Below are 72,089 nucleotides of genomic sequence, written 5' to 3'. Positions count from 1 at the left end.
CTATCAGTGAGAAAATTCAGGCTCATAGAGGTTTTAGTTGGTTCGGGTTGTGGATTAGGGTTGTTGTGGATGTAGTTTGAATGGTTACATATGTCTGACAGTCTTGCATGGTATAGTGTTTTTAGATTTCCGGCATAGTAGTTGGACTTTCTCTTCGTTAAAGGCGGCGTGTTAAGGTTCGTTCCTTTGTTAGGGCATGTGACCTCTTCTAAGATTGGGTTTTGGAAGCTATAGCAGAAGGTGGTCGTCTGTGTGAGATAATTTCTTAGTTCTATTTTAAAGTCAGGAATGTTCAGATGGGATCGACTGATGTAGTAGAGTAAGATGTAAGGAACGATTTTGAGGACGAAATCGAATTTAAGTGGTGGGGGGAGTTGTAACATCCAAAATTCATGTTATAATTAATTCAAATTTGATTTATGAGTTTAATGGCCAGGACGTGGGATAGGTGTCCCTACAACATGGCATGGCCAAAGTGATTATGGATCAATTTTTGTGCCCTATGATGTGGCAAGTATGATGCCAAAACGTGGAGGTCATTTGAGGGCAAAACCCTAAATTTTTTGGGCTTTGGGCCCTATTTAAAGAAAGTGGGGGCAAGGGTTTGCACACACTCGGCCTCCAACACCTTCCTTTCCAACCGTAATCAGATCTAGCCTCCACTGTTGAGTCCGTGAGGTTCTTTTTGGTGTTTTTGGTATCTAAAAGGAGAAAGAAGCTTCCTTGGCTCATATAATCAACTTACAAACCTCATCTCTAGCACATTTTTGGACCATTGTAAGTCTCTAAGATTCAAGCTTTTTGGTTGCAAGTTTCTAGATTTAAGTTTTTTGTCCTTTTTCTTCATGTTGTGGAACTTTAGAGGAATGGATTCCATAAAGTTGCCAACTTTATGGATCCTTGATGTCCTTTCTGGGTTATATGTTCCAAGGTCATTAACTATTGGTGATATTTCTAATAATAGTAAGGTCTTCTTAGGTTGCCCTCAAGACTCAAATTAAGTAGAATAAATAAAGGGGGAATTAGTGTATTAATTATTATGGTTTAATAATTAATTAAAAACTAATTCAAAAACAAGTTAGGAATTAATTAACAATTTAATTAATAGAAGGGTTGAATATCAGTTAATCAATAGTTGGTTAGTCAGGAATGTTCCAGAACCTTTGAAAGATTGGTGGTGGACAAAAATTCCCTTTGGATAAGGGGAATTTGTTCTAGGGCTATCCCATCCCACATGATCTTGAGGATATAACCCTAGGAGGTATCCAATGATATAAATAGGGTCTTAGGGATTCATTCCTTCTTGCTCATTCTTGGCTTGAATTTTTGCCACTATTTTATTCCTCCTTGTGAAAGAACTCACGTTATAGTTCATCCCCTCCTTGTTATTTTTGATTATACTCTTTTGAGTTCATTGGGTGTGAACCAAGAGAAGGATTCTGGTTTGGTTCTTTATCATCCAAACAAGGTGGCACGCACGAGGAGTCAAGCGTGAAGATCCTTAGCTGCAAAAGAGGTATGTATTCTTCCTTTGTATTTTCGGTTTTCTTAGGGTAGATGTAATAGTATGAAACCGTAGATCCATAGGTTGCATGTAAACTTAGGTATATCGTTGTTGTTTCGATTTTTCTGCTACCTAATTTGGATTGTATTTGATGCTTAGAAAACCTAACAATATTTGTCTCATGCACATGTTTCAGTTCATTTCTTCATGTTTTGACCTACTTTGGGAAGAGACATGCATCCTTGATTTTTTTGGAACTTTAGAGGAATGGATTCCATAAAGTTGGCAATTTTATGGATCCTTGATGTCTTTTTTGGGTTATATGTTCCAGATCTAGAGTCATATGGTGCATTTGGTCTCTTGCACAAGTTTCAGCTCATTTCTTCATGTTTTGACCTAGTTTGGGAAGAGACATGCATGTCCATAACACATCGGTTTTTATGATGTTTTAGGGTTGGGAATCATTCTGGAAGTTATGAACTTGTGGCCTTGGTGCTTAAGTGCTTAATAGACTAGTTCATTCCTCAAATTTGTTATTTAGGACCTAGGTTTAGAGATCTTGACTTATTGGGATGTTTTAATGGATTAAGTTGGAAACTTTATCCCTCAAGACCTTGGGATGAACCAGATTTGAGCTTTGGAGCTCTTGGGGTGGGTGGAAAACAACTTAAATTCATTAAGCAGTCAAGACCCAATTTCCATGACATAAGCTTTGGCCAATAGGAAGCCATGATGTAGAGACTCAATGAAGTTGACTTTGACCGTGACTTTTTACTTGGTTGAGTTTTGGCTATTTGGTTAGTTTTAGAAGATGAAATAAGGATTTACCTTGTGTGGTTTTAGTTAGAGGTGTTTGGCACACTATCGTTAGCTGTGAGAGCTATTAGCTGTTGATTTCATCGGAAAGCGGAGTCTTCTCACTATACCATGTAGGATGTTCGTTTTCTTTGTGATACTCTCATAGGAGACCAGGTGATGGCACCTGACGTATGTATGAAAGACCAAGTGGTGGCTCCTGGTAAAGTGGTGGCTCCTAGCAATTGTATGCAAGACCAGGGTTTAGCCCCAACAGTTATATGTAGGATGCTAGTTGTCTTTATGATGTTTTCATGGAAGTCCAAGACGTGGCTCGTAGCACTTGTATGTAAGACCAGGATTTGGCTCCTAGTTTCGCAAGAAAAGACCATGATTGGCTTATGTCCGATAGTGACACTAAGACTACGGTTGGCCTATAGAATTCCCTATCATATGTATTGTATGTGGTATTTTGGGGAACTCATTAATTTTATACTTAGGGTTTTGTTGTTTAAATATTTTCAGGTACTTCCAGTTCCAAAGGGAAGGGACCGACTTGACTGCACAACATCCCTTGATGGTTTTTCGTATTGATTGTTATTGTTTTACTATGACGTTTGAAAGATACATTTTACTCTTATTGGTTTTGGAACAAATGGTTGTATGGATTTGATGCTTTAAAAACAAAAAATTTTATTAGTGCAAGTGTGGTGTTATACCGTGTTTTTACCGATACAGACATTTGTTCAATGTACTCTCGCATATAGTATTTAGCGTGTTAGTAGATGTGCCAAGGTTGAACCCTCTTAGAATTTGAGGTTAGGTTGAATTGTTGTTAACAACTCAACGAACATATTGAAGTATCGTTTCTTAGCTTTCGAACGGTTTTTGTTTTGAACCCTAAATTTTCCTTTTTGGACAAATCTCCTTACTGACAAATGTCGGATATCTGTTTCCTCGCTGCAAAGCACAATGTAATAATAAATGTCTTAAGCATTAAACGTAGTTAAATACACCTACCAATTTAGTCGATTCCACTAACGTTATATGATCATGGAATAAGTATGTTTATGACGATTAATATATCCAAGTTATATCAACATGAGGATTGATGATAACTGCAACCGCAACCGGATGACCTACTATGTACATGTCACTAGACATAGACGAGAAGTCTTTACATACTAACCATAGTCATCATGTCATTTAAGAGTACTTAAAGTTGTAATATAAATATCTACATATATACACTCAAGTGTATTTGATTGAAAAAGTTATATCATCACTATACTATGACTAGAATATAAAATAAAAAGAAACTTAAAAATTATAAAAAGTGAACTGATGGAAAACACGTATGTTGCTTTACACCTAAACAATCAAGTTAAATAAATTAAAAAATTAATAATATGACATAAATAACGACACAAAGCTCATAATTAGCCAATTAGGCAATTATATAATGGCGTGGGTGGAATTTAAGTATTGTATATGGAATTCCTTTTACAAAAGAGATGTGAGCAACCAATTTTGACCGTTCAAGTGAGAGAGAAAAAGAGGCATGATCTTAATCTTAACTATAAATATATTTTTCAAATGCAAGAACATGGACAAAAGTTGCACGTCACATAAGACATAAAAATAAAACGTGGTATAAATGTTAAAGCTATTGGGAAACAATAACTCTTCACAATCACGGGAATGTAGATTTACTAAAAAACAGAAAAAAGTACAGTGGTTAGCCAAGGTGCTTAACACGGGTAGGTGTCCTATCATATTTTACCACAATATTGTTTTGTCAAGTCATTTACTTTTCACCCTATAAAATTGATAGGTTATATATATATATATATATATATATATATATATATATATATATATATATATATATATATATATATATATATATATATATATATATATATATATATATATATATAGGATTAGGTTATTTTGTTTTTACTAACTATTATGTGCCAGAATGCACAGATCTAGACCATCAGACGGAATATAATCAAAGGTCATGATCTGAGGGTCTATAATAATATAATAGGATATCATTTACCATATAATCACACAAATTTCAGCATAAGGACATTTTAGTCAATTAACCTATATTAAAAAAAAAATCGGATTTTTAGGGATGATTAATTCATTTATTTTTTAAAAATCTGAATATTTTAAATTAATTCAAATTTAAAAATCCGATTTTATTCTGTCAGAATGATAGAATCTCAACCATAAACTACTAAATATATTTTTCGATTTTATTCTGTCAGAATGGTAGAATGTCAAACATAAACTAGTAAATACATTCTGAAAGAATACACAAATCAATTCTTGAACTAAATAATATAACAAATAATTACATTGTATGATTGTGACTCATTGAATAATAACAACATTCTTAAAGAAAAAAAAACATCAAAATCTAACAAAAACACTAATCTATTCTGAAAGAATATTATTTTTAAGCAACACTTTATACATTGTAGCATAACAGATTCTGGTATAATACACTATCGTTCTATATGTTTTCTTCCTTCTCCACATCAATGTTAGCCTCTTCAAAACCTGAATCCACAAAGAAAAGATAATCAAGTTTCAAAAATTATACAATTCAATGCATTCTAATAGAATTCAACAATAAATATTCTTACAGAATAAACTATTATTGCAGAAGGGTTTTGAATATTCTTAAAGAATTTGTAACATTACAAAAATCATTTGTGGGGGATTAAATGATTCACCTCCACTAATACAAAACACAAACCTTGAACTCAATAAGATTTTCTCTTGGGTCTTTTGGTAAGTCCTAATTTGATTGGATTTTCGTGTTCCTTTTCCTGTCAAATGAATTAAACCCAAACACTCATTTGGATTCTACCGATCATTGTCAAACATCTAAAAAAATTGAGATACCTTCTGCGTTTGACCTTTAATCACCGAACAATCTATCCTCCGTCGATCCTTGCTGCCAAATCGTTCCCACCTGATGCCGCTGAAGTCCTTATTTGATTGAAACGATTCATCAAAAATGGAAGCTAGCAAGTAAAGATTAGCAAAAACTGAGAAAAATCATATAATGTACCTTTTCCTAGTTCGGATTCAAGATTACATCCATGGTGATTGTACCTTCCAAGATTAAAATCAAGAAGATGAACATAAGGTGGAGGCGTGAGGGCCTTTGATAGAGAAGCGATGGTGGGGATCGTATTCATAAACTGAGACTCTAATCACCGAATAATCTATCCTCCAACCTTTCTTTTCCTCCCGTCGATCCTTGCTGCCAAATCGTTCCCACCTGATGTCGTTGAAGTCCTGATTTGATTGAAACGATTCATCAAAAATGGAAGCTAGCAAGTAAAGATTATGGAGGGGGAGGAGCAATTTCAATTGGAGAAAGGATGCAAAGAAGAACACAAGCCCTAGGTTGAAATAGATTGGTCGTTCGATGCAGACAAAAAAGAGGGTGATATCTAGGGTTTTACACTGATTTTCATTATTTAAAGGAGGCATTAAATGAATTATTATTTTTACCATAATTAGATATTCTAAGTTTACTATTATACCCTTTTTAATTTCTTTAATGATTTATTATTTCCTGAAATCTCATTGGTGCATACATGCACACAATAGTTGGTAAAAACATTTGAACCTAACTATATATATATATATATATATATATATATATATATATATATATATATATATATATATGTGTGTGTGTGTGTGTGTATGGTGAAATTCGATAGAGAACCATAATTAACCAATGAATCAAGAAACCAATCGTGAGCGTTGGAAAAATCATAACGATCAACGGCCAAGAAAATAAATATACACTTTTACATTGGACGTACACACACACCGTATTATACCAAAAAATCCACCCTTTACAAAAAAAACTCACCATTCTTTTTCATTTAAAAATTTTAATAGGCCATGTTTTTTATTGAAAAAAAAAACGAATATACCGTTGTTCACGATTTTTCGTCCTCTTTCCATAGAGATCCATGATGATATAAAAAAAAAAGAACTTTTTTTTTCGAAAAAAAACTCACTTCATTTTCTTTGATGAAAAAAAATTAAGGTCTATTTTTTTATAGAAAAAAATTAATAAATATATCAATATTCATATTTTTGTACTTTTTAAATATAGATTCATATTAATGTTAAAAAAAACGATATTTCAATTCAGATTCACATTGTGAACATGTTCAGATTCATGTTGTAAACCTATTCAGATTCACTTTGTGAATCTCCTCAGATTCACAGTGTGCATAATAATAAGTCAGCATCACAGCGTGAATCTGAATTGATCGGAGTTTTTTCACATTGTGAATGTTAAAATTTAAAATATTTATAATCTAGATTCACATTGTGAATCTACACTGATCGATGTTTTTTTTTCTTTTTTTTCTGGTGAACCTTCTCAGATTCACAGTGTACATAATAGTAATTCAGATTCTCAATGTGAATTTTAAGTGTTTGAGATTTTTCATATTGTGAATGTTAAAAATTGAAATATTCACATTTTAGATTCACAGTGTAAATCTACACTATTCGAAAGATTTTTTTTAATCTGTGTTGATGTTTATTAATAGAGTACAAAAAATTAATATTTTTGATATAATTAGTTTTTTTTTTTTGATAAAAATAAACTTAAATATTGAAAAAATTAAAAAAATCAAGTGGGTTTTTTTCGAAAAAAAAAGTTCTTTTTTTATATATTATCATGAATCTCTATGGAAAGAGGACGAAAAATCGTGAACAACGGTATATTCGATTTTTTTTCGATAAAAAACTTGGCCTAAAAGAAATTTAAATGAAAAAAGAAAATGAGTTTTGTTATAATCCGGTAAATATGTGTCTATTTTTTGCCGTTGATCGCTTTAAATTCCCACGCTTTGGTTTGGTTCTTTGGTTCCTTGATTAATAATTGTTCTCTATTGAACTTTTTCATATATATATATATATATATATATATATATATATATATATATATATATATATATATATATATATATATATATAATTAATTAATTAATAAAAAGAAAAACAATTTATTAATTTAAAATATACATACTAAATTAAAAACATAAATAAATAAAAATCATAATCGAAATATAGTAGAATAGTATGTGACACCTAATCATCGTAATCCTCGTCGCTCGACACGAAATTATCATCCTCCCCCGAATCATCTATAAACATGTCCGATTTGTCATCTGTCTCATTGAAATCGTCTTTAAAATCGTTGAAGACAGGACTCACTCGAACATTGAAGACCTGTTCCACCAAATCAGCATGAAGGTTGTGGTGTCCAACTTGTTCGTATACTTCCTCTTTGTTCGCCATATAAGCCGACATATCAATACCTACTCCTTCGTCATTTGATAATTTCTCATTTTCATTGTAGCAACAAATCGCCTTCCATCGTCTTCTATAATCATATTATGCAATATGATGCATGCACACATCAGACTACATTTTCGTTTGTGCTCGAACGATCATTTTGGTACTGAGAGTATTTGTCAACGTCTCTTTAGAAAACCAAAGGCTTGCTTGATGTCCTTCTTAGTAGATTCTTCGACCGACTTAAACTTTACTCATTTTTTTATCATTTGGACATGGAAATGATTTCACAAATGCAGCAAACTCAAGATATATCCCATCAATAAGGTAATACTCACACTTGTATGATTTCCCAATTGCTTGAAACGCACATCATACGATTTTCCAAGGTAGATGTCGTTGAATATCATCATTTTGGACTAAAACATTGATGTCGTTGTTGGCATCGGATGCACCAAAAATCTGTGTCATATCCAAAGATCATACGACACCACATCTTCTAAAATTATTTTTAGCTAATTTTGATCACCTCGCATAAATTTACTATGCCACACATTAGGACACATTGACTACCCCAATGCATACAATGAATACTACTAAGCATTCTAGGGAAATTATGTCTGTTTTCATGTGTCGTATATAATTGTTGAATGTTGCTAATCGTATGCATGTGTAAATAACAACCACGATAGAGAATAATCACAGTTTTACAAACTTGTATACACGCTCTTATGTCGTTCTCTCTGATATCCTCAAATACTCATCCCATGAGTTTGGTTTCATGATGAATGCTAGTTCACGAATTACAGTTGTGCATTTTTGAATTTTGGATAAGCCTTGTCAGCCTCTTCCATTAAGCATCTATTGAAAATATGGAGATCGATTTTTTATATCACCAACAATGTGTAAAAATAATACCATCCTCTTCCGGAACAGATGTCTGAATTTTTTCACGTACACTACATTATCAACAAAGTAGTCATTCACAAGTTGGTTGTGCCTGACTTCACGATTTCTCTATAAAGGAGGATTTCTAATTTTAGTCTGCAAATTTTCGTCCTCATTTTCTTGTAAATAAGCAAGTGTTGTTTGCATGATGTCCCCAATAAACTCCATCTCCCTCAACACAAAAGTGTCCGATGGAGTGGGCAACAAAGAAGACATTTTAGAATTTTAGTCAAAGTATATATTTAATCACCTTGATTTTTTGTGGTTTAAAATGCAGAGTGTATTTGTTTATTTACAATAGGGAAATTACAAAATAAAAAACTCAAAAAAACATTTTTTTAAGTAACTGTTAAAAAGGCAAAGTTTCGTGTGGTAGGTGTAACGACCCGAAAATCCTTCCGTTAATGACGTCAACCTCTCCTTGCTCAAGAAGTAATTGTTGTAAAGCTATTTTGATTCTAATAGCATTAAAATGGAATAAATTAAATAAAAGTTGTATTATTTAATATCCAAAATAATTAATTAGTAATTAATTAAAAGGAATATAAGGCATATAAATTGATTTATGGAATTATTGAGGTAAATGTAATTCATTTAATAGGTGTAAATTAATGTTGAGGGGATAAAATGTCTTAAATAGGAACTCAATATGTTAATTTATCTAGGGTTAGGGTAGCGGTTTTTCAAGGCTAGAACTAGAGGGACTTATGTGTAAAAGTCGTTAATAACCCCTCCCATAATAAGCAATCGATGGGCCTTGAAGGCTTTAACCATTTATATTTGTACATAGACCATTATGTGCATATCAGGCCATCTCCGATCCATACTTAGGCTGTGTGTGATTGACCTGAGAGAAAAAAAAAAAAAAGAAACGAACGAGGGATCGGACGGGAGACATATGGGAAAGAAGCACGTAAGGATTTTTGTTGTTTCTTAATTCATTTGACAAATAAGCAATAAAAATGATCCTTTATGTTTGGGTCTTGCTGTGGACGGTCAATCAAGAAGTAAAAAAAAAGGTTCATGAGGAGGAGGGAAGACGATTGTGAAGCAATGTAGTCAGGGAGGTCGACAAGATTGCTTGGAGGGTTCAATTGAAGTTTTAAATCCATCACTTCCACTTGGTAAACACTCAATTCTTCGTGCTCTTGTGTTTATGTTCATTTGGTAATGAATTAGTAGAAGTGATGAGTTGAGTTGGTTTCTCGTTTCCTTCCATTCTAGTTCTTGTGACTCCTTTTATGACCGAATTCCATCCACATTGGGTATGTTCTTGGCTAGTTATTTCTATCAAAATTCTATCAAAAACACTCCCTTATATGTTGTTAATGGTGTTTGATAAATTGGTTGAAATCTTGGATCAAATTGCTCTCTTTTGGTGTCAATTTTCTTTCTCTTGTATCTCTAAATCCCATGAATTCCTCTGAGTGATTTCCTTCATAAAAGTATATGTTTTTAACCATTCATAAGGTTCTTAAAACAATCTCTAAATATCTTGCAAAGTACCTTGCTATTCTAGCAGAAAGATGTAAACCAACTAGCTCGAAAAATCTTGAAATTTTTTCTTTTGGTACCTTAATTTTAATGAGTTTATGAGTTATTTTTCTGGATAAATACATTTTTTAAATCATCAAAAATGCTTTTAAAACAATCCCTAAAATTCTTTATTTGTGGCTTAATGGTGGAGGAAACTCAATCCCTTAATGGTGTTTTCTTATTTAACAATGTACTTTGTTTTTCCCTTAAAAGCAATGTACTTTGACTCATGGTTGCTGATTTAAATTGTCCTTTTGACTTCTTGACATTTTTATACCATTAAGAACTGAATTTCCTTTTTCTTATTTTTGTTATGTATATCGAAACTTTCTAGTCTTTATGTATAATTTCAGATTTTTAAAGGAATAACGGGGAACGAAGACGAGTGTTGGAAATATGGAAATCAAATGGACTTGAAGATTAAGGAGCATCGGGCTTGGTAAATTTTGAAGATAATAGAAAATGGGCTAGTTGGTGAATGGACATTTGAAGAAAATATAGGCTACTTGATTTATGAAGAATTTGATTATGGGCCTTGGACTTAAAAAATATGGAATAAAAGTTCAGGATTATGGATTTGATTGATCAAGCGGGTATTTAAGCTATAGATGATTAAAAGAAGTGAATTGGGCTGATTTTCGAGCAATTTAGAAGAATCATGGGCCTACAATCAGATGGAGAAGAGTTGGGGAAGTTACCTAATGTAGTGTAGGCCCAAGAAGAAAAGGTTTCCCAAATCTAATATTGCAAGAAGATGAACTGCATGTTACCAGACAACCACGTGGCTCCTGCTACAGGTATTTTCGGGATTTTCTTTTGGTTGTTATTTAAGGAAGGTTGGTTTGGAAGTTCCTAGATCATATTTTGGAGCTTTTTTCTCTGAGATTTTTGAAGAATTAAAGAATAATTAAAGGACTGAAGAACAATAGAATGCAGTGAGCACAAATCGAACTATTCTTTCGCCTTTTAATAAAAAAAACAATAGAAGGCTTGAAGTACATCATCTTTTACCTCTTGAATCTAATGTTTTGTATCTCAAACCACTTTTTTTTTTTTTTTTGAGTTTAGCCATGATAAGCTAAACTAATCTTGGTTGGTTTTGGTATAATCCATGGATATTTAGTTGTTTGAAGATTAATATAAACTTGTGGTTGTGTTTATGAAAGTATTTTCGATTTCAACATCTTTTCTATTTATGTATCTTTATTCATGAGTTTAGATGTATGTTTAGTGATTAGTTGGATAATTTCTTGATTAAGTAATGTATCCTAAAAATTAGCAAGAATGAAATGGTTTTTACGCTTGTTTTCATTTCACTGAAGTCATGAAAGTAATTTCTCCAACATGGTAGTGAAAGCATTTTGGCTCCTTTTGGATTTGGTAACTTTTAAATCTTAATGCTAGTTAAATTTCATTAATTACATGCTTCATGAGAATTATGACTTTAACTAAGAGAATATGCTATAAGCTCCTCAAGCTATTTTACTAACTAAGAAAAGTCTATATGATTTAAGCTTTCAGATCATTATAACCAAATCAGACTAATTCACGAGTCTTGCACCATAATATGTAATGATAATTAGCTAACTACCAATGTGATGAAAGCCATAGTCAACCATATTTTTCTCATTGATTTAAATCAAACTCTTTTCTTCTTAAATTTTAATTTCCATGTTTTAATATAACTTAGTTTCTTTAAAACAACCAAAAGACTAAAATTCCCATTTTTTATTGTTGTTTTACAAGCGTTTTTTTACAAAAAGATTTTATAGAGTTATAACTTGAACCAATATCTGTGGATTTGAACCCCTTGCCCTTATATACTATCTAGTGTGCAACTTTTAGAGTTATTTATTTGCTGGTCTCTAGAACCACCATGTGGTTTCTATGGTTGCTTCTCTTTACCAAGACTAAATGACACCAAGACTTTTGATGCTTCTTTTGTTTGCATAAAATGTATTCATCCGCAACAACTTTAGCAAAAAAAAAAAGAGCAATTATGAGGCTGAGGTCATTTTATGGCCAAAAAGCATTAATATTAATAAATATTAACAGGTGGTTTAGACCCTTATTGGTACGAGATTTGCAAACAAATTGTGTTTACTTATAATTCCTACGTATAGTTAATTGTTGAAAGTGGAGTATAACATATAGATTTATCCTATACAATCCCTAAATAGCAAACAAAAGCCAAAAACATAGTATCAAAACTTGCTCTTCTCACCTTGCAATGAATGGTGATAAACAAATCCCTTTTAGAGATGATTGATCCCATAAATTAGACATACATACATACATACATAAAATTCTTGTATTCTCATATTGTTTTCTTATAGAGAGTGAATATCCGTCTCTGAATCAAATTGTCTGGAAAAATTCGATCAAGTGTAAAATTTGTCCAAATAATCCCAAACAGGTGTGGTAGTATTATATTTAGCAAAATGAACACCAATAGCTCAAATAACAGAGTTGTTATCCATGTTATCATTTATTTATTAGTCTCTTAAGCAACGAATGATATCATGCTTTAAGTTGTGATGTATTAAGGTTACTAAGCTAGTAACGAAATTGGTATATTCTTGTAATTAGAAGCAAATACCTTTTTAGGTTTCCCTCATAACTAGAACTTGGTTAGAATGACATTTGTAGAGAGAGAATAATTTATTAGATTATTATATGATTGATAAACTAATTGGAAAATATGAGGAAATAATTTGTTAATATATTATGTGAATAATATATTAATTGGAAATAGAAAATTGATTTGTTAATTTATATGATTAATAAGTTAATATAAAATGAATTAGAACTAATTATTATTAATCAGATTTAATCTAGATTTAATTTAGGATCAATTGGAATTAATTAAAGGTCCAAGGGTTGCATTGTAATTATTCATAATTCATCAAGGAATGAAGATTCTAGAACCCCTATAGATGGTGAATGAAATTAACAGGGATTTTAGGGTTTCTAGAAGCCTCCTCGTTGTACAATAGGAAAAGATTTCAATTGAGATTAAATTTATCCCCTATCTAATAAAAGACTCCATTATTGACACGTTCCATTCCATCCAACTAAGAAATTTTGAAAGTGAAATACCAAATATGTATGATCTTTTAAGCTCAATGTCATTACACCATAAAATTATGATTACTTTCTATTTTATATCATGAACCCTAAATTTCTGTAAATCACTGTCACCCTGTCTCATTTGAACCTCCATTCGATCATTGCCAATGGTCGCTAGTAATATTCTTCTCTAACCTAGACATCCGCTAGGGTGCTCTCAGAAGGTGAGCCGTAAATTAATCTATGTATTAATGAATCTATCTTCTTCTCCACCATACATAAATTTATTTCGATTTATTTCAATTTTTTTTACTTCAAGCGATTTGTGGGGTTGTAATTCAAAATGTATCATCAATGGACGTTCTGATGGGTTTGAGCCATAAGAACTTTCCTATGTGCACATGCAAACCCAAATTGCTTGGATCTAGGTTTCTCTAATTGAACATGCATTGTATCCAAGACTTTCAATACTATATCTAATGTAAACAATTGATTCTAATCATATGACTTAGGATCTAGAACAATACCTTAGATTACTTGCTTGATACTTCTTCTTCTTAGAGCTTAGAGTCACAATTGTCACTCCTATAATGGCTTACAAACACCAACTAGCAAGAAGATGATTTGAGAGAGGGAGAGAGGTGAGAAATCGGCTCTAGGTTTTCCTCAAAGATAGAGTGGCCGATTTCTGCAACCCTAAGGGTCTATTTATACTATGAGCTCCTAGGGTTTCACCTTAAACCCTAATTGGATAACTTAGCCTCAAAGCAATCCAAATATCCTTCTAGATAAGGCCTTGGATGATTTTTAAGATATCCATATCCTTAAAATCGTCCCTTCCCATATCCATAAGGATTCATAGCCCTAAACACAACTATCACACATTTGACAGTTTATGCCCCTTTATTCAATTAATCTCTTTAAGTCACCAAATTAATTCCTAATTAATTTATGACTTACATCAATGAAATAATATTATTATTCCTTTAACATATTATTCTTATAATACATTAATAATAATAATATCTCTTCTCTCTATATAAATCACCTTGTCAAGTTGCTATGGTGAAGGCAGCCAAAAGGACCATGCACAACCGGGTCAAGTACTTACCAAATATAGTTACAGCCTTAGACACTAATCCAACAGTCTCCCACTTGGATAAGTCTAGTAACTATATATGTAAACACAATCCGATTAGCAATCGTAGCTCTCAAAGATGCTGTCAAACTCTGATCTTATTAGTATTCTGCCCTTTAGATAAGGGATCGTACAGCCCTCTGTTTAGATATTATGCGGACAATCTTATGGAACTTATTATCCATCAATTGGTTTCTCGATCTCAGATTCATTTGACATAGAACTTAATTGAACACATCAATTCAGTCCTGACCGAGCCCGACACATAAGTCAAATCAAATCATCGAGGGGCCCTGATATCGCTTTTACCCTCTTAGGATAAAAGTAACAGATAGACTTTGAATTATATGCATTTACTATTTACTAATCAATTATACACAACAATACATTTTATGACATCAATTTACTGATGCGGTTTCGCATTATCAATGCACAACCAATTAATAAACAATAAACCGTATATCTTGGTTTCAAGACCATGTGATATTATCGTCTTGCGATCACTTGTATCTCATTCCAAAAAGTGATTCCAGCAAGCACGGGTTTATTCCAATGCTCAAAACTTGTTCATAAGCACTCATGAACGTTGCAACAACCCTTTGCTATGTCTAATACTTTTTAGACAATCTACATACCAATTCATGACAATCTTCATTCATACATACTTCCAACATATAAACGATTGTGGACCATTCGAATAATTCGATTATTCTTAATAACTCAATTATTCAGGAAGTCAAAACATGCAAAATGAAACAATAGTTAAACGATTAACATAAGACAGTAGCTTTACTTATAAATAATACTCATTTATTTAATCATCAAATGTCAATTACATTTGTCTATACCATGTTTCCAAAACTATCTAATCTAAACTAATATCGTCTTTCAGCCCAATGCTCCTAGCGTGCTGCAAATGATTAACCCTGCTCAGTCACTTCGTAAGCGGATCTGCTGGGTTATCCTCTGACGATACCCTCTTCACTACGAGGTGTCCTTCTTCTACTCGATGTCTAATAAAGTGATATTTTATGTCGATATGTCGAGATCTACCATGATCCCTCGGTTCCTTGGTCAAGGCAACCGCTCCTTGATTATCATAGAAAATTTTCATAGGCTCCTTTATGGCAGGCATAACTCCAGGATCACTAATGAAGTTCTTCAACCACATCGCCTCCTTTGACACTTCGCTCGCCGCAATGTACTCTGATTCGCAAGTTGAATCAGCTACTGTTTCTTGTTTGGAACTTTTCCAGGTCACTGCTCCTCCATTAAGGGTAAAGACCCAGCCCGACTGTGAATGGTAGTTGTCCCTGTCGGTCTAAAAGCTGGCGTCACTATACCCTCTCACCTTTAAGTCATCACTCCCTCCGAGGATTAAGAACCATTCCTTGGTCCTCCAAAGGTACTTAAGTATATTCTTGACCGCAATCCAATGAGCCCTGCCAGGGTTCCCTTGATATCTACTAACCATGCTCAAAGAAAAGGCCACATCAGGGCGAGTACAAGTCATAACATACATGATTGAGCAAACTGGGGAAGCGTAGGGTACTCGGCTCATCTCAGCTATCTCGGCTTCTGTACTCGGACTTTGACTCTTACTCAATTTGTCATTACTCTGTATCGGTAGTTCTCCCTTCTTCAAGTTTTGCATACAAAAACGTTCTAGTACATTGTCTAAGTAAGTATTCTGACTAAGTCCTATTAGTCTCTTACTTCGCTCTCTCACTATCCTTATTCCCAAAATATAGGAAGCCTCTCTGAGGTCCTTCATAACGAAGCACTTCCCGAGCCAGGACTTAACCTCCTGCAAAGTTGGGACGCCGTTTCCTATGAGCAGTATGTCATCGACATACAAAACAAGGAAGCTAACTATACTCCCACTGGCCTTGACATATACACATGATTCATCTTCACTTCGTACAAATCCAAACTCTTTGACTTTCTCATCGAAGCAAAGATTCCATTTGCGAGACGCTTGCTTAAGTCCATACATGGGCTTTTCAAGCTTGCACACTCTATTAGGATGCTTCGGATCTACGAAACCCTCTGGCTGAGCCATGTAAACATCCTCAGCCAACTTCCCATTAAGGAAAGCGGTCTTGACATCCATCTGCCATATCTCATAATCATGAAATGCAGCAATGGCTAGCTTCACCCTAATAGATTCTATCTTAGCAACTGGTGAGAAGGTCTCATCATAGTCAACTCCAGGAGTTTGAGTAAAGCCCTTCGCCACCAATCGTGCCTTATACGTGTGCACATTCCCATCCATTTTGGTCTTCTTCTTGAAGATCCATTTGCACCCAACCGTCTTACGTCCGGGCACATTGTCAACCAAATTCCAAACTTGGTTGGCATACATGGACTGAATCTCGCTGTCCATCGCCTCTTTCCATTTTACAGACTCTGGGCCTGCCATGGCTTCCTTATAGCTATTAGGTTCATCTAGATTTATTAGTGTACCATCACTAATATACGTGTCCCCTTCGGTAGTAATATGAAAACCATAAAACTGGGGTTGAACTCTAACTCTTTCGGAACGTCTAAGAGGTAAGGACTCGTCAATCAGTTCAACCGGAGTTTCCTCCTCGGGTTGAGTGCCAGCGTTACAGGTTCCTTCGTCACTCAACTCTTGAATCTCTTCAAGATTGATTTGCCTCCCACTGTCCCCTTGGCTTATGAGTTCTCGCTCTCGGAAAACCCCTCTCCTCGCAATGAAGACAACATTGTCACTCGGTCTATAGAAGAGATATCCAAAGGATTTCTGCAGGTAGCCGATGAAAATACATCGCTCACTACGAGGTTCAAGCTTGTCGTGAGTCTCTCATCTTATGAAAACCTCACAACCCCAAACCTTGATATGTGCCAACGAGGGAGCTTTCCCTGTCCACATCTCGTTAGGTGTTTTGGCAACCTTCTTTGTAGGGACTCGGTTAAGGATATGGGCGACAGTCTCTAAGGCATACCCCCAGAATGAGATAGGTAGTGAAGCACGACTCATCATAGAACAAACCATGTATAACAGGGTTCGATTACGCCTTTCTGCCAAACCATTCAACTACGGTGTCCTAGGTAGCGTCAATTGCGAAACTATTCTGCATTCCTTGAGATAATCGTGGAATTCAAGACTTAGGTACTCTCCTCCTCGATCGGATCGAATCATCTTGATTTTCCTACCCAATTGATTCTCCACTTCATGTTTTGAATTCTGTGAACTTTTCAAACGTTTCTGATTTGTGCTTGATTAAGTAAATATACCCATACTTACTATAATCATCGGTGAAAGTCACGTAGAAGCGGTTCCCATCCTTTGTGGTGGATCTAAAGGGACCACACACATCGGTATGTATGAGATCCAAAAAACCCTCACCCCCTCACAAGTGCCAGTGAAGGGTGACTTGGTCTTCTTTCCAAGTAAACAAGATTCGCACGTGTCATCTTCCCTAAGGTCGAATGACTCCAACACTCCATCCTTTTGGAGTTGGGCTATGCGCTTCTTGTTTACATGTCCAAGACGACAATTCCACAGAGATGCTCTATCCATACTATTGGAAGAATCCATACACAACACATCATTTCCTAGGTTATCTACAACCATAACAGTTTCATAAATTCCATTACAAGGCCTTGCTTCAAAATATAAAAGACCATTAGATAAGCATAAATCGAACCATTCTCATTATTAAACGAATATCTAAATCCTTGTCTAAACAAACCATGAAAAGAAATGATGTTTCTTGCCATATCTGGCGAGTAGCAATAGTTATTTAAATCTAAATTCAATCCATTACGAAGCACTAAAGAATACACTCCAATCTTGGTAACAGGTGACGATCCTCTGTTCCCTATGATTAGATTTACTCTTCTAAGCTCCACATCCCTATTTTTCCTAGTCCCTGCAAATCAAAACAAATGTGGTAACCACATCCTATATCAAGAACCCAAGAAATAGCATGAGATGAAGCATTAGATTTAATTGTGTATATACCTGCAAAAGATGGCTTGATCTTTCCATCCTTGATGGCTTGCAGATATTCCGGGCAGCTTCTCTTCCAATGCCCTATTTTGTGGCAATGATGGCACTCTGCCTCCTTTGGGTTAGGGTTGGGCTTAGCAGGATCAACCTTGGTCCCACTAGAAAAGGAACCATCTTGGGACTTTCCCTTGCGGTGGTTCTTCGAAGAAGCCTTCCTCTTCTTGCCCCTTCCATGCCCAATAGCCAAAACAGGAGCAGCGGATGGATTGGGAGTTGGTGCAATAGACTTGTCCTTTAGGTTGCTCTCAGCAGTCCTTAGGAGCCCTTGGAGTTTGCTTAGGGTGACCTCTTCCTTGTTCATGTGGTAGGTCATCCTAAATTGGTTGTAGCATGAGGGCAAGGAGTGAAGAACAATGTCGATAGCAAAATCTTCCCCAAAGTTGACATTCAACTTGCGAAGACGATCGACATACTTTTGCATCTTTTGCAAGTGCACGGTTAGAGACTCTCCACTTCCCATTTTAGCAGTGATCATATTAGTTATGATCTCATAGCGCTCTTGCCTCGCGCTTTGGGGATATCTCTCCATCAAGTCTAGATGCATCTCATAAGGATACATGTCCTCATAGGACTTTTGGAATTCAGAGTTCATTGTGGCTATCATGATGCAATGGACTTTCATTGCATCATCCTCACGTGTCTCAAACACAGCCATTTCTTCGGGAGTAGCACAATTTCTGGATTGATCTTTTCGAGCTTCTCATCAATAACACACTCCTTGTCCTCATAACGCGCGATCGTGCGAATGTATCTTATCCATTTGCTAAAGTTCGATCCATCGAAAGTCACATTTTTACAAAGGCTCATTAGCGTGAATGAGTTAGCAGCAGCGTTGTTTGCGTTAGACATCTATAAATAGAAAGGAACAAAGTTGATTAGAGTTAAGTCCCTAATTAACACCCAAAATGGAAATTTAGGGCTAGGACCCAACAACATTATTTACACATTAGAAAAGGGATACCGTGATCCAACATGCAAATAATTTTGAGGTAAGTGAATGATGATTCACTAATTCTTCACCATGAAAAACATAAGCTTTAAGTTTTAATGCATTGAGAATTCCTAGATTCTTTGCGATTCATTGAACTTTTCAATGACATGTTTAATTCTTGATATGCCCCTCTAGTTTGTGACTGGGATACCGAGGATCACAAAGCGGGTGTGAATAACCATGCAAATCTACATGGTGCCTTCATTGTTACAATCACCTATTCGATGTGTCGGTAAACCACACACGCTCTACCGAACTATAAGAAACAATGAATCACCCTTTGCCACCTTTGCTTAGAACCAATTAGTGTGTCGGTTAACCACACACGCTCCACTAACATCCAAACAAGGGTGGAAAGTGTAATTTCATGGGATTACATCAATTCACTTTTCCTAAAGTAACTAAGATTGGGAATTTTATAAAACAATTTAGTTACTTTAAATAGATTCATTATACTTATTAATGAGAAGAGGTTTGCCCTATCCTACCCTTTCGGCTAACGACCCTCCACCAGTCAAGCAAGCGGTGGGTGTGAGTGTACACCCATTAAGCGTCATTTTATAAGCAACAACCTTATACCCACCTTATACACTGGCTTCATGAATGAGGCCTACTAACGGTAAGACTAGCATCTTTAATCATATATATATATATATATATATATATATATATATATATATATATATATATTAAGCTTGTAATAATATACTAGTATAGTGTTGAATTTTAAACTTGTAAAATTCTAGGGTTTGAAATTTAAATTATTCAAATTAAACTTTTAATCACAAAACTTAAATTTCAAAACTTGAGGACAAATTTTAAACTTTTCAAATAATAAGGATCAAATAGCAAATAATATAAATCAACTAGTAAGATTATTTCAATTTGATCTTATTCAACATTACTTGCAAGACAATTTACTAATTCAATTCAAATAATTAATTATTATCATATAAGGAAATTATTATTCAACTAATTGCTAATTATGTTTTGTTTGGTCAAGAATATACTCCTATATATGTTTAAAATCGGATTTTAATGACCCAAAACAGTTAAGGCAAGTTTCGAAACTAAAACAGGAAGAAATCCCGAAACTCCCTCTTTCTGATGCTCGAACTCGCCGAGTTCCCACTATGGACTCGCCGAGTCCACAGTGGAACTCACCGAGTTCATCAGGCAGAAACACAAAAATCGAATTTTAAGCAACAAGCAATCAACCAATGCATCAATTCAATAGAAATCAATCAAAGCTCTGATACCACTGATGGGTTTGAGGCATAAGAACTTTCCTATGTGCACATGCAAACCCTAATTGCTTGGATCTAGGTTTCTCTAATTGAACATGCATTGTATCCAAGACTTTTAATACTAGATCTAATGTAAACAATTGATTCTAATCATATGAATTAGGATCTAGAACAATACCTTGGATTACTTGCGTGATACTTCTTATTCTTGGAGCTTAGAGTCACAATTGTCACTCCTCTAATAGCTTACAAACACCGACTAGCAAGAAGATGATTTGAGAGAGGGAGAGAGGTGATAAATTGGCTCTAGGTTTTCCTCAAAGATAGAGTGGCTGATTTCTCCAACCCTAAGGGTCTATTTATACTATGAGCTCCTAGGGTTTCACCTTAAACCCTAATTGGATAACTTAGCCTCAAAGAAATCCAAAGATCCTTCTAGATAAGACCTTGGATGATTTTTAAGATATCCATATCCTTAAAATCGTCCCTTCCCATATCCATAAGGTTTCATAGCCCTAAACACAACTATCACACATTTGACAGTTTATGCCAATTTATTCAATTAATCTCTTTAAGTCACCAAATTAATTCCTAATTAATTTATGACTTATATCAATCAAATAATATTATTATTCCTTTAACATATTATTCTTATAATACATTAATAATAATAATCTCTCTTCTCTCTATATAAATCATCTTGTCAAGTTGCTATGGTGAAGGCAACCCAAAAGGACCATGCACAACTGGGTCAAGTACTTACCAAATATAGTTACAGCCTTAGACACTAATCCAACACATTCATCATTAAAAAGGACACCTAACACAAAAAATGATTTACGGGTGAAAAGAAAGAGAAACCAAAAAAGTGTATGGATTCATTGAAATCGATGTCTTACGAAGGAACGTAATCTTCTAGAAATCATTGAAATCATTGTTTTTTTATAACCAAGTTCATGGTCTTCCTTTTTTTCATGGTTTTCAATTAGTTCCATGTAATAACGAGTTTTTTTTCTATAATTCCTTTTAGGGTTTTGAATATGTAAAGGTATTGATGTGTTTTTGGTGGACAAAAGAAAGTAGTGGTTTTTCCTACAATGTTGGTTCCTAGGTTTTGTTGTTTGTATTTTGATTTCTGATCTGAAAATGTTTCCTTGAAGAATAGATTTCATAGCTTCGAATAAACCATCTGGGGTTTTTGTAAGTGTTGGTTCTTAGATTTGTTATCTTTTGATTCGAGTATCTTGCTTTAATTATTTTCTTTTATAATTGTGAGTAAAAGATATTCCATGTACCATCAACAAGAAAACGCTTAGATTTTTTCTTTTTGCTTTTATTCATGTCAAGTCCTAGAGATGTTATGCAAGGATGAAAAAAGGTAGAAATGGAAACATTTTGTGCAATTTGCTTGTTGCAAGAATCATCCCAAAGAAGTAAATGAACGGTACCCAATAACCGAAGCGTATAATCTATTTTTCCCGGAATTCTATCTTATTTCAGTTAGCATGCATAGTTCTTTCATGGATTTCATCAAACTTATGCTCATTTTTTGGCTTAATCATTGTGGTTTCATTATTTGAAATAAAAATTGAAGTGTTTTGTCACCATATTTGATTGTTTTTTCATTCAAGTATGTTTTTCATTAACAGATTTCTCTTATCTCCTGTGTCATATGCATACAAATATTTAGGCTTGTAAGGATTTAATATGTGTTTTTCCATCATGTGCAATAAGATAAAGTCATAACATCAACATTTACTCTATTTCTGAATTTCGTTAGCAAGTTTCATTTAGTTTGTTGGTTACTTGGTGAATTGGGAAGCCATGGTATAGGATGGTCTAATGCTATTTTCATATTGTCTTTTTTTTTCCTTCAAATTTTCGAATAACTGTCCAATTATATTGAGAATTGATTTTTCATGATAAGTGGATAATGAATGCTTTGAACTTAAAAAGTGTTTTCTCAACAAATGGTGAATATTGTTTGTAGGTTGAATTTTACAAAATGGTTATTTTACCTCATTGTTTGGGGATAATTAAAAAATCATAGAAAATGGATAGTCCTATCGAAAAAATTGACCATCTTTTTTAGATTTAGCACAATAATAGTGCAATTCGTCAAATTTGGAAATTGACATGGAGTTGAAATCTATGTTATTTTGTAGCTTCTGTAGAATTATATTCAACCCTCTTCTTTGAGAATTGCAGCTTCTATCAAAACACTTTTTTAATTTCTCTATATTAACAAAGTATATTGCTATTTTGGGTAAAGTATTGCAAGTATATTATTGTTTTGTGTAAAACTTGTAATTATGTGGGTTTGATTTTTTTCCTAGGAAAGGATATTAAGTACCTGATGTGGTTAACCAAGGGGTGGTTGTAATTCAGGTAGGGCTTGGCGAGAAAACATCAGTTGAATGTATCTTAGTGGACTATATTCTTATTTTTTGTGGGTTATGTATATAACTTTGGTAAAGATTATTTATTATAAATAATCTTCTATCAAAAAGTCATTTTTAACGCTTATTATCTCTAAATTGACTAGCCCGAATCTGCGGCCGTTACACTGTGAGTCTCTAAATGTTACATTTTCCTCGAGTTGAAAGATATGAAACTGCTCAAGCCCTATTGTCATGTTGAAATGAATATGGAAATTTTGTGTGCACTCACATTGTAAAAATGAAGTCATACATTGACAAACTAGAAAGAATGGGTGTAGCATTACCAAAGGAGCAAGCCATTAATTTGGTTCTTCTTTCTCTTCTTGATTCATATGGTAGGTTTTTTAAGATCTTTCATGTGAAGAATCTTGATGTGACCCTAATTGATTTGACCAAGATGTTGATAGTTGCTGAAACAGAAATGGTTAAGAACACATCTGAAGCAAAGTTTCTTAAAGGGTCTAATTCTGAAAGTTCCATAAATATGGATGATGGTAACATTGTTGATGCAGAAGGATTTATCTTCCCTATGGAAAGGAGACATCCAACATCAAACCGTTTGATTGTATGGTAAAGAGAAAGTTCAATTATGGGATCATTGCATGGGCTAAACCCAAAGAGTCAATTTGTTTCTACTGCCAATTGAAAGGACATTGCTTGCGAAACTGCCCAAAATACCTCGAGGATATTAAAGAATGGGAAGTTGATTCGTGTGAATTTACTTCAAGATCTAATATAAGGAATGAAGCTTAAGCAAACTAAGCTAAATCTGATCGTGGAAATGGACTTTGGTCACATGGTTCGATGGTCAAAATTTTGGTGCTACTACTAGAGGGTTAGGATAATTTAATAGATTGTTATCACTCTTCGGAGATGTTTAGAAATATAGTTTTTCATTTCATGCATTGTAAGGAAAAGTTCTAATTTTCATCTTATTTAAATAAAAGTGAAGTTTTGATTTAGTAGTTTCCTTATCCTATTTCCCTACAACAGATTTAGTGAAAGTGTTAATAACAATATAAATTAGGGATTTGATTCTTATGATATCGCTTATGGTAATAACCAACTGAAAAGAAATCACATCACCGATTGGATAGACACTTAGTGGTGGACAATTTATATTGAATAATATATGAGAATCATGTTCATTGGAAAATTATGAATTAATTTATTGTTCACGCTGTAGCACCCCAAATTTTCAAAGATATAGTTATAAAATCATTTCGGATATTAACCTACATTTAATAAAGTCGGTACCACAAATATATTTACAATTAAAACTTTGGATGTTACCATTAAGCATCATAGAGCCAAAGCAATCAAATATGAATTAAATCAATAATGTGAACAAGGATCTTGACAAGCTCCACTCCATTCTCTATCTCTTAACTTTTATGTTTCTTGTATCATATTTTCTCTTTACGTACAACCTGGGATACATGACATTAAAAATATATACGTAAGACAATAAGTTCTCTTGAGCTATGTGGGCTTGTAACTCAAACCATTTTTTACATTTTCATCAAAAGCATTTTCATATTTGCAAAACATATTTCAAGTAGGTATTTCCACATTTTGTTCCATATCAAAACATGTCATTAGTCATAATATAATTCAAAAAGTCATTTCTTTTCACATTCCATTCATTCTTTCATTAAGGGCTAATTCTAGTGTGAACCGTTGCCCTTTTTATACTTAGGGCCTAGTAATATCCCTAAGTCTATACCAAGTTGGAAAGAACATATCAATCAACAAAGGCATCATTTCCGTTAGGACATCTATCTCGAGAAGGGGAGGCACCACCCCGATAGATTCCTCTATATCCTGTTACGAGGACATCATGGCTCGAGCAATATATTCATTTCATTACTTTCCAATTCTCTTCATCACTTCCCATTTCTTTTCATTAATTTCCATTCTTGTCATTTGTTTCCATTCTTTACACATTTCATACATTTGTATCAAAAGCTAATTTCAAAAGTATATCGTATATATTTCAAAACATTTCAAACGCATTTTCCAAACATTTGATCTTCCAAAACGTTCTTTGCTTTCAAAAACATTCTTGCCTCAAGGCATTATTTAAAATATCATGTCCATAAACATTTGACACTTTCATTTCAAACAATTTCAATTATCAAAAATTAGTGTTTCTTTATCATAAAATCATTATTCCATATACCCTAAAGTATGAAAATGCAAACACAAACTGACCTAGTTCTCCAATGTAGATTAGCTAGTCCTCTTTTAGCTCATTTCCTAATAGTAACTCTCTTAATCACCACATGTATAACATGGATTGACATAAGTCATTAAAATGACCAAAATACCCCTCATATATTTTTTAACTTTTAGATATTCCCTATAAGCCTATTTATTTCCTATTAGCTTATATATATAAAGTTTGAGGGCAATCGAGAGTCATTTACTAGGTTTTCCACGAAAAATAATAAACTGAGCATAACCTTTGACATGCGCCATGTCAAAGGGATACACCCGCATGTCATGAGTGACATGCGCCCGTGTCAAAATGACACGTCCTATATCAAAACTACATTTTACCATTTTGTGCATAATTTTGCTAAAAGCTTTGTCACTTGTTCTGTAGAATTCTATTGGCCACCAAACTTTACCATGTGGTTATTAATTACTAAATAAAAGTTATAAACTTCCCAAATACTCAATTAACCCTTATCCTCATGATGAATTAATCATTAAGGCCTTTATCAAAATGCTAAGTTCATAATGCTTACGAACACTCAAATGAAAGGGTTAAGAGCTCAAGTTGATCAAGAACATTCTTTAACCAATATGACTTATTCTGAAATCATCTAGTACGTCCTTGAATGTTGTTAAGTTCTTAAAATTACACAAATCTCATCTTTATTCCATTATGGTGTTATTGAATGTCCAATTCCATTCCAACTTTCCCATTTTGCCCTTATGGCCAATAACTCCATACTTCATTATAGGAATCAAACAACATCTTAAGTTTTGAATTCAAATCATCCTCAAAGTATCCATTAATGAGTATGAACTTCCTTTACTCATTAGTTATTCAACTACAAAGGATTCCGTTGTTTTCATCATTTTTTCCCCAAATCCATTTACATTCAAGCTTATACATGATTCTCATATCATGGATGAATTTGAGCATTCTAATTGGATTTGTTGCTATCAATTCACATCTAGGTCATAGAATCCAGTTCCATTTCACCATCAATTGCAATATCCAAAAATTAGATTTCTAGGGTTCATGGAGCTTTTTACCCAAATCATCAAATCCATCAATAAGATGATTTGATTGCGATTAGAACCATGTAAACCACTCAAGGGTGGTTAGAAAACCAAACTATAATCATTGTATCTCATTAATTTCAATATTGGAGTTTTACCCATTTTACAAACTAGATTTCTAGGTTGAAAGGGAGATGAATGATACCTTGCAACACTTGATTTCTTAACAACTTGTATTAATTGAGCCAAGAAAATTTCAGAGCGGATCCTAGGAGAAAAGAAAGATGAAAATCACCATTGGAGAGGGTTTATGGTTCTCAAAATCATTCATCCTCCATCAGGGAAGAGTGGGTGCATCTTGTTTCCTAATTTTTCACATTCGGTCCATCAAGTTTGGCCATTTTGGCCAAAACTCCCCAAACAATAATATTTGTGATTTTAACTTAAGTTTTGACATAATAAGTCCTCCTCGTCCATTATATAAATTTTATAGTCTCTTCCAATAAATGATTCAACCCTTTGGTCAGCTCACTTTACCAACTTGACACTTTTGGTCCTTTAACTTTTAAAATGTTACTATTTCCCACTTTTAACTTTCTAAAGATCATATCAATTAATGATATGATTAACACATAATTATTTAATTATATAAATCATTTGTCACTAATTTATATTATTAATTAAAGAACCTACTCTTAGTCTTTAGGATGTTATAGTTCACAAGCTTATGCGAGACAAGTGAAGGATTAATGGATATAGTACATATTCAAATGGACTCTTTAGATCTATCACAAGGGATGATAACAAATATGATTATATTTATAAGATTAAACATAATTGTGATGCTTTTGAAAAGATTCAAAGGGTAATATAACAAATAGAAGAATCTGTTAGGAAAAAGGATAAAAGATTCTCCAATCTGAAAAGAAATGAGAGTGCTTTAGTATCATGTTTTATGTTCATATTAGTAATTACATAATTGTGTCATAATTAATCCTACATGAATAACTTAGTGCAAATTGTATGACAATGGAGAGGAATCGAATATTGTTAGAAATGGTTCGATCTTAGATGAGTAAAGCTTCATTCCAAATCTAGCTTTAGAACCATGATCTAGTAACTAAGAATCGTATCTTGGAAAATCAATTCAAACTAAGAAGGTTAAAAACACCTTGAAATATGTGCAGTAAAATGTTATCTTACTCTAGAACATATATAATTGGATGTTGTGATATTTTTGTTAATCGAGAAACAAAATATAAACTGAGACCTATTATATGATGCATTTTCTTTTCGAGAATCCACATGACCTTTTGAGTATTTAACTCGCCAAGGAATGTTCCTTGAGAGAAAAATTCATATTTCAAGACATTAGTAAGCGTCATATTGATCTTGAGAGTTCAGTCAATTGACAATAAACCTTTAGTTATCAATAGCACGAGACCTAAGGTAGATAACCTATCATGTTTGATTGACACATTCTTATTTCTATGCAATTCATGTTGAATTGACAATGCTTAGGAGTTATATGTATTCATTTAACAGAAAAAGCAAAAGCATGTTGGTTAGTAAAAGTAAATTGGTCAAAATGGGTGAGCTACTAACAACATAGAAGTACTAGTACGCCCTTGAGCTGCCAAAAAGCAAAAAATATATTATTTTTTAAAAATAGCAAAGTTCAGTCCATAAAGGAAACTGAAAATGAATTTTGACCTTTTCTAAACCTTGCATTATGACTATAGGTTGGAAATGATAAATTCACATGGATGGAAACATATGCACCATAAAATCTAACTGACAAAGGTTTCACTCTAATTCATGAAAATGATATGAGGAAATACTTTTGCTAATAGATTATTAGGATCAAATAAAGATGAATATGGATATTGGTTATATTAATTGCATTCTAAAATTCACGATATGATTATGACATCCTTCTCTATATTTAGAATTGTGAGGAATGGTAATGAATTATTTAAAATTTTAGGAGATATTCTTATCACATCTTGAAAGGGTTTGAACACATACAATATCCAGATAAAGTGCATATGCTTAAGAAGCCTAATTACAACTTTGACGAAGCATCACAAAAGAGAAATATGTACTTGCATGAGAAATTCAAAAGGTATTGATTTCTTGATGTCTAGTTGATTTCTAAGAACACGTAAAAGCTAGTAGAAGCATAATTGTTATGCTGGTATTGCATGTTGACAATACTATTCATAGGAAACAATGTTTCTAGTTTACAAGTTGCAAAGTTAAGATATTGTTTCGCTATACTGAACATAAGGGAGAAGGAGCTCATACTTTGTTACAAATTTAAAAGTCTAGATTGTATAGTTTAACTTAGTTAAAGGCATATATGATTATCATATTGAAATGTTTCAACATTCGAGGTATACATATATATATATATATATATATATATATATATATATATATATATATATATATATGTATATATATATATATATATATATATATATATATATGTATGTATGTATGTATATATATATATATGGAAATTTTATATCAAGGAATTGAACAGATATTTGACCCTTGTAATAATGAGTCGAGTTTCATATGTTTCAGATATAGGATCGATTACAAATGATATAATATTCGATTATTCTATTTTTTCAAATAATTTTAGCATTGCATGCAGAAAATTAGAATTACATGTGACTAAAGTTGTTAAATAACTGTCAAGAACGTTTTAAGATTTTACCAAAGAATTGGTTACTTGTGGATAGTGGGAGTATGTTATAGGACGGACCATAGTGACATGTTTTGGATTGAGATGATTCTTGGTCAAAATGTTGGTTATATGGGAATATGGAAATGTTTCCATAATGGGAGATGTTTGTAAAATCTACATATGAGTTGTAAACTTTAATATAAAGAAGTGTTCAAGGAGTGTACCTTGAATTTGAGATTTCATAACCATGAATTGTTCTAAGTAGCAAGTTCTAGTGGAACATTCTATAATATCGAAGGGTCAGTCTCTATGAATTTAGAACCTTGACATCACAGAAAGATGATGCATGTAAAGATTAAATTCCACTTCATCTTAAATAATGATAAGAATTTGGAATTGTGAAATGTGCATCATTAGAATAGTGTCCAATAGATCTATTCGCAAAGGAAGGACAACAGAGAAGCATAGTATGCATGTTCATAACATATGTATGACTGATCTTATCTAATGCAAGTGGTTACTTGATTACTCGAAACATTATACAATGAATAAATTTTTAATTATTATGGTGATTAAATAATAGGAATTATTTATATATTCAATAAGTTTGAAACCATAGTTAATTAATTTATTTTTGTGTTTCACTTTGCATGTTTACTTCCCTGAGTAATTTTAAGATTATTCAAAATTCCACAGTCGCTCATACTTTTGGAAGTAAGTAGTTATTTAACACTGTCATGAGTTGATTATAGATTATCGATTGAGGTTAAGACATTGCAACTGGAATTACTAAATTATTCATGAATACTCTGAAAATAGAGATTTTAAGTATTGGATAAACCCACGCTTAGAGATTACTTCATAGATTTTTTCACGATTAATTCTAGGAGGATAATATCTATTATTCTTAAGCGGAGACATATAGTTCGTAGTTTACGAAATAGTTGTACATTGGTTTACCCGAACGCATCTCATAACTAGGTTTATAAAGAGTAATTCCATGCATGATTTGTTTGGTAAATTGTATGGATGTATAGTCAAAGTAATTCATTCCATTTTCCTTAAATGGAAAAGCGATATCTTTAGGGCCCTCGATGATTTGTTGCAGACATATGAAGTTCTTGGCCGAGCCTAGAGTAAATTGATGTTTTCAATTAGTAGTCTAAATTCAGTCTTCATAAAGCAGGAAATCGAGAAAGAGAATCTTGGACTACGAGATTGATTCTAATCCATGTCTCATGTTCATATGATATCTTGTAGAACAATGGAATAGTTGATCACTTATCTAAGGGTCATTGTTTGATTCGAATCAGAGTTTGGCAGTGACTTTGGAACTCGCTCTTTGATGTTTAGTTCAAGGTATATACTTGCAATTATAGTTACAGACTTATCCAAGTGGAGTCTATTGAACTAAAGTGTCTAAACCAATAACTAATTTGGTATGTTCTTGTAATTAGAAGCAAAGTCCTTTTTGGATTGCTTTCGTAACTAGAACTTGGTTAGAATGACATTTGTAGAGAGAGGATAATTTATTAGATTATTATATGATTGATAAACTAATTAGAAATCATAAGGAAAAAATTTGTTAATATATCATGTGATTAATATATTAAATGGAAATGGAAAATAGATATGTTAATTTATATGATTAATAAATTAATATGAAATCAATTAGAATTAATTAATTATTAATCAGAATTAATCTGAAATTAATTGGGGATTAATTGGAACTAAATAAATGTCCAAGGGTTGAATTGTAATTCTTCATGATTGAGCAAGGAATGCATATTCTAGAACCCATATAGGTGGTGAAGTAAATTAACATGGATTCTAAGATTTCTAGAAGTCTCCTGGTTGTAAATAACAAAAGAATTTGAATTTGGATTAAATCTATTATTTAATCGTTCAAATTTTGCTTTATCACTAAGTTACCTAAATTATAAATAGGACTCTCAATACCTATGATTTTCGTTCATAAGATTCCTTAGAGAATACTCTAGCCGAAAATATCCTCTCCCCTTTCTCTTGTTGTTTTCTAGTTCTAGGGTTTGGCTGTGAGCCATTAGAGGTATCATCCTTTTGGTGCTAAGCTTTCATATTCCTACACTAGAAGTGGATTGAAGTGATTTGTTTACTATAACAAAACAAAAGGTATGTAACTTTATACTTAATAATTTCGAATTACAATAGGATTATGCTAGGTTTAGTTGTCCGTTGTATGTTGATATCAAGGTGTATGACATAGATCTTTTATTGGATCCATGTACTCTACTAATTGTTAATTGTTATATACATTGTACAATTTTGTTTCCTATAAAACCCATCAAATTGTAGCCCATTAATGTAACTCTACATAATATAAAATAATTGATAACAAATTATACCCATATTTAATTATGAGTTTTTATAGATCCTTAAAATATAGTATTTTTAACTTAGATGTTTTTGATCGATTATAAAATATTTAGGCTGAGGAATGCAGTGATGTTTTAGCCTATAAAAAAAGTAAAAAAAAAATGTGACATATAGACGTTAAATAAGCATTTGTCATTCTTGTTAATATTTGTTTTTGAATAGAGTGTGGTGTCATTGTCGCCTAACAAAAAAAAAAAGTTGTTGAATAAAAATACCAATTAAATGGGTTGATGTCTATCTTCTTTGGTGTATATCTAATGAAACTTAGGTTTTATTTTTTTTCTTATTATTGTATATTATATTAGACAATTATTTTTTATACCATTTTAGGCTTTTAGGGTAACAGAAAAAGACTGAATTAGAATGCAATTAAATATGTTAAATATTAAATATTAGTTTAATAGTCAGCACTAAAACGATTAACCGGGACATAAGTGAGGAACTTAAATCCCCAGGCTTGTTACATTCGGTCTATATATATGCATACAACCATGCTCTTCAGACACACCCTAGTGAATCACTATATGAAAAATGATGTTTTTGTCATTTGATCTTTCTCCCTTTCCTCTTATTCCAATAATCATAGCGTTATTGCTATTCATTCCATATAAAAGGTTTTTATCTGCTACAAAGACCCACAAAAACCAACCACCATCCCCAAGAAAGCTTCCAATTATCGGAAACCTTCATCAATTACTAGGCTCGAACCCCCACCATTCAATTCGAGCCTTAACCCAAACACATGGTCCGCTTGTGCTCATTCAACTTGGCAGTGTACCCGTGCTTGTAGCCTCATCAGCTGAAGCAGCCCGGGAAATCTTGAAAACCCATGATGTAATCTTCGCCAGTAGACCCAAATTAAGCATCATCGACGCACTTACTTACGGATCAAAGACCATAGCATTTTCTCCATACGGAGAGTATTGGAGACAGATCAGGAGCATTGCAGTGCTTGGACTTCTAAGCAGTAGACGAGTTCAGTCATTTAAACGAGTGAGAGAAGAGGAGACGCGTCTTATGATTGACACGATTGGAGAAGGTTGTGGCTCTTTAGTTGATTTAGGAGAGTTGCTTAATTCGCTTACCAACAACATAGTTTGCAGGGTAGCCTTTGGGAGGAAGTTTAATGGAGTAACATTCAGCCGCTTGTTGGAAAGGTTTGTATATCTGCTTGGTGCGTTTTCTGTTGGGAATTATATTCCATGGCTTTCATGGGTGGATCACCTTAGTGGTTTAAAGGCAAAAACAAAAAGAACCGCTCAAGAATTTGATGAGATTCTCGAGGTTGTTCTTGAAGAACATATAAATAAGAGAAGAGCAGTTGACGGCGATGTGGGTGGTTTAAGTAATGAAAACCAAGATTTAGTTGACGTCTTACTCGATGCTCAAAGAGAAAATAGTGAAGATACTACCAACTTTACCCTTCACAGAGACTTTCTTAAAGCTGCCATCATGGTAAGATTGATTCGCCTATCTCTTTAAATAGATTTATAGCTGTATTAAAGTAGTTTAGTATTAGATTAGAAGCCGTTCAAAAAAAAGTAATAATGCTACATATATCCATTATAAACATGATCATCTGCTTTTCGAGTTCGATCATCGTTTTAATATTATTATGTATTTCTTGTAGGACATATTTGCTGCTGGAACTGATACAACATTCTCAGCCATGGAGTGGGCAATCAGCGAGCTAATAAGGCATCCAAAAGTAATGAAAAAGTTGCAACAAGAGGTTAGTGAAATAGCTCAAGGAAAATCGATGATCAGTGAGGAAGATTTGGAACATATGTATTACTTACAAGCTGTCCTCAAAGAGACCCTGCGGTTGCATACTCCACTCCCGCTGCTCATTTCTCGAGAATCAACACAAAATGTGAAACTAATGGGGTATGACATTGCAGCAGGCACACAAGTGATTATTAATGCTTGGGCAATAGGAAGAGACCCTTCGCTCTGGGAGGAAGCAGAGAAGTTTAAGCCAGAGAGGTTTTTGGATAGTTCTGTTGATTATAAAGGGCTGCATTTTGAGTACCTTCCATTTGGTGCTGGAAGAAGAGGGTGTCCGGGTATTCAGTTTGCAATAGTTATTGAAGAGCTTGCTTTAGCAAATCTTGTGTACAAATATGATTTGGCATTGCCAGATGGTTTGAGAGGGGAGGAACTGGACATGAGTGAGCTCACTGGTCTTACACTCCATAGAAAGTACCCTTTAGTGGTTGTGCCGAATCCTCGCTTCTAGTAGTTGCATATGTTTTACAATAGTCTTTATCAGGAAGTAATATAGTTCTTCACTTAACAACCTATGATGTACTAAAAGATTCTCGTATGCTTTTGCTAATGTTAATATCCACTTTAGCTGCTTTCTATAAAAGACTCAAATGTTTAATGTTGACATGATTAATTTACGCAACAATCAATTCTCCTCTTTGAATGTTTTTACATACAGAGGTTTACGGCGTGTTCGGCACCAACTTTTGGTAGCTTTTAAAAAAATGTTAGTTAAAAAGAAAAAGTCTCGTTCGGCGACATGAACGTTTAATTTTTAGCCTAAACAAAAAGTTCTAAAATCAAAAGTTATCCGCTACCCACCAACCACTACTAGCTAGTTTGCCGAATATATATATATATATATATATATATATATATATATATATATATATATATATATATATATATATATATATATATATATATATATATATATATATATATATATCATGTATTAGCGCTGTATATTTAGTGTTGGGTTTTGGAATTAATTGTTTTAGTGAGTAGTGACCCATTTCCCAAAAAATCATCCGAGATCAAAGTGATGTCATAGATTAATGTTTTCACTTTTTATTAGTGCGGAGAACAGATCTAAATGGGCTTTAATTAAAGATGATTAGTGATGTCTTATATTATCTTTAATTATAACTTTTAAGATGTTATACTAAATAGAGATTAGTTAAACATTTTACTTAATATTTATTTAAAAATTAACTTAAAATGAAAATTGTACGTAATCAAGAATGGAGCCTGGATTTTAGATCAGTAAAGGGATTACATTAATAAACTATAATAAATCAAGATATATTTTGTCACGTGTCGATATCTCATTAGTTTTGAGACTTGTCATTTTATTGTATTTTTGATATAAATAAGTTGAATTTTGGGGATTTTTCCAATTTTAAATTAAAAAATCAGATAATACTTCTATATTTATATATGTAAAGCATTAAATATAATAAATGTTATAGTAATTATAATTAATAGATTTTTTCATTTTTTATTTTAAAATTTTATTTAAAAAATACTTAATATTTATATTTTAATATTTAATCTTTTGTTTAATCAACTTGTGTAATACACGGGTTTACCCCTAATATATATATATATATATATATATATATATATTATATATATATATATATATATATATATATATATATATATATATATATATATATGCTTACCGTCATTATCATCGTCATCATCATCATCATCGTCATCATCATCATCATCATCATGTAACGCCCGTGTTTCTGGGCTAGGCATTAATGTAGATGTAATAGTCTAGATTAACCTTTGTAACCCGTCTTGAAATAAAAAAAAATGTATTATTTGAGTATTATGTGTTTATTGTTTAATTGTGTAATTTAAATGGATCATGGAACAAAAATAAGCGATAAAGTAAAATATTAGTTAAGCCCAATATCTATGAAGGATGTGGTAGCGGTCGTGACGAGGTTTCCGAATATATAAAGAATGCAGAAATCCGAGTTATAACGAAGAAGTTATGACATGTCGAAGTTTCGCGACAGAACTGGTACAACACTACGTGACGTAAAATGCGAATTTACGATAGAGCGATATTTAGCCCTAGTGATCTAAATGAACGTCGTAGAGTTCGTTAAACCGAGAGCATGGATAAGAAGAACGTCTAAATTTAACTTTGTATGAGGAAGTTATGATTTTTTGAAGTTTCGACTAAGCAGTATGCAACCTAAATCTCGAAATTGAGTTCGAGTGATATTTGGCCAAAATAATCTAAATGAAAATCGCAGATCTCGTCGATAGTAGTCCAACAGTAAAAAGACAGACGAAAACGGGTGTCGGATGAAGAAGTTATGATTTTATAACGGAGTTTTCCTGTCCCGGCCTACTAAAAATAATATAATAAAATAAAGTCAAAATTAGCCGACGGAGTTTAAATGAAACTTGTAGAGCATAGTCTCACCGACGTGTGGATATAAAGAACGTCAAAAACGGAGCTCGTATGCGAAAGATACAGAATTTTGAAGTTTGAGAAATGGGAGTACACCCAGCGTACATGAGTACGCCCAGCATACCCGTATGCATGAACAGAAATGGGCCACATCGACCTGACCCAATACTCGAGTGCATGAGTCTGTAAGCCATGACGCGTTAGGCCTGATCTGAAGCGTACGCCCAGCGTACTGCTTGTAGAGGGAGTACGCCCAGCGTAATCTAATGTTCAGCCCCCTATAAATAGAGGTCGTGGGCAATCGAGTTTTGTTGCTCATTTTTTCCTTTCTCTTCTGTTTTACCTCGTTTTTACGTGCAAGCTTTACCCCCGAAGCCCCCGTATCATTCCCAAGACCCGAGGATCCCGAGAAGTAAAGTTTCCGAGTCGAAACTCTGCCCGCGAGAAGCCTGGTTTTCAAGAAAACATCCCGGTTTCACCGTAGAATACTACTCTTAGAGCCGTAGTGTTGTTCGATCATCTTCTGATCAAGTGAGTGTATATTCCTTTTCTTCTAACACATAGATACAAAGTATTCTCTACAAAATACATGCTATGTGTTTATATATTATTTGTTTATTTGAAATAATAGTTGAATGAATGATTTGTACAGGTTTTAAGTTGTATATAAATGTGTATATATATATATATATATATATATATATATATATATATATATATATATATTTTATCTACAAATATGTTGGGTAGAACATGGGTAGATAGTGATGTGTGATGAAATCAAATGATGAGAGGCCTTGATGTTGTTGTTGATCTAGTCATCTAGCGGAGTATGGATGACGACCACGGACTCTTTCTAGAGTATCCAGTGGAACGCTGGGAGGTTCATAACCTGTAGGTGTTGTGAACGATGTGTACACCGGTGTACTCTATCCCCCTCATGGGTGCCTTAAGGACAGCTATTGTTGAGGAAACCCCTTTGCAGTAATGTCCACCCCGATGAAAATCCTAGATTAGGTCCCTGGAAATAGATGTTGTATTAGGGATGTAAAGTGAGGATAACGGGAATGGGTAATCGGGTTATTGTTGGTTGGTGAAATTAAATATAATTATTTATTGTGGGTTGAAAACCCTATATGCTCACCAGGCTCCCAAGCCTGACCCACTCAGTTTCTTTGTATTACAGGTAGTGGCGCGAACTTGTGAAGATGTTTTTGTTTTTAGAGCAATAGTTGTGTAAAACTGTTTAAGGTCTATGTTTTATTGTTTATGCTTTTATGTATGTATCGGAACATGACATCCCGAGTTTTGATATATAATAAAAATACATTTCTTAAAGAAATGCTTTGATAAACCTTATTTTATCATGTATTGTTTTGGGGACAAATTTTGCAACTCTTTCAATTAAAGGATACTCTGAAAATTATTTTAAAAGCATAAATTAAACCGGTCTTTTCTGACCATGATTTTGGGGATGTCACATCATCATCATCATCATCATCATCGTCATCATCATCATGGAGTCTGAGTTTGTTGCATTGTATGCTGCTGAATTTAGCCGATCATCTAACCAAAGGGTTAGCAAGAGATCTTGTGCACAAGGCGGCTATAGGGATGGGTTTAAAGTCCACTTAATAGTTCTTTGAAAAATTGCATTTACAGGTGCAAGAATAAAATAACTACCTATATAAGCATAAAGTTTAGCTGCTTCAAGAAGTTGGGACTTGGCTTTCATATGCTTATTGATGGATGGGACACAAGCTAGAAAAGCATAGTGTCAAGTTAGAAATTATGAGAATGTAAACTAATGTGTTTATTATCTTCATGTATTCACTTTGAATAGAAAGGGTTCAATCCTTAGTGGCACCCTAATATTCGAATATTTGGATTGAGTAATATACTAATGCGAAATTTAATCGTCAAGACATTTTATTTATGCATCCGTTTGTTGCTGTTTATGTTTTGTTTTAAGTTTAATTAGTATCACACTTAAATGGGGGAGGTTTGTTGGTGATTTTATATCATCAATATTATTTAAGTGTATTATGATTAAATTTGTTGATGAAAAGTGATCTTGTTGAATATTGAACAAGTTAGGATGGTGTAGGAGTGCACACTTGTTAAATTTTTTCAAGATTCAAAGTACATTTTAATTTATGGGAGAAGCTCCTAAACGAACGGGGGTCCGGAGGCAGCGCCCCTGGAAGTGGGGTCCAGGGGCGGCAGCCCCTGACGGGGTCCAAGGGGCAGAGCCCCTAGCTGGGATCGAGCTGACCCCTTTTTCCCTGATAATCATGTATAATAGAGGTGTGAAAAAAAACGAAGCAGATAAAATAATGTTTGGTGCCCGAAAATCTATTAACTGTTCGTGTCTTGAATATGTAAGAAAATTTATTCGAAAAAAAAAATTAAGACTCGAATAATAATAATAATAATAATAATAATAATAATAATAATAATAATAATAATAATAATAATAATAATAATAATTATTATTATTATTATTATTATTATTATTATTATTATAATAGAAATAATAATAATAATAACTATAGAAATAATAATAATAATAATAATAATAATAATAATAATAATAATAATAATAATAATAATAATAAAAACATAATTGGAAGTTGTCAAAACCTATTGTAGACGAAGAAGGTAAGAAGGTATGGATGTGGCATTCCCGGCTGGTTGGTAGTTTATTTGGTAGTATCAATGATAGACTCGAGTTCGAGTCCCACCACCCATATTTTTGTTGGCATTTCCAATTTTATGGTTTCACAATACTTTTGTCCGCCTCCATTTAGCGGAACCCATCGACGAAATTTTTTATTTTCCCTATTCTCTCTATCTCCCTCCCTTTCCGATTTTAGGGTTTCACAATACTTTTGTTCGCCTCCATTTAGCGGAATCCATCGACGAAATTTTTTATTCTCCCGCTTCTCTCTATCTTCCTCCCTGATTCGTTTTCCCTCTTCTTTCTCACTATTTCCTACTCGCACCTCCCCCTTACACCCCGTCTCGTCTTCGTTTTCATCGTCGGAGTTCCATCTTACCACCGCTGTTGGCAATGTTGTACATAGAGATCGTTTTCAGCCCCGGTCATCTCTCGTCGCCATCGCCATTGTCATCATTGTTTCAAGTAAGCTTTTTTTGGTTTAATTCCACTCAGGTTTTCATTTTGGGTTAGGATTGATTTCGATTAAGACTTTGTTTTGATTTTAGGTGTATTTTGATTTTGAGTTCAGTTCGATGCCTTCTTCAAACTCCTCTGCTCCATCTGTTATCCAGGCGACCAAGGTTATTACTCCAATTCTTCAAATCTGTTTGGAATTAGACTCAAACCATGGTTGTTTGAGTTATGTATGATGCTCCTAGGTTGATGCTTATAGTTTATTGCTTAATGCTTCAAGCCATGAGATTTTTCCATTTGAAGGTCTGCCATCAGATTGTGTGATGCTTATAATTTATTTTTTGAAACCCACCGGATTATTGCCTGATGCTTCAAAACTAATTTCGTTTGATGCTTCCATTTGAAATTTTTCATCGGGTTCTTGTTCCATGCTTCAAGTCAACAGATTGTCTTTGTATTTCATGCTTAAAATGCTATAAAAGGTTCATCTTTTCCTCCCTGTTTATGGTTGTTTCAAAACCAGCATAGAAAATAGTTTTGTGAAATGATATAATTAATCAATCGTTGTCCTAATAGATGTTCTACAAAAGAGAATTCACCGCCCACAGCATGCCAAGAGACTAAAGTGAGCAAGTTTTGACTAATTTCATGAAGAAAACCTATGACTGGTTTTATTTCAATCTTCTCAATTTGTTTTCTTTTATACTTTCAATATTGAAGATCTAAATAGACCTTTTTTTTAGAACAACAGTGAGATCTAACGAGGCTTTATTTCAATGTTAACAGACTTTTCTCCCAAGAGATCCCAACTGATGTTATAATCCACACAGGTAGGGATGAGATTTAGAACCGGAAAATCGGACCGGAACCGGAACCGAACCGGAACCGGACCCGTTAGAACCGGAATATATAGAACCGGGTCCGGTTCCGGGTTTAAAAATTGGCTTTATCCGGGTTCCGGGTAATCCGGGTTTGGGTCCATTGGGTCCGGGAAAACCGGGTCTAAAATCCGGAACCGGTTTTTGGAACCGGAACCACTTTTAGGGCCGGAACCACTTTTTGTGAAACGTTTACAAGATGCATATCTTATTCGTTTCAACTCCAGTTGACATACGGTTTTTTCCAACATGTAGTTTAGAGTTTGTATATGATTGTAGACTATAAATTTTTCATTTTTATTTTTATATTCATTGACTTACAGTCCTTAAAAGTTGAGATACCAAAGCTGAAAGTTTTTAGTTTTTTAGTTTTTTTGTATTCGGTGAAAGTTTTAAAGCATGCATATCTAATTCGTTTGAAGTCGGATTGACATGTGGTTTTTTTCAACTTCTAGTTTACAGTTTGTACATGAGTTTAGACTATAATTTTGTCATTTTCGGTTTAACATTCAATGATTTACAGTCCTCCGAAGTCGGGATATCAAAACTGAAAATTTTCAACTTTTCAGCTATTTGTTTTTGTACTTTGTATTATGTGAAAATATTAACATAAGTATATCTCATTCGTTTAAATTCGGATTGACATGCGGGTTTTTCCAGAGTGTATTTTAGAGTTTGTACATGATTTTAGACTCTAATTTTGTTAATTGTGGTTTCGTATTCAATAAGTTACAGTCCCCCAAAGTGGGGATATCAATATGAAAATTTTCAAAGTTCAACCCACTAAGTTGTAAGTAATTACCAAAAAATTCTGGTTTTTTCGGGTTTTTCAGGTCTAAACCCACTTTATCCGGTTCCAACCTACCCACTTTGATGTTTCCGGGTTTTCCGGTTCTAGACCCACTTTACCCGGAACCATACCCGAAACCGAACCGGAACCGGTTCCTATATACCGGTCCGGTTTCCGGTTCTATAAAATCCCGTTATCCGGTTCCGGGTTTTCCGGGTCCGGGTCCATTGGGTCCGGGTTTGGACCCACTTTCATCCCTACACACAGGAGGTGTTTTTTTTTTCATTATACATGGTATAATTCATGTATACCCTTTTGATATTATTTCTCTTATGTAACTTATACTTTATTTTTTTTAACTCTATGTAGTATCCATATGTTTCAACTTTTAAAGCATGGTTACATAAGGAAATTAGTATCCAACCTCAAAGATTCTTATCTTTTGGTAACTGAAATCTCTTTTAGATTTGAAATTGCAGCAAAGTTTTTGTATGGATTTAACTTCGAATTATCAACAAAAAACATTTTCATGGTGAGATGTGTTTCAGAGTTTCTTGAAATGACAGAAGAGTATGTAGTTAGAAATCTTGTAACAAGATCAGAAGCTAATTTGTAGTAGTGAATAAACAAATAAGTTAAAGTACATTGCTATATTTGTATTTTTTTTCGTGATCATTGATTATAGTGTGGTGAAACGTGAACAATTGGAGGCCTTTGATTCAAAACTCAATTTGAAGAACACTTGTAAGCCTTTACCGATACAACTTACCCAATAATTTGTCAAGTAATCCACCAAATAATTCTCAATTTTATGTTTGTAAGTACCTAGTTAAACATTTGTAGTTGACACATTTAATGTGTATTATTAGACACATTTAATGTATTATTAGACAATGTTCATTTTGTATTTGATACTTTTTTAGGTTTATTAGTTTTATTATAATGTTATTTGTTTTGTGGTTATAAGTTTAATGTAATGGGTTTTTTTCAATAATTTGGACATAAAAAACTAGAGTTTTTTTAATAATTTTTTGTTGTTTTTTTTTAAATTAAAAGTAATTACCTACGGAAAATTTGTAGGTAATGTGAGCCGTAGGAAATCTGTAGGTAATAAAGTAAAAGTGGGCTCCGTTGGTAATCCGTAGGAAATTGATAGTTATGTATTTCCTTAGCTATTCCGTAGGAAAATAGTAAAACTTGACTCTCGTGAGTAACCCATAAATATTCAGTAGCTATTGTTTTCCGTAGCTATTCCGTAGGTATTATACCTGCGGAAAAAGATGTAGCTATTTTGTAGCTAGTCCGTAGCAATTCCGTAGGTATAAATTTTCCACGGGCATTTATGCTACATGGCATTTTCCGTAGCAAATCTGTAGGTATCGCCTTATACCTACTGAATAGCTACAGATCTTGCTGTAGTTGCCCTAGTTTTCTAGTAGTGAGTTGTTGACTTTCTTTCTAAAAACTATGACTGGATAAGATATTTTTTAAGATGCATTTTATAAAAAAAAAATTAATGCAATTATGATTTCTGTTATCACTTTTGCATATTACAACTCAAAGCTCATTGAGAAATGAAAGAGGATTTGTAATTTTGTATTTTATGGTGACACTATTCAAGCAATTTAAGTGCTCCTAATCTAGATGATCCATTTTCAAATAACATAGAAACACAATGGAAATCAAATGATGCACATGTTGTGGAAACGGGTAGTTAATATCAATGAACTTTCATTGTTTTTGTTGATTGTAGCATTACACATTCATTTTTTGATGTGGTCATGTTGATTTCTTATCAGGCAAAGGTATGTGCAGTCTACTGAAAAACAAACTACAGTTGAATTGTTGAAGCAGTTGTGATCTCGTGTCGAAAATTAGGAAGTGTCACCTGGTCGGGTTCGAAAGTCGTAGAAATGTATTTTTCACACTTTGAATTCATTATGTACTTGTGGAATCAATGAAATGACAATGAAAGACGACAAAGTCCAATATTTTTTTTTCTAATATAATCAAGAAACACCGATTAGATAGATTTAATAGGGAAAATTGGAGTTTAAAGAGGCCAAAAAGACAATAGCAAAACTGGTTTCTTGAAGGCGTACCCCTTCATGTTTGTTTGTTTATTTGTCCTAATAAAAAAAAACGTCTAGCTAATCCTGCAACGTGAGATCCTTCCCTAGTTATATATTAATAACCAAATTAACTCACGATCCTTATCTTTGAAAAAACTACAAAAATTGTCCAGGTATACAAAGATATGTTTTTGTTTAATGGTATTTACGTTTAACTAAATTATAAAAATATTCCCTTCAAAATTATCTTAGGGTCCATGTGTTTGAAAAAGTACATAAATAGTCCCACACAGATTTTCTAATGGTTCCTGTATTAAAATTATATTTTAACTAATAATCCTATGTTTGAAAAAATTATAATAACAAATTTTAGAATATTTTAGAAATAATCATAAAAATGATGGGTTCTTATGTAATTATGTAAGACCATCAGGAGTACTCTCCGTGAAGAGTTCCGTTGTCCACATGTCACCAATCACGAACGTGAACACCACCTTGGTGTCTCGTTCTCCATCGCTGTCGTGGAGGATTGCTGTGGGGAGGACAACAAACCACAACCAATAATAATTTTCTTTTTTCTCTCGTTGTCTGAGACTTCTTTTTTTCTCTCTTATAGGGGTAGTGGAGACTACTCTAGTGGTTTGTGGCGACTGATTTGGAAGTTGTCAACGACCTTCGGCATGGAGAGTATTCATGATAGCGTAATCGCGGCAAAGTCAAAGAAAGAGATCTCTTATGGAAATACTGGCTATATGATATCAAAATTATATAATAACGTCTATATGAGACAAAATCACATAAATTATCCCAGCGTAATAATGAAATTTAAAAAAAAAAATGTTCTTTTGTTAAAGAATATTACGTACAGAAATAGTATGAAAAATTGAAAATATAAGATTAACGGGCATTCCCACTAGTATGTGCCAAGAAAAACCATGGTTAATAACATCACATTTTACCTCATAGGCTTATATCCTTCGTTACGTTACCCGTTCTTCATCACTTCTTTGGCGACCGTACGTTGGAGTTGTCTGGAGTGTTTTTTAAAATCACATAATTAATTTATTACTTTTTTAAAACGTTAAAAAAAAAAAAAAAAAAAAAAAAAAAAAAAAAAAAAAAAAAGTCTTTTTCGATACCTATTCCAAAAAGCCTCCCAAACACATCGGCGCCCTCCCACCCGGGCTTATTCGGTTTGCTATCAGTTAACCCCACCCATGGTTCCTCAGCCCTCGTTCCCATCTCCCCTCTCTCCCAGCCTCACCCCCGGTTGCCGTTCATCGTCGCCTCCGCAGTTCGTTACTTTATGATAAACTGGCATCATAAGGTTAAATCTAAATCTTCTTTTCTTCCTTAGTTGATTCTTTTCTTCCTCGCTTGTTTATTTATTTATTAATTAATTTCCCTTCTCTTTATCGCCTTATGTTTCTGCTTTAAAACCTAGAAAACCAGAGAAAATTTTCTGTATCATTTCTTCGCTGAACTCCCTAGTTTTATCTATATATTGAAATAGCTTATGTTTTTCGTCTGAAATTTGATTTGTAGGTGGAGTTATGATACAAGTTTACATGAAAATGGGTCTTAGTAAGCATATTTAGTTAAAATACGAGTGTGTATGTAATAAAGAAGGGCACTATTATATACATTAGATCAATTGCTTATGAAGGGCATCATTCGGATGATTCCTCTTCCAAACTTCCTCCATTTCTTCTGCTCATACATTTGGCTACAAAATCTTCATCGTCAACTATTCTCCAATATTAGCTGTTTCTTGATGATATAGTTTTTGATTGAACTGTTATTTAGTTCAGCCTTAATCAATCGGAGGAATTATAAATTCCTGATGATGCTTTCCTTTTGAAGGAGAGTTTTGCACGTGAAACATTTTTTGTTTTCTGGGGACCCATGTGATCAGGATAACCAAATTTTGATTGGATTGCATTCTATAGAAGGAAGTTATTTATTGTTGTAGTTATAGATTCATGTTTTTATATGTGTAGGTGATTCATCTTTTTAAATCTTCAATTGATATGAATTCTCATTGTTGAGTTGTCCAGATTTTTAATAAAAGGTGTCTTGTGAATTGATTTTTTGTGAAATTTTTTTTTGAATGTAAGGGTAGATTAGGCATTTAGGCTGATTCAACGTCATTACACAGTCCCAGCTCAAAAACATGGGCCTAAACACCGGCCCAAGCCCTAATATTCTATGGGTAATTATTCCTCCAGAGTATCTCAATCTTGCTCGTCTTTGTTTGTAACTTGATTATGTGCCCTCACTCAAACTTTATATTTCAATATTATAATTTCTGATTTCTTAGGTTTTATGCTTTGATTAATTTTGGTTATATATTGCTTGTTTTTTCATTCATTTTGGGGTTTAATAGTTTAGACTAGACATGTGCTTCTATACAACTCCATATATGATACTAATGAATCAGTTATTATCTGTTAGCTTATTGTCCTGATTTTCTGCGTTGGATTATCCAGTGTTTGTTTAAATTTTGGTAAGTTTTTTTTACAAGAAGCATTGCTATAGGCAAAGGTGTATTTAGGAAGGAAACAGAGTAGGTGTAAGTGCAACCCTTTGTGTTCATCAAGAACATTTTGACCATGTGGCTCATCTACAATTTTCATGTACTATAAAGAACTGCTAATGTCATTTTGGACATTTTAAATATTCATAGGCGTAGTTAGATTATATAACCTTTATCAATGACCGCTTTTGTATTAGTGTGAATACTTGTGCCTTGTTTATATCTATTGTCTCTTTTGCATTTACGAAGGCCTTAAATTATTTATTATTTATTTATTAATTTGTTTATTTTATTTTATTTTTTTTTTCGCAAATGTAGGAATGGTAAAAGATTGGAGTATGACTAGAAACCAGAATCGTGATACATCTAGAAAAATTCCTGACAACAGTGGTGTGGCGCCTTGGTCAGATCTTAACCATGATGTGCTTCTTTTAGTTATCATGCAACTGGAGTTGATTTTATGTCATTCAGTGGAGTTTGCAAGTCATATAGTTCGTTGCAAAATATAACAGGAAAAGGTTTATGGGTTCCAAATTAACTACCCATGTTGATACATGGATCTTTGCATATTTTATAAGAAAGACAAGTGTTGTGTTACCTACAGGATATTGAAGGAAGAGTGTTTAAAACCCATGACTTCTGGCTTGTGAATCCTGTCAGAAGGCATGAACTTCATTTCCCTAATGTATGTTTTTCTGTTGACGCTACACCTGAAATAGGAGTTAGGGCTATCTTTATTTTTTAACCATCAATATCTGAGTGGGTGTTTGCCATATTAAATAGTTCCACGAATAAAATATGGTTCTCTACAGCGGGTAATGGAGCATGGGATCTTGTCTGCTCTACTTTGCTTATTCTTGATTACCATCTTTATCAACGGGAATATATATATATATATATATATATATATATATATATATATATATATATATTCTGTAATCATCGGTTTTGATTTATATGTTGAAACATTTTTAAGATTTTCTGAATTAGCATTTGTTGCTTTGCATTTTTCAATTTTCATGTTTAAGCAGTTTCAATGTCACTCACGGTTTTGATCGATTAGATTGTTTTTAGCACCTTTAGCATTTAGCATAATCCAGTTTGAGTGGTAAAACTCAAACATACCAAATTGACCCACTATTGTTACTGCCTCATCACCCTGGTGAACTATCATAAAAGAATAAAGCTGCCTGTCAGATCTCCATGATTCCTTTGATTTTGTTGTTACTAATATTATTAAGATTAGGATTTCGTTGTACATTCTGTTTCTGCAAGTTATCATAATTTGCCCTTTTTAGTTTACTTCCCATAAAAATCTAATATGAAATAATTTATATGTTTCATTTTTGTCATTCCTGATTTGTTTGGTTTTTATAGGATTGAGTTGTGACTTGTGTGTGTTTGTGTATGTTGCTGTAAAAGTTTCCATCGGTTTACTTGTAGGAAGCAAGCATTCTATGACACTTTACCTCAATGGAGTGCTTATGCTATTTGTTTCCTGCAATGAATCCCATCATTTACAGGGAACGTTTCTTTATCATTATATAGTTGACTAATTATTTTGATCCTGATTTTCCAGTTGCAATCAAGCATTCTTATACATTTCATATTGCATATCATGTACTTGGGTTCCATAATCATTTTGCCTTTATTTATTTTTTATTTTTTTGAGTTGAATAGATGGTTAATCAAGGCATATGGAGTAAGTAATTCATACTATATTAGAAAATATTGTGTTAGGAGCTGTTGTAAATACATTTTTTGTATGTCTATTTATTATGGATGATGAAGTTTCTTAATATACTAATGCATACCAGAAATTATATGCTCTAATACAGCATTGAATGACTGGCCCAAGCACAATGATCACATGTGAAGTCACGTGCATTCACCGCGTCTTGTTAAGGGGTATGATTGTCATTTCTCATCCAAATAGAACCCTGATGTTACCCCTCAATTCCCATCTCATCTCTAGTATTTATGCTTTTCTCGAGTACAAATTTGCAATCCCTAGAACTCCACCTTCAACGCCGTGTCTTCACCATTGCAGGTATATTTTTCTCATTGGCTTCTCTATTTGAGTGTTTCCTTTTGTCGACTTGTCTTCTGTGTTTCGATCTTCACCATAGTTTTCATTATTAAAACCTTTTTCCTAATTTGATTCGAAGTTCACGCTACAAATTCTAACTTAATTGTTAAAAGATCTGATATAATCTCTTGAGGATTTTATCCTAGAAATCCGATCATTTTCTTATAATCTGATTGTTTTTCCTTAATTTGGTTTTTGACAAGATTTGAGTTTTTTGCCCTAGATTGTTTCAATGTGTTCTAATCAGTTCAATTTGGTTAATTAGCACTGGAGTTTGTACTTTACATTTAATATAGCTGCAATAATGTTTGCAAAATGAGCTTTTGGATCTCTATACGATGATTTAACATTTCTGATCTAATACTTGGATTCTCACATGAAAATCGAGTTTCCATAAAAAATTGCCGCTAACAACCTTCGAAAAGGGTGTTTATTTTTTGGGTTCTTACCTTTCAGGCATTAAGTTTCAGTTGAAGGAAATTCATTTAATTTTGTTGCTTTTATGTGTTCTGGAAAGCAAGTTACACTTGATCCTCTTCTCAATGTAGTAGAGGGTCATGTAAGCCTATGATACTGTTTCTTCTTTGTGTTCCGGTGCAATGAAAACTGCAAAAAGGAAACATTGCATTGATGGAGAAAATGTTGTATATTTTGTATCTGTATTTTGTGTTTTCCTGATGATTTTATAGGGAAGAACATTCATGGATTTAGGAAACTTGTAACTATTTGCAATCTTAATTCTTTCGATTTATTTGTTTAGGGTAAATGTCTGTTATAAATCAGTGCACTTAATAGTACTGACCCATTTGCAACAACTTTTACCAAGTGGAAGATTTACAATTTTGCAAGCACTATTTTTGTTAAATGCATCCAATTCTTCTATAATTGCTAGTTTCCAGACAGTGTTGATTTTGGGAAAAGTGTTGGTGAGGTCCAAATAAAGTTCAGGGACCTTTTAAAGCTAAAAGTGACACTTTAATGTACTTTTATGTCAATAACCCTTCTTTTAAATGTCTGTATATATGTGTACGCTTTCAACTCTTGTATCTTATATGAAATTTGCATATTGGAATGGACAGGACAAGGAGTATGACCAGAAATCAGAATCGTGATGGTGCATCATCATCTAGCAGGAAGAGAGTCAATGGTGGTGTGGCACCTTGGTCAGACCTTAACCCTGATGTGCTTTTTTTAGTTATGATGAATCTGGGGGTGATTGATTTTCTTGCATTCGGTGGTGTGTGCAAGTCATGGAGGTCACTCGCACGCAATAATAAGAAGATTTTTATGGCATCCAGACCACCCATGTTGATGTCAATCTCTGATCCTTCTTATGAGAATAAAGAGTTGTACTGCTGTCTAGAGGACTTTGAAGGTAGAAAGTTCAAAACCATCCTTCCCCATGCTGCTGGCAGGATCTGTGTTGGAATAACTTGTGGTTACCTGATCTTGTTCGGAGGGGAAACCAAAGACTTCTGGCTTGTAAATCTTATCACAAGGCAGCAACTTCATTTCCCTTGTTTCCCCTTTAATGCACGTACTGATCTAGCAAGAATCAGAGGTATCCTTGTCTATTCACCTTCAGTATCTGGGTGGGTGTTTGTGGTGTTGTGTACATTCTCCTGTCAAATTTGGTTTTCTATGGCGGGTACACGAGCATGGAGTCGTATCTCCACTTTCCTCACGATTGATTTACATGCTTTCAAGGGGAAGATATATACCATAAACATTGGTTGTCGTCTATGTGAAATGAAACTCACACCAGAGCCCAAATTGACTTTACTCCAAAACAAGAATATTCCACAGCCAGGCTTCTTTTTTCCGGAGTTTGTAAGTTCGGGTGAAAACCTTTATGTGATGGACCGTGGGTTCAAAGATTCATACACGGTTCACAAACTAGATTTTGAGGAAATGAAGTGGGTGTCGTCGGAAAAAACATTAGAAGAATGTGCATTCTTTGTTAACGACTTCAAGTATTCTGCTGCTATTAAATCAGACTTGTGGGTTGATCATCGGTCACTATATGAGAGATATGCTTACTTCCATTCCACCATCGATACAAGTCGAAAAGGCGGGTTCCTTCCTTCATACATCTGGTACTTCCCCAGTGATTGTTTGAATGTAAATCTCTTAGATGAATGATGACTTGGATCGGATGCACTCTTATCTTGGTTTTTATCTTTGCATATGTTGAACATTTTCAAGATGTTTCATCCATGGATTTGGATTTTCAGTTTATTGTTCAAAGATTTTGGTTGTCACTCAACCTTTTCTTTTAGCTATAAATGTCCTTTATTTACAATTTGGTGTCCTTTGCTTGCAAATATGTGCCTACTGCATTATGTGTAGCACATTGGCACATGTTGTAAAACGTCCATACGCCATTAAAAAATCCTTTGGGTTTGTGACTAGCAACTTGTAGCGAGATGCACAGGTGAAATGTATCATGCTTGTAGATGCTAATTATATAGGGAGGAGGAATTTCAGTAACCTTGTTATTTTGACTCAAAGTGATCCTTAGGACAGATGTAACAGGTTTAATGAGAACTTCAAATAAAAAAATAACATATATAGTAACCTTTTACTTGTAACTAAATGAGCAAAAATTAAATAGTATCATTATGATGATACATATACAATATTCAAAATCTTTTCTTTTCAAATATATATAATTTTGAAAATATAGAAATATGTGCCTACTGCATTATGTGTAGCACATTGGCACATGTTGTTAAACGTCCATACGCCATTAAAAAATCCTTTGGGTTTGTGACTAGCAACTTGTAGCAAGATGCACAGGTGAAATGTATCATGCTTGTAGATGCTAATTATATAGGGAGGAGGAATTTCAGTAACCTTGTTATTTTGACTCAAAGTGATCCTTAGGACAGATGTAACAGGTTTAATGAGAACTTCAAATAAAAAAATAACATGTTCAGTAACCTTTTACTTGTAACTAAATGAGCAAAAATTAAATAGTATCATTATGATGATACATATACAATATTCAAAATCTTTTCTTTTCAAATATATATAATTTTGAAAATATAGAAATATGTTGATCCCCATATCTATTTTACTTCTCATTTAAACACGATTGCTACAAGAAACGCGAGTATTAGCGGCAACAGGCGTCGCCGCTAAAAGTGAGGTATGTCGTGAAACATTCCAAATTTTAAGACCAAAAATTTCATTTTTTATAATAATAAAACCATCATCCAAAACATTTCATAAAAAACCATAATAAAATCAAAGTATATTAATATTCATCATGTTACATTAGAGTCAAATAAAATGCAATAAAATGCAGAATAATGTGTGTGCGATGCGATCATCTTGAGCTCTTTTCCTTCAATCCGGAAGTACTTGAAACATAAACTGAAAAATGTAAGCACGAAACTTAGTGAGTTCCCCAAAATACCTCATACCATACATATCAAACATATAATGGGTCATGCCCAACGACCATCGAGCCCCACCCGACATCAAGCCCCGCTCGGAACAGATCTATCAGTAATTTGAGATGGGCCCCGCCTTATCACATTCATCAGGCCCCGTCTGGCATCGGGCTGTGCCCGGTATACATATAAACACATAAACACATGCAATAATCACTATGACAAATGGCATACAATAGACTCATCAGGCCCCACCCGGTATACATATCACATACAACTAGCACCCTAACCATAATATATTATGGGCCGACATTGGTGCCTTCGACCTGCTAAATGTTGAAAGAAGACTCACCTAAAACTGCTGGAAATGAGATAATTGCTCAGACTACTGATCTGGAAAGTCCCCTCACTAAATAATCAATAAAACTCCAATTATCAATTGGGCCTTAAACTATAACTTATGAATCTCATTTTTTTGTCCAACTCCCAGGGTAAAAGACTATTTTACCCTTTCCTCACTTGTCCAAACAACCAAGGCCCAACCCAATGCTCCAAAAGCCCCAATATAGCCTAAAATCCTAGAAAGCACCCAAAGCCCATTATGGGCCTAATCCAAGAAGACCCAATGCCAAACAATATCCAAAGTTTAGAAATGATCTAATGCCATAGAAGTTTAAGGTCCAAGCCCAATCAATACAAACCCAAATAATCCAAGCCCACCACTTCATCGGCCCACTGGTTAGCATACGCTCGCCATACCTGACTCGTACGCCCTGTGTATGCGACTGATCCAGAAACGGGGCTCGCACCTAGTACACCCAACGTTCTGGCTTGACTCCAGTTCCTTGCTCAAAAGTCTTAATCACTTAAGAACTTAACATCAAATCCTCAAATTAACATCATATTAAGGCCTTAAACCATAATGTCAAAAACTTTGAGCCTTTACATGGATGAAAACACCCCAAAGTCCAAATCAAGCATTTAAACTCCATTAAGAGGAACAACAACCTTTCATGTTTGAGCTAAACCCATCAAACTATCATTTTTATGTACAAAGGACCTCAGAAAAGCCTAGATCTATCACCCCAAGATGTTGGAGTACCCATACTCCCAAACAAGGATTAAAGGACCCAAAAAATGCACAATTAAAGCCCTAAACTAGATCTATCATAAGGAACCATCAAGTTAGGAGCTTTATAACTCAAATGGCTTGCAAAGCTGATGAAAATCTTGGATCTTCAAGCTCCAAGTCCACCAAAGCTTCACCACCAACCTTCACTTCCGTCAAGGGGCCCAAAACCACTACAAAATCACACAATGGCTCACAAACACTCAAATGAGGCTAGGGTTTTGTTCTTAGGGTTTGAAGAAGTGGATCCTAACCATAAGATGCTCCCAAGGCAACATAAGTTGATTCAATAGGGCACAAACCCTAAAAATTAGGGGTTTGTCCTTGCTTAGTGCACGGCCAATGTAACATCCTATTTCGGCTCATTCTATGATTCAAGGTTTGTAGGCCGTAATTCGGGTATGAGGAGGTTTTAAAGTTTTAAAGAAGAAAGGTTTAGACCCTTTTGGATGCGAGTAAGGTTGGTTGTGTGACAAAAGAGTTCGGTTTGTGCTATAGAGCCCAAGGGTATCAGTAAAGGCGTTGGTTCAGGCATTTCATGAATTTTGGATATGAGTTTGAGTAGGTTTCAGGAAAAATAAAGTTGATAGAAGTGTAGGGCTTCTCGTAACCTTTATGTGGATATAAAGTTCGTTGGAAACAGACTTATAACGAAGAAGTTATGGCAGTTTGAAGATTTGGGCAAGTTTGGCCCTTGGTGGAATAAGTTGGTTGATTGGTCCCTTATGCAGCGCTAAGGAATGTGTGGGAGGACCAGGTATGCCTAGTGTACCTAAGGGTATGCCCTGCATAATGGGCAGGGTGCCAAACCCACATTTTTAGGGTTTGGGCACTATATAAACATCATTATAACCTCAAGACTCTCCCATTTATCAGCCTCCTTGTCCTTAAACCCTAATTTCGAACCCTAGCTTCCTCCAAGAGTGTTGTGAGCTCATTGTGTTCGTCTTTGGTGGGTTTTGGTGATTATTCAAGAAGTGGAAGCCTGATGCAAGGTGGTGAATCAAGCGAAGGCTTATGGATCTGGACTCTCTTCTTCATCTCCAACTCATTAGAGGTATAAAGCTCTAACCTTGCTCATTTGAAGCTTAGATCTATCATTATATGAGTTTTTGGTCCCATTTTGGTCTCATGGGTGAGATCTAGTGGTTTGACACCACTCCAAGAGCTTTGAGTTGCTACTCTTAGTATTTTCCGAGGTTATTAGTTCATAAAGATGCTTGCTTGATGTTTAAGGATGGACCAACACATGTGTTAAGGTGGTCATTATGGGTCTTAGACAATTAATTTGGTTGATGGGACCCACTGAGTCATACAAACTGATAAAGTTGCCAACTTTATCATTTAAGAGCTTATTATGAAGGTTTCCTGAGGTTTTGGAGCTAAGTGCTTAAGGGATTAAGTCATAAGTCGATGTTGGAGAAAGTGCGTCTACGCCCTACGTACTGAGGATTTTGCGAGTACGTGCAACATACCTGTGGGTACGCCCAATATAAATGGCCCAGTACCATTTTAGGCCCGGTTTTGGGTTTGGGTCTTAGGCATTGAGAGTTGGACTTCTTGGTCTGAGGATTTGCTTTTGGAACTGGACTACCTTTTGGTCTTGATCATGGGTATTCCTTGTTAGGCCTTTATAGGCCCAATGGGTATGTGCCATTAGTGGGTCTGGTTAGTTGGGCCGCCTATGGGCCTAGTGATGGGGTTTAGCCTTGTCTAGTAATTGATTATGGTGTTGGGTTGTTTGGCTCAGTTCGGGAGTCAGTTCGCAACATCAGCGGCAGTATGGGATTATTCGTGTAGTAATTTATGTGTGACCAGAGGGTCTTATTCGTGTTATTAACCGGAGGGTCTTCTTCGTATTATTGACCAGAGGGTCTTAATTGTATTATTGACTGAAGGGTCTTATTTACTTATACTGAGATGTGTGTTGTTATGAATCCTGTCTTTGTGACTTATGATGTTATATTATTTTGTGTTTATATTGAGTTATGGCCAGATGGTCCTTACCGAGACGTGAGACTGGAGGACCCTCACCGAGACACGTGACCGGAAGGTCCTTATTGAGATTTAGCCATGAGAGGCTAATTATTGTGTATGTGGTATTTTGGGGACCTCACTAAGCTTCGTGCTTACAATGTTGATTTAAATGTGTTTCAGGTACTTTTGTAGGTTCCGGGAAGGCGAAGACATGATTATACACATTCGTCGGCTTATGCTGTCTTGTGGATTTTGGGATACTCTGATATTGTTCTGATAACGATTTAAATTTTTGGATGACTCAGATTTATGAATAATGTTTGGCAAATTAAAAATGAATTTTTTTTTGAAATTTAAGGTGTTACAATTTGGTATCTGAGCCTTGGTTTGAGGGATTTGGACACACCCTCGGGTATGTCTGGACTCAAACTGAGGAGTGATAACTTTTCAAAAGAAATGATTTTTCATCACACGGTTTTCCAAAGAAATTAAAGAGTTTTGAAAGTAGGTCCGAAGCGGTGTGTACAATCAGGCAGAGCCCGAGCGGTGATTTCCCAAAATACCCTTACGTGATTATGTGTTGCGATGAGTTTTTATTATGCGCTGATAAAATGGCATGCTAGTTTAGGGCTAGGGACCAGGTCAGTATTGCATGCTAGTGTGCCTGCTTAGGAGAGATGCCTTTATGCCTGCTATGTGAGCTGGTAGTGTTGCATGCTTATGATTAGTGATATCCAAGAGTTGTAAGGTAGGATTGCCTGAGTTCGATGATGCATTTTGTGATGTGGATAAAGCAGTTAGGGTTGTATGCTAGTGTGGTTCCATGTGTTGGTTGGATAGCTTGTTAGGTTATATGTTTGTAGAGGTTGCTTGATACCTAAAGCTGCTCGCTTTGTGCTTCTAGAGACTTCCATTAATATCAACTAACTATTAATCAAATACGTTAGGTTGCATGTTACAGGGATTAGATAATTTTAGAAGGTTATATTTAGCTCTATTGCACAACTCTTGTTTGAGTATAATCGTTGTAGGGTGGGATCTTGCAGTCGAAGAGTTATCTAGTGCATGTAGCATGTAATTGTATTCGGGAAGTAGTTAGTAGGTATTAAAAGGAGTTCATTTTGTAGCTAATGACGGAAAGAGGTGTGAAGGGAATCCTAGGAGAGCCTAGGGAGTATTTTTAGTCCGATGAGTGCGTTGTTTAGCATTGAGTATTCACTGCAGAGCAGGGATGTGGAACTAGATTGATTGATAGTGGAGTTGTAACATCCCAAAACTCAAGGGTAAAAATTTCATTTTTAATATATAGATTCAAACATCCATTTACATTTATTCTAACATTAAGGTATTCCAAATTAAAACAATTATCAGAGTGATTCCCAAAATAATAAGTTGCAGAAAAACATAGGTTTGTGCACTGCGATCAAGTCGGACCCTTCCCTTTCGAACCGGCAGTACCTAAAACCATAATCCACAAACTGTAAGCACAAAGCTTAGTGAGTTCCCCAAGCTCCTGGAATGGCTCAAACTCACAAGGAGAACTTAATGTACCATAAAAACCCTTAATCTTGCGCTAAACTTAAACTTGCACAAAAAGAAGACAATATGAGAACTTTATAACTTAAATGAGCTGGAAATGAAGCCAAACGTCTGGATCTAAACGTCCTCATTTGAACCACAAGCTAGCACCAAGCACCCTTTCTTGGGAATGAGCAAGAACACACGAAAAGCACACTTAGGTCTCTCAAGCATTCGAAATGACGTTAGGGCTTTCAAAATGAGGCTTAGAAGGCAATGGAGGCTGAGAATGAAAGAGCCTTGAGCTCAAAAAGATGCTTAAATAGTGCCCAAACCCTAAAAATTAGGGTTTGGCACTTTGACCATTATGTTGGGCGTACCCCTAGCTACGTTGGGCATACCCAACCAGACACGTGTAATCCTTCCTCGCCTGCATGGGACCGATTTGCCAACTGTTTCCATTAGGGGCCAATTCTGCCAAAATCTTCAAAATGCCATAATTTCCTCATCTTAGGTCTGTTTCCAACGAACCTTATATCCACATAAAGGTGACAAGAAGCCCTATGCTTCTAACAAAACACCCAAGCCTTAAAACCTCCTGAAGAAAACCCAAAATCCATAAAAGACCGAAATATCGAATTACAATTATACCCTTGACCTCCGAAGACACAATCGAACACTTGGATCACTTAGACCATAACACCCACATCTGAGAAGGTCCAAATTCTTCCTTTCCCAAAGCCTTAAGCCTCATGACCACTGAAGATTGGGTCGCAACCCTGAATAAAGAAACAAATCCAAAACCGAGCGTTACATCTCTCCCCCACTTACATTAATTTTCGTCCTCGAAATTGCTCCCTACTAACACTCCTATCAAAACAAACAACTTGAGGAATGCAACCGAAAATTCTGCGCATAAAACGACCTTCCCAAGACAACTGAACCCAAATCAAACTTCCATCCCGAAAAAAATAAACCCTAAACCCCGAAGGAAACCACTTCAACCCTTTTCGAAACCTGGAATCTACATTGGTCTGACTCCCGACAAACTGCTCATGCTGAAACAACTCCATGACAAGCTCTCAACCAATAACAGACCAAACATATCACTTCCCACCCTAATCATCTCGATGCTACCAACAGAACAATCCACTAATCATAACCAGATGCAAAACACCCAAACTTAACAGATGGCTCAGATAATCCTTCGAGTAGAAGATCCGTCCCTGCAACGATTAGACTCAAATGAGAGCTGAGACACATGGTCAAATCAATTACTCTAAGCTTATTCAATTCCACTGCAAGTGACATAGAATTTCCCAACCAACAAGCTACCCCACACATAAGAATACCAGAGCATTACCACTGCTCGAAACATCACACTACCTCTAGCAGCTTTCCTAAAGCAGCCGAGACCTCCATGGTCCCAACTTGTGTGAAATACAGGACTCCTACCCGGTTGCTGAGCCAAAAGACAGTCACATAGTTGCCTCACGCAACTTCCGAACGAAAATCTCGACTGACAATAATTATCCGAACCATCACGACATCAACCCGATGCTAAATTGAACTCTACAGAACCAACTGTAGTCTTACTTCATACCCGGTCTCCCGCGACCTACCAATTCCTGATTCCAAACATGTTGTGGCCCTCCCATAGCCTTTTGAACGGACCCACCTTGTCCTAAACCATCTGAAGAGATCCATGAGCAAATTATAGATTTGCCACAATCTTACCGCTGCACTGGGACAGGTGAATGATACCGGCCACCCTGCATTCTTACAAAAGTTCCCATATTAACTAACCGATAGTGAATGCTACGTGCCACCCTGCAGTCTTACAATACTTTTATACTAACTGCTAACTAGTGAATGCTATGGGCCACCCCACAGTCTTATATCACTTCCACCTTAACACAACCACCGCCCAATGCCTTACCAATAATCTATCAATTTGGAGACACCCAGAGTCAAGCACGCACTCGACCAAACACCCAAGCTAAACTCGAGTCATGACTGGAACCCCAACCTGCCCCCTCCCCCTAAAGCCCATTATCAAACACCAAGAAGACGCGAACCCAATGTTTGGAAGTTTCTCGAACTCCCAACTCACATAATCCTCAATCCAGACAGCCACTCGGGCCGCCTTCCTCCCCGACAGGGATACGAAACTCATCCTAGTTTCACACCAGCTCTTGTTCCAGAATAACTAATTGATTCTCCCCCAATTTGATTCAGCTAAGCCCCCGCAACACACGAGAATTAAAGGATTCCCAACCCTTCTTACCCTCCAATGATCGATCTGTTGTCAACCAATGCTTACCAATGCTAGTGTTCCATTACTAACCATCCCAAAAGACCGCACAAACCCTGAAGACCAGCTGAACACTTCCCGAATCCCAGCAACACTAATAATCCCAGATGCTTAAAATGATATCACACTAGAATCTTGAAGTCCATAGGACGGATGCTCCAACCAAAACCTCAGCAACAAACCACTTCCCTCGGCACCCCCAAAAGCAATTCCAAAAACAATTGCTAAAACCACTGAATCCTGGCGATGTTGGATAACTAACCCGCTGAATCCTGACCATAAACCTTCCACACAATGCCCTCGAACCGATCTCGACTATAAACCAATATAACACCGAACACTCCAAACCTACTATAAAAGAAACAACTCTACACTAACCACTAATAATTCATGGAATGCAGTTGGCATATAACATTTCTTGAAAATATAAACTAAGCATAAGCAGAGAAATGAATCCAAAGATACGCTTACCCAAACCGATGCAAGATTCTAACAACATAAATATTGATAAAGCCGAAAAGAAAGCAAAAGATACATACCCGCAACATTGTCTGCTAGAGTCCGGACCTCCCCTGTCTGACACTGCAAAGCCCAACTCCTCTCCGCTGGGGATCCTACCCTACCTTCTCGTCCATCATTGATCCTCAAAGTAGACGGAGCAAGCGCACGCACTGCTCCTCCCCTCAATATCGGACTGCCCACATGATCGTAGTGAAAACAAAACGGGCTTGCCCCCTGAGGACAATCCCCACTGACGTGACCAACCAAGCCACACTTAAAGCAACCCAAATCCTTGGAATGATCAACTCCATTATGCGGTTTCCCACACATGATGCACTGAACCCAAGCTTGCTGGCCTCTCAAACGATGATCAAAAGTCTTGGGTCTCTTCCCGGGACCCTCTGTAGTGTGCAGCTGATCTGGTCCCCTCTTCCCAAGGTGCTCCAAATCGATCTCCCACTCTCGGGATCTAGAAACCATATCATTTAGGGTCTCACACCTTGAAATACTCACAAACTCCCCGATATCATCCCACAACATATCATGATATCTCACCTTCTTCATTTCCTCATCTGGTGCATACTGTGGTACCAATAAAGTTCCTAAAACTTGGCAGTGATCCCTGCCACTGTCTCAGTAGTCTGGCAGAGATCCAGAAACGCTTATGCCAACTATTGTACCTCCTTCATAAGATCAAACTTAGCTCATAACCTGGTCGAGAAGTCATCCCATGACATAGCATCAACAACATCATCACCCAACTCACCACCAACCTCTTCCCACCAATCTCACGCCCTGTCCTTTAATAGGCAGGAAGCATATCTGACCTTTGCATCCTCGGGGCAGAAACTTGTCCTGAATGCGTTAGCCATATCCTCTAACCACCTCCTACTAACAATGGGGTCCCTCTCCCCATGGAACGCAAGACCTCCACAATCCCGAAACTCCTGGAAAGAAAGAGTGCGAGCTCCAACAATAGCCATAATCTCAGCACAGAATGCACCCAAGCACTCATCCAAGATCTACGAAATACTACGAGAAATCTCCAATGAAATGAACTCCCGCAGCTGCTCGCTAATCGACTCAACACATGCACCTGAGCCAGAACCTGAACCTGAACCAGAACCAGAACCTAAACCACCTCCTTGAGTACTCATTTCTAAACTAAAATACAACATGTCAACGATCAAAACATGCCCAAGCATCCTCCTCCCATAAGCTTCTTAGATTCTCCAAGACTCTCATTGATTCGAGTATGGATCATGTGTTTTCAGTAGTACGGACCCAATACTACCTTCCATACTTACCCATACTTTCCTCGGCAATCCTCCCGGATCCTCTAAGTCGCCTCCACAAACCAACGCACCAAAACTCACTAAACCACACTACTAACACACTGAAGCATATCCTAGGCTCTCCTAGCTTCCCGATCTCACCCAGTACTTAGCTGCTGAAGGACTCCCACCAATATCAACTAGCTTCCTCATGAATATAGTCACTTGCAACAAAGATCAGATAATCCTTTGAGTAAAATACTCAACCCTAGAACAGTTGGACTCAAACAAGAGTTGTGTAATAAGGTCAAATCCATCACTCTAAGACTATTTAACTTGTGCCAAATATGACTTAGCATATTCACTTAGTAGTTATTTCACATCACTAAGAGTCCCACAACGCACTAAGCAAGCAGCATTCAGACAACAGAAAAATCTAACCAACATACACTAACCAAGCCATTCTATCCACTCATCTAGAATCCATACTAGCATGCAATTCTAAAGCTCATACAATCAGGCATAAAAACGCATCTCTCCTATCATATAATACTGAGCAGATCCTTAGCCGTAATCTAGCATGTAATTCTAACAATCATAGCATATATCATAATAAACATGTATTGGTATTCTGGGAACCACTTACTTGAGCTCGGCCAATTGCACGCATCACACCCCTTTCTTTGATTAGAATTTTCCTTTTATTTAAATGTCTATTTTATAAAAACATCCATCAAACCCTCATTTTGAGTCTAGGCACACCCGAGAGTATTCCTGAATCCCTCAAAACAAGGCTCTGATACCAACCTGACATCCCAAAAATCAAGGGTAAAAATTTCGTATTTAATATATAGATTCAAACATCCATTTACATTTATTCGAACATTAAGGTATTCCAATTTAAAACAATTATCAGAATGATTCCTAAAATCATAAGTTGCCGAAAGACATAGGTGTGTGCGCTGTAATCAAGCCGGACCCTTCCCTTTCAAACCGTAAGTACCTGAAACCATAAACCACGAATTGTAAGCACAAAGCTTAGTGAGTTCCCAAAATACCACATACCAAACATATCAAATGATCGATATATATCAGACATATCCATCCAATCAATAAAAGCATTATGTGCAAACCGTAGTCTTGTCATTATACCACAAGCCGCCTCGTAGTCTTCCTTGCCAAGTCGGGGGCCAAAACCCTGGGTCTTACTAACAAGTTCTAGGAGCCACCTCTGGGTCTTCTATGCAAGCATCACAAATACAACTAGCATACAATCTACACTACTTAACTAATTAACTGTCAGAGTTCATACTCTGGTCTTGCATCCAGTTTGCTAGGAGCCGCCTCTTGGTCTTTCATACAACTGCCATGGGTTACCCCCGGGTCTTCCTACAATACATAAACCAAATGGGCCAGCATTGGTGCCTTCGAACCAAAGAATAGCGACGAGTCTCACCTCGAACATAGAAGCTCACTGAAAGAAATCCCTAGCTGTTGCCCTGACGACCTCCCAAGCTATCAATGCCAAAATAACACCTAATTAGCAATTGGGTTCCAACCTATGATCCATAATCTATACTTGGGGTAAAATAACCATTTTACCCCTGGCCCAACCAGATTCACAACTAAGGTTCAATCCCAGAACCAAACAAGCCCAAAACTACAAGATCCATAAAAGCTCACTCATGGCCCAATTTTCCAAATTCGGACCAATCCATATGGGCCTTATCCTAAGGCCCAATAATCCATTGCCCAATCATAAATCTCAGATGGATCAAAGGCCCAAACAGCAAGTCCAATAAAGTGGCCCAAAGGAATGCAAAGCCCAAAATGCAACAACCCAAAATCCATTAGATCGACGAATGCGGGGCGTACTCAAGGAGTTCCAAATCGTGACCAAAAGGAGGTACAATGGGTGCATCTTTAGTTACGCGAGGCATAACCGCTATTTCTCCAAAACTTATTTCATGAATTATCTCATTAAGTCCTTCCATCAAAACCTCAGAAGACCTTCCAATTAATCTCTTAATGCATAAAGTCGGCGCCTTTATGCATTTGCATGACTCAATGGGAACCAACAACCAAATTAACCCATTAAGACCCAACATAATCCAACTAGAACATGAATGGGTCAATTCTAAACATCAAGCAAGAACTTTTATGGACTAACAACATCCGAAGAGGCAAGATCTATCACTCCAAGCTCCTAGAGTGGCTCAGACTCACAATGAGAACTTAATATACCATTAAAATCCCTAATCTTGCTCTAAACTCAAGCTTGCACAAAATGAACAAAAGATGAGAACTTTATACCTTGAATGAGCTGTAAATGAAGCCATACATCTGGATCTAAACGTCCTCCTTTGAACCATAAGCTAGCACCAAGCACCCTTTTCGTGGAAATAAGCAAGAAGACACCAAAAGGACACTTACATCTCTCAAACACTCAAAATGTGGTTAGGGTTCCTGAAATGAGGCTTAGAAGGCAATGAAGGCTGAGAATGAAAGAGCCTTGAGGTCATAAAGATGCTTAAATAGTGCCCAAACCCTAAAAATTAGGGTTTGGTACTCTGATCATTAACGTTGGGCATACCCCTAGTTACGTTGGGCATACCCAGCCAGACACGCATAGTCATTCCTCACCTGCATGGGACCGATTTGCCAATTATTTCCATTTGGGGCCAATTCTGCCAAAATCTTCAAAATGCCATAACTTCCTCAATTTAGGTCCGTTTCCAACGAACCTTATATCCACAGAAAGGCGACGAGAATCCCTACACTTCAAACAACACACCGAATCCTTAAATCCTCCCAAACAAAACCTAAAATCCATAAAAGACCGAAATATGAAATTATGATTATACCCTTGACCTCCGAAGACACAATCAAACACTTGGATCACTTAGACCATAACACCCACACCCGAGAAGGGACAAATTCAACCTTTCCTAAGGCCTTAAGTCTCATGACCACTGAAGATTGGGCCGCAACCCTGAATAAAGAAACAAATATGAAACTGAGTGTTAGAGGAGCGGGGTAACTACTTAGAAAATCTGGAACGATTCTTGAGGAAAGTATGTATAGATGTGGAAGGTAGTATTGGGCCCATAGTACTTACATAAGAGGATTCATAATCGAATCAAGGAGAATTCCATGGGTTCTAAGTAGCAGGTTGAGGGTAGATCACATGGTTTGGGTGCCATGATTCATTCCAGAGTGTGTTTCCGTCTTTACCGGTTATCCGAATGCGATTGTTTAGACTGAGAATGGGCCTGCTGATTGTTGGGCCTGAGGGCCAATTCGTTCGGGTTTGAATGGAGTAGGCCTTGAAAGAAAGTTAAATTTAGGTCTCTAAGGATTTGATCGGCGTGGTGCCAGTTTGAGTCATAGGACTCAAAAAGGAAGTGGATATGACAAGCTGTTTGAGGATTTGTAGTAAGAGTTGAGTGATCGACCAATGGTTTATGATGTCATTTTCTATGACGATGATTATATTATTCCAGTTTTTCCATATTGGAAGGAAGTGAGAGCGAGCTTCGAATTTCAGAAATTTGGAGGTAGACCCCGTGGGGTACCAGATAGTTGCGGTACTTGCACCAAAGGGTTCTGGTGGTATGACAGGCTTAAGGTAATTATTATGCCGTAAGAGAGTCATTATAGTGGGGACAGTGAAAGATGAGGACAAGGATATGCCTTATTTGAGTATAGTAAGGCGTATTCTTGCAACAATTTCACGTGATCTGGAGGAGTGTATCGGAAACGACAATCCTTGTTGTTTATGTTGTGTATCGGATGTGAGAGTGAGGCCTCCTAGTTTTATGTCGATTCTTGCAATGGGGTGTTGGTCGAGGATTCATAGATGAAGTGTGTGATAGTCCATTTATTCCCAGACAAAGAGTCGATGCTATTTTAGGATTGTCGAAATATCTACTTGTGCAACTGTATGAGATTCTTGGTGATTGGAGGCAGTCACGTTAGGAAGTTTCCGAGGCCTCCCTAGGAGCTTCGGAATGCCTAAAGGATATTAGTCATTATCTAGAAGGTCATCTTGTGTTTTGTAGTATGCTCCAAGAGCCGGGTATGGTAAATATGGTGAGCCAGTTTGAAGTTCGATCTATTTGGAATGCCAATTGGCAGTAGTTTGAACCCTAAGTGGGGAGGGGGGGGGGGGGGGAACTAGGTATTCTATTGGAAGGATCATCGGTCTGTTCGAGTTCCAACTTTATAAGATTAGGTTCTATCAGACTTGTGTAACGACATGATTTTTCAAAACAAACTTTTCAAATTTAAAACTCATAAAACATATGTCTGATCATTAATTCTCAAAAACAACCAACAAGTTTTCAACACAGTTATTCAAATCCAGGATCCTCTAAAATGTTCCATCTCGACCGTGTGTGTGTGTACAATTTTGCCTGCGCCTTCCCGTTATCTCCCGAGGTACCTGAAACACGTAACACATAACACGGTAAGCACGAATGCTTAGTGAGTTCCTCAAAATACCACATACAACAAATTCGTCACTTGAGGCTATACTTTGCAGGACCTTCTGGCCCGTGTGTCTCATTGGGACCCTCCAGTCCCATAGCTCGTTGGACCCTCTGGCCCGGTCTAGCTCGTTGGACCCTCCGGTTCGGTCTGATTGAGAACCCTCTGGCCTCATAGTTTGTGGTCCCTCCAGTCCGGTCTAAGCAGCAATAATATTGCATACAATGCATATCACACAATCATGCATAACTCAACAAGCACATAAGACTCTCTTGTCAAACATAAGTACCACTCTAGGTAATGTATAGTGAGAAGACTCACCTCGAACTAACTCAGAATAATCTCGGACTCAAATCTCCGGTCTAGCCTCCGCCTAATACACACAAACGAAATTCTCATTTAACAACAACACTCATTAAGGTAGAAAACCCTCCATATGTTCTTACAGAAGGGTAAAAGACCATTTTACCCCTTCATGAGTCCAAAAGTCCACTTGTTGACCAAACCGTAAAAGTCAAATCTTGTGAGTACGCTACGCGTATTAGATCCTTACGTTGGGCGTACTCGACTGCTACGCAGTTATCAGCCTGTTTGACCCCTACGCCCCGCGTACTGGGATTTATGCTCAACGTACGTCCCAGTTCTACTTTTATCTCACTTATGGTCTTAATAAGTTAAGACCTTAGCTCAAAATATAGATCTGGACCCCCTATAATCTCTTAATCCATAAAGTCGAAGACTTTTTGCCTTTGCATGGCTGGTTTGGATTCAAACACTCAAGACCTTCATCCTTTTTCTTCCTTAATCTCATATCCCATGCATGGTTAGTTCTTAATGACCAAGATTGGATTTTTATAACCTTATAACACAAAATACACTAGCAAGGGACAGATCTCGGTTCCTAGGGCTCATCAACTCACAAACCATCAACTTTTGGGACAAAAACCCTAAAACACCCCATGTATGCACACAAAACAGAAAAAGGAAGAAAGTTTGAAGCTTTATAGTTCCAATTGAAGCTTCCCACACTGCTAACCTCATATCCAAGTGCTTTGGCTCTTACTCCTTCTCTAAAGCTTCCTTTCCACTCCTAAAGCTCAAGAACACACCAACAAGCTCCCAAAGGCACTCTCTAGCTTCAAGAACGAGGATTAGGGTTTTGGATAGACAAGTATTTGGAAATGGTGGCTAACAATGAGGCCATAACGTTATTTAAATAGGGGGCTCATTTAGAATTAGGGTTTCATTCTGGGCCTAGTACGCCCCACGTACACCTTGGTACGTCATGCGTACTAGGCAACCTCCGCGTCATGAATACGCTCATGAGTACGTGTGGCGTACTCTCTATTACACCCAGCGTACTCGAATATCACACAAACTACTCGAGGGCTAAATTTGACAACTTAAGTAAAGAAGAAGGGCCAAGGAAATATACCTGATTCTGGGATGTTACAATTTTCCCCCACTAGATTCAGACTTCTCCCTCGAAGTCTTGCTCTGCAAATAGCTTGGGGTACTGCTCCCGCATCTCCGACTCCAGTTCCCAAGTCAAATCGGACCCCTGTCGATGCTTGCACTGGACCTAAACCAGGGGGTACTTCCTTGTTCCTCAGAACCTTCACCTTCCGATCTAGGATCGCGATCGGCCTCTCGATGTAATTCAGGCTTGCATCCACCTGAATTTCCTCTAATGGTACTACTGCCGTCTCATCAGCCACACACTTCCGCAACTGGGACACCTAGAAGGTGCTATGGATATGGCTCAACTCCTCAGGTAGCTCCACCTGATATGCTACCTTGCCTACCCTGGCAATCACCCTGAAAGTTTTAATATATCGAGGACCCAACTTCCCCGCTTCTTAAGCTAGATTACTCCTTTCCATGGGGAAACTTTCAGAAGCACAAAATATCTGACCTGGAACTCAAGCTCGGATCGTCATCTGTCTATGTAACTCCTCTGAAGACTCTGAGCCGTTTGTAACCTCTGTCTGACTCGCTGAATCTGCTCAGTCATCTTCAACACTATCTTAATGTCGCCCATAACTCTCTGCCCCACCTCTCCCCAACAGATGGAAGTGCGACACCTCCTCCCATAAAGAAGCTCAAAGGGACACATACCGATGCTTGAGTGATGGCTGTTGTTATAGGAATACTCAGCAAAGGGTAGGTATGTGTCCTAACTGCCACCGAAGTCCATAACGCATGCTCGAAGCATGTCCTCAGGCGTATGAATCGTATAATCACTCTGTCCGTCTGCCTGTGGGTGGTAGGCAGTACAAAAATGCAATCGCGTTCCCAGCTCCTCATGGAACTTCTTCCAGAAACTGGAAGTAAAACGCACGTCCCGATTCGACACTATGGACGTCAGCACTCCATGCCGAGCTACCACCTCTTGCACATAAATCTCTGCCAGTCTCTCAGCAGAAGAGCTCTCACTAATAGCAAGGAAGTGAGCACTCTTCGTCAACCGATCCACAATCACCCAGATCGCGTCAACTCTACAAGCCGTTCTCAGTAATTTGGTGATAAAGTCCATCGAGATCTGCTCCCACTTCCACTGGGGAATCTACAAAGGCTGCAATGGACCATGTGGACGTTGGTGCTTTGCCTTGACCCGACGGCAGGTCAAGCACCTCTCCACTACCCACGCGACGTCCCTTTTCATATAGGGCCACCAATAGTATCTCTTCAGATCTAAATACATCTTAGTGGCCCCTGGATGGATCGAAAATCTTGACCTATGCGCCTCCTCCATTAGAGTGCTACGAGCCCCGCCCGTATAAGGCACCTAAATCCGACCTCGAAAGGTCATAAGTCCCCGGCTATCCATCGCAAACTCGGATACCTGGCCGATCACCCGCTCCTTCCTGTGATTCTCCGGTCTCATGGCCTCCTCCTGGGCCTCTCGAATGGTATCCAATACCTGAGTCATCACTGTCATCCTCATGCCTATATCCCGAATCGAGGCACTCTCCGCCTTGCGGCTCAGGGCATCGGCTACCACGTTAGCCTTGCCTGGGTGATACATAATCTCACAGTCGTAATCCTTTACCACGTCCAACCACCTCCTCTGGCACATATTCAGGTTAGGCCGATCCATCAGATACTTCAAGCTCTTGTGGTCTGTGTAAATCATACATTGAACCCCGTACAAGTAGTGGCGCCAGATGTTGAGGGCAAACACCATTGCCCCATCTCTAAATCATGGGTGAGATACCTCGTCTCATGAGGCTTCAGTTGCCTCAACGCATAAGCTATCACGTGCCCTCTCTGCATAAGCACTGCACCTAACCCCGATATAGATGCATCAAAGTAAACCACGAAGTCCTCCATTCCCTCAGGAAGAGCTAACACTGGAGCTTCGCACAATCTCTAGCGAAGGATATCAAATAAGGTTTGCTGATCGGGACCCCAGACAAAGCTAACACTCTTCCGGGTCAACTTGGTGAGAGGAACAACAATCTTGGAGAAATCTCTGATAAACCTCCGGTAGTAGCCGGCCAACCCCAGAAAACTTCTGATCTCGGTGGGGGATCTCGTGACCTCCCAACTCATAACCGCCTCAATCTTGCACGGGTCAACTAAAATCCCATTCTGATTAATAAGGTGTCCCAAGAACTGGACCTCTCGTAACCAGAAATCACACTTGGAGAATTTGGAAAAAAGCCTCTCCGATCTCAATACTCTGAGGACCTCTCTCAAATGCTCCTCATGCTGTTCTCTAGACCTCGAATATACCAAAATATCGTTGATGAACACGATCACCGAATGATCCAACTTACGCTTGCATACCCGGTTCATGAGATCCATGAACACTGTTGGTGCATTGGTGAGCCCGAAAGGCATCACCATGAACTCATAATGCCCATAACGAGTTCTAAATGATGTCTTCTGAATATCCTCCTCACGAACCCTCATCTGGTGATAACCAGACCTCAAATCGGTATTGGAAAACCAAGATGCACCCTGCAACTGATCGAATAGATCGTCGATCCTCGGGAGTGTGGATAACGGTTCTTGATTGTCAGCTTGTTCAACTCCCGGTAATCAATGCACATCCGATGCGAGCCATCCTTTTTCTTGACAAAAAGGATCGGTGCTCCCCATGGCGAGCTACTCGGACGGATAAATCCTTTTGCCAACAGCTCCTGAAGTTGCCAGAATAACTCCTGCATTTCTGGCGGCGCAAGGAGATAGGGTGCCTTGGCGATAGGTGCCACCCCTGGAAGCAAATCAATGCGAAACTCCACCTACCTCTCGGGAGGCACACCTGGTAACTCCTTGGGGAAAACGTCCGGAAACTCGCTAACTACCGGAACCTCAGCGATAGTACTCGATCTCTCCGCAACATCCTGCGTATCCGACACATACGCCAGAAAACCCATGCAACCCTGCTGCAAGCTCTGCCTCGCTCGAGCAACCGAAAAAAATGTTGACCCATATCGGGTACCCTCGCTGAATACTGTAAGTACTCCCTCACTAGGGTTTCGGATGGTCACCAGCTGACGCTCACAGTCGATCATGGCTCCGAATCAGCTCAACCAGTCCATGCCTATGATGACACAGACATCCCCCATCGCGAAAGTTACCAAATATATCAGAAACTCAACTCCAAAAATCTCAAACACACATCCCCGGATCACATCAGTCGCAAAAACAGCATGCTCATCAGCTATGGAGACTCTCAAACGTCAACTCAACGCCTCACGTCAGATACTGATGTGACGACTAAATGCTAGGGATATGAAAGATCGACTCGCACCCGAGTCAAACAACACCAAAGTAGGTACATAAATCACAAGAAAAGTACCTAAACATATCACAAATAAGCACCATATATAAACAAAAGAATAAGCAAAATATCACATACCAGCCACAACATCGGGTGCTGCGCGGACCTCCTCCGCTCTCAACTGGAAGGCTCTACCGCGAGCCTTCGGTGCCTCGGCCTTCATGGGACAACTCTCTGTAGCTCAAGTAGTACAAGGAACATATCCCTACGCTGATCCATGAAGCAACTGTGGGCACTTAGCCTTCCTATGGCCATTCTGGTTGCAATGGAAGCAAACCAAAAAACCCTTGGGGAAATCCCTCGCGATATGCCCCTCCTTCTCGCACATGTAACACACACCTGCTCTGCATACCCCATCATGCCTCTTGTCGCACTTCCCACAAGTGCGACCCTTCTGACACCCCCCCCCCCCCCCCCGATCTCGAATCATCAGGCTTTGCCCGCTTGGCCGCCAGCTGAGACTGTGTCGGCCGCCTATCCCTCCTCTGAGACTCCGCCTCCTCCTTGGCTTGAATCACTAGCTCAATATCCCTCTTCCGAGCATTTGCCTAGAGCTCGGCAAATGTTCGGTATGTCGAGTTCGCCATGAACTCACGAATCTCTCTCCTCAGAATGCTCAGATATCGACTCATACATTCCTACTCAGTAGATAGGTGCTTAGGGGAAAACAACACCCTCTCATGAAACATTCGTGTGATCACAGTCACAGAATCAGTCCCCTGCTGGAGGGACAAGAACTCATGGGCCAACCGTTCCCTTTCCACCGGGGGAACGTACTCATCTTGAAACATAGCGGTGAACCTCTCCCAAGTTACCGCGGTAAGCTATGCGGTAGTAAAGTCAGCTGTCACAAACTTCCACCAGTCCTTCGCTCACAAGTGAAGCTGGTTCAACGCGAACGACACCCTCAGATGCTCCGGACAAGAACATGTATAAAAGCATCCCTCAATTTCAGAGATCCATCTCATCACGGCTATCAGATCCTGAGTCCCATCAAACACTGGTGGCTTCGTGTTGCTGAACTCCCGGTACAGCAACGAGTTACCCCTTATAGCCTAGCAGCAGCGACGGCTGCGGTGGCCACAGCAACATCAATATCGGTAAGAGCAACGTACCACTTGTCAAACATCTCAATCAGCGTGGTCTTTATAGACCCAAACATCTTTGGTATCTCAGCTTGAATGGCTGCAACCACCTCATCATGAATCATCCTGCGAATCTCATCATCGCTAACACCGCTGTTCTCTGGGGTGTGGCGCGTACCCACCATGATGTCTCTGAAACACAACATAAAAGAAATTAGAGACTCGCTCGAGTATTCTCGCACTCAGTCACTCAACCCTACTTGTTCCTTAGTACCCTAAGGATTCTTACTTGGACTGCTCACTGGTCTGGTGTTTCTAGTAGTACGGGCCGTATACTACCTTCTACACCAGATCAATATTCACCCCAAGTCCTCCTCCTAGGATTCCAGATCACAAGTACTCTATATCTTATTAAACGCAGGCTACCCTCAAGTAGACCTCTCATAAGCTCCTCTCTGCTACCTACTCACACTCAAAGTAATTCACAGTAGCAGTAACTTCTGGGCTAAGGCATCACAAATCAGGCCACTCTAGTCCTAAATATAAATACCTAGCCTACTCTAGCATGCATAACACATCTCATAACACATAACGTAAGGGTATTTTGGGATATCACCGTTCGGGCGCTGACTGATTGTACACACTGCTCTTTTTCACTTCCTCTTGAAATCTTTTACTCGTTTTGGAACAATCGTTTCTTTTTGAAAACTTTTCTCAAATCCTCAGTTTGAGTCCAGATATGCCCGAAGGTGTATCCGAATCCCTCAAACCAAGGCTCTGATACCAACTTCTAACGACATGATTTTTCAAAAAAAAAAAAATCAATTTTAAAACTCATAAAACATATGTCTCATCATTAATTCTCAAAAACAACCAACAAGTTTTCAACACAATTATTCAAATCCAGGTAACATGTTCCATCTTGACTGTGTGTGTGTGTACAATTATACTAACGCCTTCCCGTTATCTCCCGAGGTACTTGAAACACATAACACGGTAAGCACGAATGCTTAGTGAGTTCCTCAAAATACCACATACAACAAATTCGCCACTCGAGGCTATACTCTGCAGGACCCTCATGTGTCTCAGCGAGACCCTCCAGTCCTGTAGCTCATTGGACCCTCTGGTCTGGTCTAGCTTGTTGGACCCTCCGGTCCAGGTTTATTTTGAACCCTCTGGCCTCATAGTTCGTTGGACCCAACGGTCCGGTCTAAGCAACAATAATATAGCATACAATACATATCACGCAATCATGCATAACTCAACAAGTGCATAAGACCCTCTGGTCACCTATAAGTACCACTCTAGGTAATGTCTAGTGAGAAGACTCACCTCGAACTAACTCAGAATAATCTCGGACTCAAATCTCCGGTCTAGCCTCCGCCTAATACACACAAACGAAATTCTCATTTAATAACAACACTCATTAAGCTAGACAACCCTCCCTATATTCTCACAGAAGGGTAAAAGACCATTTTACCCCTTCATGAGTCCAAAAGTCCACTTGTTGACCAAACCGTAAAAGTCAATGCTTGTGAGTACGCTGCGTATACCAGATCCTTACGTTGGGCATACTCGACCGCTGCGCAGTTATCGGGCTACTTGACCCCTACGCCCCGCGTACTGGGATTTACGCTCAGCGTACGTCCCAATTCTACTTTTATCTCACTTATGGTCTTAATCAGTTAAGACCTTAGCTCAAAATACAGATCTGGACCCCCTATAATCTCTTAATCCATAAAGTCAAAGACTTCTTGCCTTTGCATGGCTGGTTTGGATTCAAACACTCAAAACCTTCATCCGTTTTCTTCCTTAAGCTCATATCCCATGCATGGTTAGTTCTTAATGACCAAGATTGGATTTTTATGACCTTATAACACAAAATACACTAGCAAGGGACAAATCTCAGTTCTTAGGGCTCATCAACTCACAAACCATTAACTTTTGGGACAAAAACCCTAAAACACCCCATGTATGCACACAAAATAGAAAAATTAGAAAGTTTGAAGCTTTATAGTTCCAATTGAAGCTTCCCACACTGCTAACCTCAGATCCAAGTGCTTTGGCTCTTACTCCTTCTTCTCTAAAGCTTCCTTTCCACTCCTAAAGCTCAAGAACACACCAACAAGCTCTCAAAGGCACTCTCTAGCTACAGGAACGAGGATTAGGGTTTTGGATGGACAAGTCTTTGGAAATGGTGGATAACAATGAGGCCATAATGTTATTTAAATAGGGGGCTCATTTAGAATTAGGGTTTCATTCTGGGCCTAGTACGCCCCGCATACACATTGGTACGCCCCACGTACTAGGCAACCTCCGCGTCATGAATACGCTCACGAGTACGTGAGACATACTCTCTATTACACCCAACGTACTCGATTATCACACAAACTACTCGAGGGATAAAGTTGACAACTTAAGGAAAGAAGAAGGGCTAAGGAAATATACCTGATTCTGGGATGTTACAACTTGGGTCTAGATGTGGTCAAGGC

The 72,089-nt window shown here is 36.6% G+C and overlaps 2 protein-coding genes across 3 annotated transcripts; both read left to right on the top strand.

Moving 5' to 3' along the window:
- Nucleotides 1-31,914: 31,914 nt before the first annotated feature.
- Nucleotides 31,915-33,805, top strand: LOC111907718 (3-beta-hydroxylase). The gene is made up of 2 exons (XM_023903522.3): nt 31,915-32,868; nt 33,044-33,805. Exons 1-2 carry the CDS (start codon nt 31,945-31,947, stop codon nt 33,650-33,652), a joined length of 1,533 nt encoding a protein of 510 aa, XP_023759290.1. The 5' UTR covers nt 31,915-31,944; the 3' UTR covers nt 33,653-33,805.
- Nucleotides 33,806-43,666: 9,861 nt separating this feature from the next.
- Nucleotides 43,667-49,423, top strand: LOC111907719 (uncharacterized). 2 transcript variants are annotated; one of them, XM_023903523.3, is made up of 4 exons: nt 43,667-43,823; nt 45,351-45,717; nt 46,871-47,082; nt 48,201-49,423. In XM_023903523.3, the coding sequence occupies exons 3-4, from the start codon at nt 46,877-46,879 to the stop codon at nt 49,261-49,263; spliced, it is 1,269 nt and encodes a 422-aa protein (XP_023759291.1). In that variant the 5' UTR covers nt 43,667-43,823; nt 45,351-45,717; nt 46,871-46,876; the 3' UTR covers nt 49,264-49,423. The 2 variants fall into 2 exon arrangements, with proteins under 2 accessions (XP_023759291.1, XP_052626269.1); XM_052770309.1 differs by having other exon boundaries at nt 45,351-47,082.
- Nucleotides 49,424-72,089: the final 22,666 nt, after the last annotated feature.

The sequence above is a fragment of the Lactuca sativa genome, chromosome 4 (genome assembly GCF_002870075.4).
Source record: "Lactuca sativa cultivar Salinas chromosome 4, Lsat_Salinas_v11, whole genome shotgun sequence".
Taxonomy (NCBI): domain Eukaryota; kingdom Viridiplantae; phylum Streptophyta; class Magnoliopsida; order Asterales; family Asteraceae; genus Lactuca; species Lactuca sativa.
The sequence above is the reverse complement of the archived record's forward strand: the minus strand, read 5'-3'. Positions and strand labels throughout refer to the sequence as shown.

Excerpts from the sequence above, each read along its gene's own strand:
- LOC111907718 (XM_023903522.3), top strand. The coding sequence starts at position 31,945 with ATGATGTTTTTGTCATTTGATCTTTCTCCCTTTCCTCTTATTCCAATA. Across the intron at positions 32,869-33,043 it reads TTCTTAAAGCTGCCATCATG|GACATATTTGCTGCTGGAAC; the intron begins GTAAGATTGATT and ends TATTTCTTGTAG.
- LOC111907719 (XM_023903523.3), top strand. The coding sequence starts at position 46,877 with ATGACTGGCCCAAGCACAATGATCACATGTGAAGTCACGTGCATTCAC. Across the intron at positions 47,083-48,200 it reads CCGTGTCTTCACCATTGCAG|GACAAGGAGTATGACCAGAA; the intron begins GTATATTTTTCT and ends TGGAATGGACAG.